A 72,089-nucleotide genomic window follows, 5' to 3' on the forward strand; every position below is an offset into this window, starting at 1 on the left:
GAGCAGTGATTTTTATTGTCATCGGATTCAAAAATTTCTACTATATGACAATTTTTTGGTTATAACGTTGTCGGAAAAATTGCAGATAATTAAGCAAAATCGTCGCTTCCCATTTAATTTCCCATACAAAGTGTTGTCAACATACGGAACGGAGATGTTGTAATTACAAGGTAGTAGTGATTAAGCCTGTTTACTGATTGCGTCTTTGCGCTTCGTATCGAATCTCTGGCAGTATAACTCTAGGTCTTCTTCCGGCCCATTGAATAAAGTAATGGTGGCGCAAGTTGACATCGTACTTTCCTGACGCTATGCTGCCAATAAGTAGAAGTGCTTTTAGGACTTTAACGTAGAAATAAAAGAGATTAAAAGCCAATTAATCTACTTCTAATTTTGAAAACAAACTGGCGTCGTCAGGTTATCAACTTTACTCTATTTATGTTTTTAACAGAACATTGGTTCCTGGAATTGGTCCACATGTTTAAGTCAAATTTTTGAACTTTGAAAAAATCTCTAATTTTTATCTTTCAAAACTTTTTTCTTAATTTTCTCCCTTTTTGAAATTTTGAGAGACTAACTTCCGGCAACAGTATGTTATTTCGCTTTTCCTCATAAATTGTTCTTAACAATTTCTCCCCCAAACATGCCATCTCACATGTCAGACTAATACTTGAGTGTCAGCTCCCGCCACTGGTATTGGTCGCGCGTGTTGAACTTCAAATTCTGTTGCTTTTTGGGCAATGCCTCCAAAGTAATCACTTTTTAAGTGTTGCTGCTCTGTTCAATGATTCGCCAATCAAAAATATTGACAAACGGCAGCAGTCGCTAACGTGCTGTCTGACCGGAAAATCAAATCTCTGTTGCTCTGTTGTTCTCGTGGTAATATGATGGCAAGTCTGGCCGATGTAAGTGGATTCAGATCCAATACAAAAATTCCATAAACCACATGGGATTTCAGATTTTTTTTTCGAAATTCGACTTGAGCGAAGGCAAGCAGGTTTTTATTCTCCAAGTCGTAGAAATAATATTTAATCAAAATTATTACTAAAGTTTTTCCTTTAGTTTCTTTCAATTGCACGCTTAAATTACCTGCATTAAAATGTTGGGCATTTCCTCTCGACTGTCTGTTGCCAATGATATAGCTTTTTACTTGGTATTTGAGGCTTTCTGTCTCCCTAACACAAATGTTTCGAGAGTTTCGTTTGCAAGTTTGCAGACCAATTTTCAAGGTACTTGTTTTTAAACCCTATATCCTGATTTGTTTTAAGTGGCTCATCAAAATTTTTGCAGTCACTCGTGCAACAGAAAAACCTATACACAGTGCCTTGCACTTTTTTTGTCTTCTGTTACATTGGGGAAAAATTACGAAAAATTTAATTTAAAGAAGTATCAGCAGGCTTACGGTATCAATTTGACGAAATCCTTTTTCCTTGCCTACACATATATTCATGTCAGGAAAGGCCAGTTTGTCATTTGCACATACTTTTTTAAAGTAAACTGAAGATTTTTGTGCAATGCTTTAAGTTTTTCGAGCAATTGTTTGCTTGTTCTTTTTTTGTAAACATATCGCGCAACAAACTTTCTCTCTAACCTGAGTTCTTTCTTAATTTGTTGCAGTGGCTAAAAATCAAACAATTTTTTTATATTCTTCATTGCTTATTTTCCCCTTATTGTCCCCAATTATTTTATATTCTTCATTGCCTATTTTCTGGCACCTCGCATGAAACCATTTTCTGCACAACTCACATTCAACTACTTTACTATTCCAAACTAATTTTCTTGATCAATCAGTGCATTTCTCACTGGCATCTTTCTTCGAACCTGGTTCAGGACTACAACCCTCTGCTTTTAGTGTTTCTTCGAACGATTTCATCTAAATGTTTGCCAATGTGAGCGCCAAAGATGCGCTCAATGCTAGGCCGTCAACTTGGTAGTACAATTTAACGTTGCATTTGAAAAGAACATGAGTGAAAGCCAATTTTAACAGAAGTTTTATTGTTGATCTTTCTAAATCTGGAGAGTGGTGAATTGAGAAATAGCGTCTTAAAGTTGCTTCTATCGCTTTTCGAACAAGGATTTTTCGTGTATAAACTTTTACGTCTAATGATGTTATCAGTTCGTCAAGCTATATGTGCATCAAATGGAGATGTTTCAGTGTTTGCTCAAGGTGGCGTTTAATAAGTGGCGTTTAAGCTTCTCAATAAGTGGTGTTTAAAAGTTGTTTCCTCATTTCTAGCAAGGTGCTGTTTTTTTCAAATCTCTAGCAGTCCTTAGTTCTTCCGTTAACAATCTTAAGTAGAACTTATGCACCGCTTGCTCATAAACAGATTTGTTTTCGGAACAAGAAACTTTGGAAAATCGGGAATCAAAAATTTATTCAAACTGCGTTCAAAAAAATTTTCTATAATTTGCATTCTCATTTTTTCCCAAAGATTTCACGTGTTCTAAGTACGCCTTCCATTTTTCTCGTTTTCAACGAGAAAGTCTCATCCAAATGACCGCCATTAATTGAGCAGACATCAGAATCTAGCACAGAAAGTGCACCAGAACTACGGACTATACCGTTTGTAAGTAAACGGTTGGCTTCCTTAGCTGAACGCTTTTTTTCTGGCTTTTCGCTGTTTATTACCTACTTTCCGTTTGCCTCTAGCTTTATTCAAGAAATGTGTAAAGTCTTCCGAGTGCTTCCACGCAAATTCCTGGTTGTGCAATTCTTGTGATAGTTCCTGATGCAGAGTTTTATACTCTCTTAGACACCAAGTGAATCACAGTTTCCTTCCTGAGATGATATGCTTTGTTACCTGAATGATCATGATTGATTACAGTTGTAAGCAAGTCCTTAAGAATATTTGGTGCCCCTTCTCGTTTGTAGTGGATAATAATAGCCTGGGATCGAAAGCTGTTACTCCTCAAGTAAATGCACAGCTTTTCAATTGAAAAGGGCTTTTCGTTTGATCGATGCTTAGTAGTCAGGGTACTATTTCTAGTGTTGTGTCAAATAACTAATTTTCTTGAACAATCAGTGCATTTCTCACTGGCATCTTTCTTCAAGCCTGTTTTAGGACTACAACCCACTGCTTTAATTTTTCTTCGAAAACTTCATCTAAATCATTGTGACCGCCAAAGATGCGCTCAATGCTAGGCCGTCAACTTGGTAGTACAATTTGATGTTGCATTTGAAAGGAATATTCGTCAAAGCCAATTTTAACAGAAGTTTTATTGTTGCTTTATTGATACTCGTCTTGCTTTAGCTCCCGGCATTCAGATGCAAACATTTGGGGGCTTTCTATTTGCGCTGGGTAACGATAACATACTAAAGTTACGAAAACGATACTTCTTCAGTTGCTCGTCTGCTATGAGTAGATTTTTTGTGGATGCTGATTTGAAGAGATAGAATATCATACTGCAACTCTCATTTCCAGGAAAGGGACGGAGTGGGCTTTATATATATAATTTGTCAAAAAGCTACCAGTAAAACCTATAACAAGCAACTTGTGTCTTTCGATATTAGCAGTCCTTGTTCAACGTCCCTAGCTACATAGATCTGAAAATACACAGTTTGACGAAAAGTCACTTCAATGAGTTCAGACAAAAATGTATTTATTAAATTTAGATTCCTTGGAAGAAGAGAGATCTTGATATTTCGTAGGCAGATAGCTCATATGTAATATAGTATTTGCGTCTAGACTCAAAAAATAGGTACTCTAAAACTGGTGCCGTCGGCATATAACATTGAAAAACTGTGTATAATTAACTCAATGCAGAAGAGCCTTTCTCAGATCGAATTATATTGATAATTCATTGTCATATAACTGGAACTCCAGACATCGCCTTTTTGAACTCGAACCTGCCTGTTGCCTGCGTTGCTAGGGATATCATCTCTAAACCGCCCGAAAGTAACTCCTTTTTGAGGAAAAAACTGAGAAAACTTCATCAAATGGAACAAGTTGAATTGAAGACTCTTTCTTTGTCTTGAAGCAGCGAGGAATTGCCAGAGACATTATACGAAGAAACGTCCCCTGAATTCTTCACAGCGTGAGAGAAAGAAGCAAAAACACCTCCAAAAAAAGACTGCTGGTACAATCTTGAGTGAAAATGATTCACGGCATTTCAATTGGCATCTGAAGCTAGATGCCTGACCTGTAACACCTGCAAACTTGACACTCCGGCTGTTCAGCCAATATTTTTTGTCTCTCATGCATCTAACTGAACAATGTACAAGACTTTCAAAAACTGCAATCGAAAGGCTCAAAGCGCTTGGACAAAATGTTTTGCTCCTCTGTAACTCTTGTGTTGTCCTGAATACACACGATAAACTAGTCGAAGCTGCTATTAAACTTCAGCAAGTAGCTTCTGTCGATGATAAACGTCTGAAAAACCTGCAAACGGAGGTAAACGAATTTCAAAAAAGCAATATTTAAAATGAAGGAAATGGTCATCGGAAACACTAGTGCCCAAGAAACTGCTGTACACCAACCAGCAGTTGAACCAGAGATCATTGAGGCACCTGCTTTAATAGGTATGTAAAAAGAGTGCCTGAAAGTTCTTCACGAAATGGTTTGTGAGAAACAGCGAGACGATATAAAAGAGATCAATGGTGGCCTTCATGAAAGTAGACTGTAAGATCACTAAACTGAGACGTCTCGGACCACAACAAGAAAACAGAATCAGGACAATTGTCTTCGAATTTCAAATGGCTGGCAACAGAGACTCATTCTGATTTCAGTGAAAAACTAAGAAAAATCATTCTACGTAAACAAGGAATTTAGCCCTGCGGAAGTGCAGCTTGAAACGCATTGTTTGAAAAAAGAAAAGATTCAATTGTCTCTGGTGTTGAGCGAAAGAATCTGAAAATCAACAACCAAAAGCTTCTACAATTCGTCGATGTCAACTGGGTTAAAATTGAATCTTCAAATGACTATATTCTGCCAAAGAGATGTTTGTACTTGTCTACAATGTGCGAATTCTGTTGGATATTAAAAGGAGAATGACATTTTCCAAATTTATCACTGCTTGTAATTTTTATAAGATCTTGTGCTCGACTGAAACCTAGCTGCAAGCCAAAATTCCTGACAATGCCCTGCTTTTGAATCAGTTTTTAATTCATTGATTCGATCGTGACTCCAACAGTGGTAAGTTGAAACAAAGAGGAGTTTTGGTTGGTGTTACATCCGCTATAAAACACAGACAAATCTCACTTCCAGCTCATTTTGTAGAAGTAATTGTTCTCCTTCTCGATCTGGCAGATTATAAAGCAATTCTTTGTTGATTGTATTGGGCACCAAAACCGGGACTTGGGGACTACTTGGATTCCTGAAATCTGAACCCATCAAAAAATACTGCGCCTCCAGTTTCATCATGGAAAATATCATTTCCTCGAATAATACCTGGACTCAAATGGTATCCAGTGATTGTGATAATGAAGCTGTATCAGTCGCACTTCTCTTTAAGCAAGACTATTACCAACTTATGACAGGCAATATGAAACTGCTCGATGTTATCCTAACCAATAACAGTGACTTGATATTAAACATTTCATTCGAAAACCGCTTGAAGCAGCTGCACCACTCTGACAATCCACCTTCTCTACTTAAACTTTCTGGACTCAAATGCGGTCCAGAGCAACTAAAACCTCGGTACCTTTAGAATTAAATGTCTCTGAGTACTCAAAGTCGACTTGATTGCTCTCTGTGGGCATATAGAGGAGAACTTTTTCTTCCATACTGCTTCAGCAATGTTGATGTATTTCTTTAACTCTGGTACGATTGGCTCCACAATTGTTTCAAATTTCACATTCTGGAGCGGACAAAGCAGCGAATGATACTTGCAACGTGGATTAAACCTCAGACTCAAATTTGCTCAGAAGGCGCGATACGCTTCTTCGGCTTATCTCAAGGAAGTCCTTCCTCACGATACAAGAAAAACTGAAAGCCGTTGAAGCGACAATTCAAGACAGCTCGGCAACTGATAAAATGAACTACGAGAGGGATGTGTTCTCCATGGCCGATTCTCCGGGATACAGAAATATCTGATGGGATTGAAAAATTCCTCTTATTTTCCGTTCGGGACAACTATAACAGTGATACTCTGACGGCAATCTATTTGGATTTTCAAAAGGCTTTGACAAAGTCTGTCACAATTGCTTAATAGACAAATTATATGTCAGTGGCATCCAAGGCGATGCGTTAAAGCCTCTCAAAATTCACTTGACAGATAGAAAAGAGAGAGCTTGAGTCAGAAATGCGGTCTCGTCTGATCTAGTTGTCTATACTGTAGTACCTCAAGGGTCTATGCTAAGACCACTGTTATTTAATGTCTGCATAAAAGGTCTTCCAACCTGCATCATTACAAAATGCTTCGGCTATGCTGACATTTACAAAATTGCGCAGTTACTTTGCAAATTGTTGCTACCAAAGAGTATCCTTCACTGTGAAACATTACAGCAGAGTTTTAAAATTTAATGCAAAAAGGCAATGCATTTAAAATTTTCATGGCTTGAAAAGTGTTTGAGCTATGTGAAATGTTCGATTCTGAAAAAAAAACTTTTGCCTGTGGTGCTTTATTTTTTTAGGCTGTGCTTTCAGCTTTGCTGATGAATGGACTTATATGAAGTCTGAAAATGAGTTGTCAATAATAAGACTGTCTAATGTTCCGAAAGCGCTATCGTCTGGTGCGATCAGTGGGTGTCTTAGCACACTGTTTCTGCAGCCTTTAGAGGTGGTGAAAACACAGCTGCAAGTGGATAGAAATCTAAAGTTGAATAATGTCAGTCAACATTTATACCGTCAGTAAGGACTGCCAGGTGAGCAGTGAATTTCTTTGTGTATCGGATTCAAATTTGTGTGCTATATGACGATATTATGGGTATAACGTTGTCGGATAAATTGGATTTTCAGGCATCGTCATAGCTTGCCATTTAATTTGTCATACAGAGTTTTGTCAACATACGGAACAGAGTTGTTGTAACTACAAGTTTGTAGTGATTAAGCCTGTTTAGGGATCAAACGACTATAAATGTAATGACTAATAAATTTCAAAATAACACAAAGTAAATAAAAAGAGCAAACTGAATGGCAATGAACGTGAGGCGGAGAGCGAAAGCAAATGGACAGAATTTAAATGTGCGCGCAGCAGCACCAGCTATGAAAAGAATAAGTTATCTATGATTTGGTTTGGGAACATGCATCTTGGCTTCAGTCTTTGGAGGTCAACATGAAGTCATTTGGAAGTCGTTTTGGCATTGAATGCGAAGACTGTGTCTGTCATTAGAGGTCATATGGTTGCGATTAATTGAAAATTGGAGATAATTAGGATCTGACTTCTGTGTGGAAAGTTTCTATGCTGATGTCATCTGGCGTTTTGGACTTATGCCTGTGGTGCTTTATTTTTTTAGGCTGTGTTTTCAGCTTTGCTGATGAATGGAGTTATATGAAGTCTGAAAATGAGTTGTAAACAATAAAACTGTCTAATGTTCCGAAAGCGCTATCGTTTGGTGCAATCAGTGGGTGTCTTAGCACAATGTTTCTGCAGCCTTTAGAGGTGGTGAAAACACAGCTGCAAGTGGATAGAAATCTAAAGTTGGATAATGTCAGTCAACATTTATACCGTCAGTACGGACTGCCAGGTGAGCAGTGAATTTCTTTGTGTATCGGATTCAAATATGTCTGCTATATGACGATATTATGGGTATAACGTTGTCGGATAAATTGGATATTTAGGCATCGTCGTCGCTTGCCATTTAATTTGTCATACAGAGTTTTGTCTACATACGGAACAGAGTTGTTGTAACTACAAGGTTGTAGTGATTAAGCCTGTTTAGGGATCAAACGACTATAAATGTAATGACTAATAAATTTCAAAATAACACAAAGGAAATAAAAAGAGCAAACTGAATGGCAATGAATGTGAGGCGGAGAGCGAAAGCAAATGGACAGAATTTAAATGTGCGCGCAGCAGCACCAGCTATGAAAAGAATAAGTTATCTATGATTTGGTTTTGGAACATGCATCTTGGCTTCAGTCTTTGGAGGTCAACATGAAGTCATTTGGAAGTCGTTTTGGCATTGAATGCGAAGACTGTGTCTGTCATTAAAGGTCATATGGTTGCGATTAATTGAAAATTGTAGATAATTAGGATCTGACTTCTGTGTTGAAAGTTTCTATGCTGATGTCATCTGGCGTTTTGGACTTATGCCTGTGGTGCTTTATTTTTTTAGGCTGTGTTTTCAGCTTTGCTGATGAATGGAGTTATATGAAGTCTGAAAATGAGTTGTAAACAATAAAACTGTCTAATGTTCCGAAAGCGCTATCGTTTGGTGCAATCAGTGGGTGTCTTAGCACAATGTTTCTGCAGAATTCAATTGGCATCTGATGCTAGATGCCTGACCTGTAACACCTGCAATCTTGACATTTCGGCGGTTCAGCCAAGGTTTTCTTGTCTCACGTACATTAAAACAAAGCATCTAACTGAACAATGTACGAAACCTTTGAAAACTGCAATTGAAGGGCTCAAAGCCCTTGGACAAAATGTTTTCCTCCTCTCTAACTCCTTTGCTGTCCTGAATATACGTGATAAACTAGTCAAATCTGCTACTAAACTTCAACAAGTAGCACCTGTCAAGGATAAACGTCTGAAAACTCTTGAAACGGAGGTAAACGAAATTAAAAAAGCAATATCTGAAATGAAGGAAACGGTCATAATAAACACTGTGCCCTAGAAACTGCTGTACAACAACCAGCTGTTGAACAAATGATCAATGAGGCGCCTGCTGTAGAGGGTATAAGAGTAAAAAGAGTGCCAAAAAGTTCCTCACGAAAAGCTTGGGAGTAACAGCAAGACGATTTGAAAGAGATCAAACAAATATTAGCATTCAAGAGAATATGGACTACAAAATCACTGAGCTGAGACGTCTCGGACCACAGCAAGAAAACAGATCCAGGACAATTTTTCTTCACAGTTTCAAATGGCTGGCAACGTAACCGCATTCTGAGTTCAATGAAAAAATTGAAACACTACGAAAATTCATTCCACGTAAGCAAACAACTTAGCCCTGCGGACGCCCAGCATGAAACGCAACTTTTGAGAAAAAGAAAGGAGTTAATTACCTCTGGTGTTGAGCAAAAGAACCAAAAATTCAATAACCAAAACGCTTCTCCAACTTGTCGATGGCAACTGGGTAGAAACTAAAATTGAATCTTCCCAATGACTAAATTCTGTCAAAGAAATGTTTGTACTTGTCAACAATGTGCAAATTTTGTTGGATATTAAAAGGAGAATGACATTTTCCAAAACTATCACTGCTTGTAGTTTTTAAAAGATCTTGTGCTCGACTGAAACCTGGCTGCAAGCCAAAATTCCTGACAATGCCCTGCTTTTGAATCAGTTTTTAATTCATTGATTCGGTCGTGACGCCAACAATGGCAAGTCAAAAAACGGCGGGGTGTTGGTTGCTGTTACACCCGCTATAAAACACAGACGAATCTCCCTTGCTGCTCATTTTGTAGATAAAGTTTTAATTCTTCTCGATCTGGCAGCACTTCTTAGTTGATTGTATTGTGCACCCAAACCGAGTCCTTATAGACAATCACTCGAAACTCATGAGGAAATACTTAGCTTATTGAAATCTGAACCCATCGAAAAATACTGCGCCTCCATGTTCATCATGGAAGTTATCAATTTCTCGAATACTTCCTGGACTCAAATGGTATTCAGTTATGATGATGATGATGAGGTTGTATAAGTCGAACGTTTTTTAGAGCAAGACTACCAACAACTTATCACAGGCAAAAGGAAACAGCTCGATGTTACCCTAACCAATAACAGTGACTTGATATAAAACATTTCAGCCAACAACCGCTTGAAACGGCTGCACAACTCTGACCATCCACCTTATCTACTTAAATTTTCTGGTCTCAACTGCGGTCCAGAGCCACTAAAACCTCGTCAGCTTTAGACTTTTATGTCTTTGCGTACTCAAAGGTCAAATGAACTTCTCTCTGTAAGCATATAGACGAGAATTTTTTCTTCCGTACTGCTTCAGCAATGTTGATGTATTTCTCCAACTCTGAAACGATTGGCTCTACGATTGCTTCAAAATTCACATTCTGAAGTGGACAAAAGACTGAATGTTACTTTCACCGTGGGTTAAACCTCAAACTTCAATTCCGTTCAAAAGGCGCGATACGTTGCTTTGGCTTATCTCTAGGAAGTCCTCTCTTTCGAGACTAGAGCAACTGAAAGCTATTGAGGCGACAATTCAAGAAAGCTTGGAAACTGATAAGATGGACTACGAGAGGGATGTGTTTTTCATTGGCCGTTTCTACGGGATACAGAAATATCAGATGGGGTAGAAAAACTCCTCTTATTTTCCGTCCGGGATGCATTTTGAAGCGAAAAAATGCACTACCAATAATGAAAAAGCTGAGAAATTCAGTTAGTATTTTGATTCAGTGTACAATAAGTGTAACCATAAACGAAGCTCTACAAATATCACTGACACTAATGAGTTCTCTATTCAATTTAATTGCGAGGAAATTATGTTAGCACTGGAAAATCTGCAGACACAAAAAGCCATTGGCCCCGATAACTTCGGTGACATGCCATTGAAGTTTCTCGCAAACGTGTTCCCGAAAGCTCTGTCATTTCTTTTAAAAATTCATAGCTAACAGAAAAATGTTCTCGAATCTATGGAGGACACGCGACGTTGTCCCGTTGTAAAAAGATGGCTATAAACAATCAGCGGCTAATAATAGACCGATCACTCTTCTGAAGTGTCTTTCTATTTGTTCGATTGTTCGAGTCGCTCTTGTTCTTTAAACTCATTGCAAAAATCGAGAGCACAATCGCTCCCCAGCAGTATGGACTCACAAAGAACAGTTACACAGTAGTTCAAATGATCATGTACCTTAGCGAAATATACGACAACTATAACAGTGAGACTCTGGCGGCAATCTATTCGGATTTTCAAAAGGCTGTGACAAAGTCTGTCGCGAACGCTTAATAGACAAATTATATGTCAGTGGCATCCGAGGCGATGCGCTAAAGTTTCTCAAAATTTACTTGACAGATAGAAACACAGCTTGACTCAGAAAGGCGGTCTCGTCTGAGCTATTTGTCTATAGTGGAGTACCTCAAGGGTCTATGCTAGGACCGCTGTTATTAAATGTCTACATAAACGGTCTTCCAACTTGCATCATTACAAAATGCTTCGGCTATGCTGGCGACTACAAAATTGTTGGCAAAAACGCTGTTACTTTGCAAATTGATGCTACCAAAGTGAGGAGGTGGTGCAACCATGAACATGTTGATGTTGAACACCGGTAAAAGCAAAGTTGTTTGTTTCAAGAACCAAATAAAGCTCAAAATGAACGACAGGTACATCGGCCGGTCTGATGTAGAGAAAGATCTTGGAGCCATGATTTCGAGGAATCTCACATGGTCCTGTCAGTCTGAGAGATGAGCCGGTAAAGCTACTCAAGCGTGTCAAAAGATCAAACGGAACATTTCAGCCAAAACGAGTTGGTTGCCGAAAAAGCAGTTGTATCGTAGTTACATTCTTACAATCTCATACGGGAGTGTTCTATGGAAACCATCTAAAGGTGACCTGGAGTTGATCGAGAAAGTTCAACACAGGGCGACAGCGTTGATTCTTGTAACTAGTCAATTGGATTACAAAGGACGACTCACTAGGCTACGACTTCTCCCTCTCTCCTTGTATCACGAGCTCCATTTTTTTTAGCGTTCTTGGATATTGTGAATGGAAACACAACATCGACTGGACTCATTACGTACAGGTAGGCAGAAATGGAAAGCAGTGTACCCGAAGAATCATCAGAACTTTCACAACGACAATTTTGTCAAAACGCAAACAAGAGAGTGACTTCTGGCTCCGGGTCGCAAATCTGGCCAATTTACTGGGTGCGCATCTTGGCACTTGCATCGATGAGTTAGAAATCAGCAGAGCCAAGGAGATGCTGCTGAACATCTCCAATTTTTTGTTAAAAATACGACTCCGAACTATCTTGCACCTGGAGAATTATCGGTGGCTGTTCTAGCTGCGGTAATACTAAAAGATTCGATTTTGACTGAAACTGCTTAGGGAGTTAAAACTCCCCTGGACTTGACCCTAAATACTGATATATTATTATTATTATCTCAAGCTGAAAGAAAATCAGCTTCGCATTTCTGAGGAGCTGTGTTCTCTGCTTGAGGGGATGCCACGCGCTCAGGCATCGTGTTCTCAGTGAGACTTCGATTAGCGCCGTCGTGGAGGAGTGAAGGCTGCACTGAATGTTTGGCTGCTTAACTTTATTCCTTTGCTGATTCCTTGATATTTCATTTTTATTTTAATCCTTCCATACCAGTTCCCTATGTGTGCTATATATATAGTTGCTTTCCTCTCCACTTGTTAGTTATTTTTGTGACTGGGCCGTCTTTACACTGTCTGGAGGGGAACAGCTTGGTGTGCAGCATCCGGCTACTCATCACCCCTTATTTTCCGACCTACATCCATCGTTGCCGGATGGTGTACACGGTCCTTTTTATAATTTTGTTTTATTATCTCAAGACACTCTTTTACAAGTTTTGTTGATTGAATTTGAAGTTATATTTGAACCATTATAAGTTTCCAGGGAGCAGTGAGAAACATTGTAAGTATCCTTCACTGCGAGACATTACAGCAGAGTTTTTAAATTTACTGCAAAAAGGCATTGCATTTAAAACTTTCATGGGTGGAAAAGTGTTTCAGCTGTATGAAATGTTCGATTTTGACAAAAAAACTTTTGCCTGTGGTGCTTTATTTTTGTAGGCTGTGCTTTCAGCTTTGCTGATGAATGGACTTATATGAAGTCTGAAAATGAGTTGTCAACAATAAGACTGTCTAATGTTCCGAAAGCGCTATCGTCTGGTGCGATCAGTGGGTGTCTTAGCACACTGTTTCTGCAGCCTTTAGAGGTGGTGAAAACACAGCTGCAAGTGGATAGAAATCTAAAGTTGGATAATGTCAGTCAACATTTATACCGTCAGTATGGACTGCCAGGTGAGCAGTGAATTTCTTTGTGTATCGGATTCAAATATGTCTGCTATATGACGATATTATGGGTATAACGTTGTCGGATAAATTGGATATTTAGGCATCGTCGTCGCTTGCCATTTAATTTGTCATACAGAGTTTTGTCTACATACGGAACAGAGTTGTTGTAACTACAAGGTTGTAGTGATTAAGCCTGTTTAGGGATCAAACGACTATAAATGTAATGACTAATAAATTTCAAAATAACACAAAGGAAATAAAAAGAGCAAACTGAATGGCAATGAATGTGAGGCGGAGAGCGAAAGCAAATGGACAGAATTTAAATGTGCGCGCAGCAGCACCAGCTATGAAAAGAATAAGTTATCTATGATTTGGTTTTGGAACATGCATCTTGGCTTCAGTCTTTGGAGGTCAACATGAAGTCATTTGGAAGTCGTTTTGGCATTGAATGCGAAGACTGTGTCTGTCATTAGAGGTCATATGGTTGCGATTAATTGAAAATTGGAGATAATTAGGATCTGACTTCTGTGTTGAAAGTTTCTATGCTGATGTCATCTGGCGTTTTGGACTTTTGACCTCTACCAGGGATTTGGAAAAATTAATTGCAATTAAATGGCTAGAGAAAAAGGGTAGCAATCAATTAATTTAATTGGCAAAACACTACAATCAATTACAGCAATAGTTGCAATTATTGATCAATTAAACTTTACTTTCTAGCAACAAATGTTTCCGTAGTTTTCAAAAAATTTTGTCTCAACTTTACCCAAAAATAAACACATAGGTTATAATCTCGCTAGCATTCAACTTCGTGATCAAAGGCGAAAATTATTTGAACCCAAAATCTGTCAAAATGCTTATCATTTGCATCAAAATTTGTAATCTGGGAACTTTTTCTCTAGTTTCAGGTATGCATCCTGGGAGAATGTTGTTTTAGTTTTCTTCAGTTATTGGGCGATTAATTGGGTCGTTCCAATCAATTATTGCTGTTAAATTAAGAGTCACCAATCAATTATTGCAATCAATTAATTGCTAATTATTGCAGTTCCAATTAATTTTTCCAAATCCCTGACCTCTACATCCACGAGTGCAGAAAATAGCGCTCTTTAAATGACTAAAGCTGACACCGGTACTAATGAGTTTGTGTGTGATGGGGCTGGCTCCACCTGTGGTGGCAAAAATCAACGTTGAAAAGGATCCATGTTCAATGTCCTCAATTGTCTTGATTTTTAAGGTGTTTTAAATTTTCATGTAAATCTGCATCTTTGGTGTCTTTAATTCTGCTTGTGGGAGCATAGGGGTTGGAAATCTTTACATCATAGAAGCGCTCAAAACGACTGCCCCAGATTCTTTTGGTGGAGATGTCGAGTCTTGCCTCATCTTCGGTGCAGGTAGAGTGTTTGAAAATCTCGAGAGACTGCAAATGTGGTTCAACTTCAACGTTGTGGCCAAATTTCATCAAATTAGCGATAAGATCACGTCTTTAAATGTGCCGGATAATTGGGTATCCTCCTTTGGGCAGTGTAGGGCGTAACACAGTAGGAAAGGTGATCCACAGGCACATGTTGATGGAACATTTTTGAAATCACATCCGTAGCGGATACAGAGGGCCTCGCGGAAATCCGATTTTGTGAGCCAGAGTCCGTGCTTTCCTATTGGCAAAGCGTTTAGCTAGGAGGAGGCTCGGTATGAGAGGTCGGGATTCGTCGCGTCAATAATTTGGTTTTGCTTCTGCATTACTGTCTTCAGCCGGTTTTTGTGGATCTTTTTCTTCATTCGGTCTTGTTCCAGAATTATGAGGTCGGACGATGGTTCTTCGAGTGGCGCTGAAAGATTCTGGGAGTCTGAATAGTTTCTGCTGTAGTCATCTGGTTGGTTGATTGCCAGCCCACCGTTTCTGACGGAGAGAGAGAGAGAGAGAGAGAGAGAGTACCCGTCTCGTTATCTCGTCTGGACCATCTGTGTTCGTCAAGGCTTGGATGAGCTTGTTGCTGATGATTTCTTCAGCATGGTGAGTTTACAAAAGAGTTTACACAAAATTTTTTTGTTTAAAAAGCCTGTCTTTAAAAAGCATAAATAGTATCTCAACAGTTCATGTTACGGTGAGCAAGGAAGCACGCAAAATGCAATTTGATAAGAAGCTCAGTATCATAGCTAAAAACGCGAATCAAAATAAAAGAGAAGTTTCAATAAAAATCTTTCAAATCAAATTAAGACTTCATCAATTCCATCACTATTGAGGATGAAAAGTATCAAATGCAGCTTTCAATTGAGAAAAGGTGCTTCAAAGTACTTTAAATGCCCTGCTGCTTCAAAAATACGGATGTGCTCAATCCAAATCAGAGTTCAGGGATGTTTTATGCATTCGTTTTGGGCGGAGGCCGAAGGATTTATCAGTGAAGTGTCCCCGTGGAGTTGAATATGCACTTTACTTCCGAAAACGTGGGTCTACTCACTACTGTCCAGCTGCAATAAGGGATATCTTTGCCCAACTCCTCGATGATGTGTATTATGATGCTTAAGTTGAGCCGCATCTTAGCCGCTCGAACTTGAAACCTTTGTGAATAACGCAACTTCAACTGTTGATGAGTTCAGGCAGGACATTTGAGCAAATGGATTCGAGATCAGAACTGGAAGGACACTCTTTGATGTCAAAGTTTTCAATCCCATACCAAAGTCATACCCAAGAGATGTTAATGAAGCATATAGATTACATTAAAAAATCAAGAGGCTTAAATATGAGCAGATAGAAGTTGACGTGGAACACGTTAGTTTTTCGTCTCGCGTGCACGGGAGGAGCCGCTCGGTCATCGCGTGTAATGAAACAAATCGCCTCGAATCTCAGCGAAAGTCGACAGGAGAACTACGTAAATGCCATTAATTGAATACGAGTCGCTGTCAGGTTTGAGCTCATAAGGAGTCGCAACCTTTATCTGCTGAGATGCAACTTCCTCAAAAACCGATTGCTAATTTAAAGCTCAATTGCGGTCATGCTATCAATGTTTCAATTCATTTTAAGTTCTTGATCTGACTGAAGAAGCATTCATAATCGGCGTGCTGAAATTTCATGAACAATTTGAACACCTTAGAACATCAGCAGTAGGCAATATGGCAGCATTACCATAAAATTTACATAATTGCAGATTATTTATTGCTCTCGAACAAAGTTTGAAGGAGATGTGAATTTTTTGTACACTGTTTGCTTGTTCTAGAATACTCTTCTGATCGCTTGAGCGATTTGATTTTTGATTTACCTTTTAGGCTGGTGTTATGGATTTTCAACTGATCTTAATTTCCGTCGGAATTTAATACTTTGCTGTCGACAGTTCACTACAAAAAGTGTAATCCAAAGTGCGCCGAATTTGGTTTCGTTTTTCCTTCTAATTTTTAGTACTGGTTTAGGGAAAGCTCTTAGGTACTCTATTTAGGTTACTCTTCCCCTGGTGAATCAAGCTAGAATTAGATCGAGTCCCTGTCTGTCGTTCGAGAACAATTCGACCAATTTAAATCGCCTGATTTTTATCGGGCTGAAAAGGTTGGATGTCAGCTCAGATAGCCATGATCTAATGTGATCAACATTTCTGAATAAAAGTGTCAATGTGATAGTTTCTTTAGAGAACTTGTTCATCAGCTTCAAGAGACGGGATGGAGAATTAAGAGTTTCACAGATATGAAATTATAACAATAAGAAATGAATCAGGACGATTCAAGACCTTCCTTGATAGTTTCAGTAGTTCAAAAATTCATATGTAGGGCTATTGCTCGAGAATTTATAAGGTTAATCACCATCGTCAGCTTAGCTTTCTGCCTCGAAGGTCTGTTTTAATTAATAGCTCTCAAACGAAGTTTGTAGCAATTAAATTAGTCTGTCGGTCTTTTTTATGCGATTTTTTGCTTGACTGATTCTTAATTGCTCTCAAACGAAGTTTGTAGCAATTATATTAGTCCTGTCGGTCTTTTTAATACGATTTCTTGTCTGACCCGTTTGACTTTTCGTCCTCAAAAATGAGATAAACAGGTAGCGCCCAGCGGGCATTAAGTGCTCTTAGAGCCTTTCAGCTCTGTTTCAGCTCAAACTGTTTTGGAGACTTATACTTATGGTGTGAAGGGCGGTTCTTAGAGGTTGAAGACACCCCCACTGTTGACGCCCCCTTTCCAACTATTGCCCCCACCCTCTGCGCGCAGTTACCCCTCCCCCAGACCCACTGTTGCCCACCCTTTCCCCCAATCAGCCCCCGGTGTAACCCCCCACCGGTGTCTAGCTACTGACGTACAACCGTTCGATAAAAACACGCAAATTTATAGTAATTTGCACAATTTTTTCAAGCTTTTTGAAAATTTTCGACATTTTTTTTGTTTTATCAGCCCTAGGTGTCAATGAAACTCCTCTATTGTTTAATAATGGGTTACTGCATAGTGCGTAGTTGTAATGGAATGGTTTCAACATTTTAACATCACGACTTTAAGCTTTTTTTGACAAAACGTGCAATTTTTTTTTCAAATTTTATGACATTTATTTTTCCTTAATCAGCTCTTCCCAGACACGGGCCAAAAAAACTTTCTTAGGGGTTCGATAATAAGTTACAGAGAAACTTTGATGGCTATGGAATAGTTCTCAACTTTTTATTATCACAAATTTCTGCAATTCCCAAGAGCCAAGAAAACTTCTAGGATTTGACAATAAATTACTGTATAATTTATAGATGTAATGGAATGTCTTTCAAGATTTTAACATCACGAATTTTAGCGTTTTTTTTTTTACAAAACTTGCAAATTTTTTTTGCGACATTTAGTCATTTTTTTTGTTTTGAGAGCCACGGAACCTCCTCTAGGCTTTGATGATGCGTTATTGCATAGTTTTTTGATGTAATGGAATGTTTTTTGAGATTTTAATATCACGATTTTATGCAACTTTTTAAAAAAATATGCAATTTTTGTATTTGCAAGTGTTTTTGAATCGTTTTGGTTTTTTCCGGCACCAGGGTCCTAGGGACTTCCTCCAAAGTTTGATAATAAGCTGTTGCAGAGTTCCTAGAGTTATTAGAATTGTTATCAATATTTTAAGGACTCCAGTTTTAGCAATTTTTGATAAAATTTATTTTTAATTTTCGGAAAATTATTATGTTCCAATTTTATTGATCTTTTTGAGCCAGTGAAACTATTTAAAGCTTGAAATAGATATACTAGACAGTTTCTTGAGACAATGAATTGGCTTTGAAGATTTTAATGTCTTGAATTTTAGCAAGATTTTGATAAGAGTTTGCGTTCGTTTTCAAAATTTTTGAATATTTTGGTCCTTTTCGATCGAGTTGAACGATCATTACTGGCCGACGAAACTTTTTAAGTCTTGCTGATGGGTTACTTGACAAAACTCCAAAGACAAAAAATGGATTTGAACATTTTTTGCTGCGAAATCGGGAAATTTTCGTTCTAAATTTTACAATATTTTGCAAATTTTTAAAATATCAGTTTTCTATTTGATTTGTTTACTAACAAGTCTAGAAAACTAAAAGTTGCATAGTTGAATGAAGCTAAAGCTAACCTCACTAAACTGTGGCTAGCTACTGACGAAGCCAACAGCTCGCCGGTTGTTTGAGAGCAATTCGCCCGACGTTACTTGGTTATGTTAGTGTTTTTAATTGCTCTCAAACGAAAATGGTAGCAATTATATTAGTCCTGTCGGTCTTTTTTATGCGATTTTTCGCTTGACCGATTTTTCGTCTGACGCTTTTGACTTTTCGTCCTCTAAAACGGGATAAACAGGTAGTGCCCAGCAGGCTTTAGTGCTCTTAGAGCCTCTCAGCTCTGTTTCAGCTCAAACTTTTGGAGACTTATACTTATGGTGTGAAGGGCGGTTCTTAGAGGTTGAAGACACCCCCAATGTTGACCCCCCCCCCTATTGCCCCATCCCCACACCGCGCTGTTGCTCCCCACCCAAGTTTTTCCCCCCCAATCAGCCCCAGGTGCACCTCACTCCCGTGGCTAGCTACTGACGAACAACCGCTTGCTAAAAACGCGAATTTATACTATTTTGCAATTTTTTTCAAGATTTTTGAAAATTTTTGACATTTGTTTTTTATCAGCCCTAGGTGTCAAGGAACCTCCTCTAGGGTTTGATAATGGGTTACCGCATTGTTTCTAGTGGTAATGGAATGGTTTCAACATTTTAACATAACGAATTTTGATTTTTTGACAAAACGTGCAGTTTTTTTCAAATTTTTTGACATTTTTTTTCCTTATTCAGGTCTTTCAAGACCCACGGGCTAGAAAACATCCTAAGAGGTTTGATAATAAGTTTCTGAAAATTTTTTAAAGGACCTGGAATAGTTTAAAATTTTTAATGGCACAATTTATAGCAATTTTTTGATAAAACTTGCTTTTTTTTCAAGTTTTTTTGAATTTTTTTTGTCGTTTTTTAGATTTTCTCTGCCTTAAGAGCCAAAGATTCTCCTCTAGGGTTGGAAAATAGGTTACTGAAAAATTTCTAGGTTAAATGGAATGTCTTGCAAAATTTTAACATCACGAAATTAAGCATATTTTTTGATATTTTTTGCCATTTTTTTTTCAATTTTTTTTTTACTTTTATAGTCATTATTCAGATTTTTTGAGCCTCAAGGGTCAAAAAGACTCCATTAGGGTTTGAAAATAAGTTACTGGAAAATTTTTTTTGTCATGGTTTAATTTTTAACTTTTTAATATCACAAGTTTTAGCAATTTTTTTTTATATAAAACTTGCAATTTTTTAAATTTTTTGGCAATTTTTAGATTTCTCTAGCCTAGAGGGCCACAGAACTTGCTTTAGGGTTTGATAATAGGTTACTGCATAGTTCATTGGTGTAAGTAATGGAATGTTCTTCAAGATTTTAATATTACGAATTCAAGCAATTTTTTAAAATATTTGCAGTTTTTCATGTTTTGAATTTTTCTCCGCAACAGATGCCGTGGGACCTCCTCCAAGGTTTGATAATGAGCTGCTGCATAGTTTCTACAGTTAATGGGATGGTGATCAACTTTTTTATTACTCCAGTTTCAGTAATATTTGGATAATATTTAATTTCAAATTTTTGGAAAATTTTTATGTTCCAAGTGTATGGATCTTTATGAGCCTGTGAAACTATTTCAGGCTTGAAAGAGGGATACCGGTTAGTCTCTTGAGACAATGAAATGACTCTTAGGATATTAATGTTTCGTATTCTAGCAAGATTTTGTTAAATGAAAATTTTTTCCATATTTTTTGTCCTTTTCTAAGTTTAACGACCATTACTGGCCAACGAAACTTTTCAAGTCTCAGAGATAGGTTACTTGACAGAACTTTCGAGATAGAAAATGGTTCGAACTTTTTTTATTGAGAACATGAAAACTCCTTTTGATTTTGCCTTTTTCAGTTTTTTATATGATCTGTTTATTAACAAGGTTAGAAAACTAGAAGTTGCATTGTCGAATCCAATTATGGAAGATATTCCTGTCTGTTTCTCTCTTTTGGTTAGGTTTCCCTTCCTTCTCTTTCTCGTTTTATCCCTCTCTCTCTCTCTTTGTTGATGCCGCACTTCAGCTGCTGCTATGTGGCGTAATGTCATCATCTCTGATCCTCATTATCAATGAGTTATAGTTGAAATGTTTTTCATCATAAATGATCTGACGGACACTTTTTAAGAAACTATTGTTAATTGCTCTCAAAAGCAATTTGTAGCAAATATATTAATCTTGTTTGTCTTATGCAATTTATCGCTTGGCCGATTTTTCATCTGACCCATTTGGCTTTCGTCTTCAGAAACGGGATAAAGAGGTAGCGCCCTGAGGTCACTAAACCGTGGCTAGCTGTTGACAAAGCCAACGGCTCGCCGGTCTTTTGAGAGCAATTCGCCCGACTTTAGTCGGTTATGTTTGATTTTTTCTAGTCCAAGACTAGTTTCTCAGAAGAGTTGAAGTTATTGAAAAATTAATTAATTGCCTCATCTGCCGTTTGGTCAATCTCGGAGTGGCGAAACTCCACGAAAGATGACAGAGTCGATAATTGTTTTTTTGCTGAAAAGGGAGCGCTGTGTCAGTGATAAAAATAGGCACAAGTTACAAAATCTGTCTAGATGACGTTAATATCTCCCATTCTTTTCTGCACATTAGTGCTGGGGACAACAACTGACTTAATCGCTTTTTCCTGAGGCATCTGCTGATGTCCAGCGGGCTCGTGGATGACAGATTTTCCATGGATTTATAAACGAACTAATGTTGAGCTATACAGATTCAACAAACCGATTAGTTCTAGGCATCATTTATGAATTTCAAAAATTGAATTTCTAGTTCTAATTTCTTATTGTAATTAAGAAGGGAATTTGAAAAAAGTTAACATACAAAAGAACTTTTGGATCTTTTCCGTTTCTGCCTCCCTCCCCCCAGATTTATGCGCCCCTAAGAAGCACGCGCCATATTGTTACATAAAGATTTACTGTGTAATATCATGTGCTCTGTATGAAGGGGGGTGGGCAGAAACGGAAAAGATCCAAATGTTCTTTTGTATGTGAACTTTTGTAAGTTCTTTGACATAACATACGGGATGGGGGGCACGAACGGAAAAGATTCGTTTTGTCAGGAACATTTTGATAATAGAAATCTGAAGAACTGATGGTTTTGATTAGTTATTTGGGAAGTTTACCTGAGCTAAAATTGTGTGGAAATACAAAATGTCAAAAATGGCAACCTATTTGAGCCAACCTTGAGAAGTAGGGGCAGCTAATTGTAATTTAATTTCCTCAATGCTATATAAATAAAAATTTTGTTTTAATAAATCAATGAAATAAAAAGCACCAAGGTGGACGGTAAATAAGCAAGTTTATGCTTTTTTGGTACCGCCCGAATAGAGAACAAAGAGATTTTTGACTCACCTAGGTATGAGAGAGACATAGGATGAAAGAAAGGCAAAATTGGGGAAAAAATCGGAACTTTTTGACCGTTAAACTTAACAAATCTTTTTCCTTGCATATTCCTGCACATTGTTAGAGAAGTATGGACTCGATTAGATCCAGGAATATACATGAAGGTAGACAGGGCTAAAACAGGCATTGACTGACCAACGCAGACGGTTTCCCTCTTGGCAGGATATGCAAGGATCTAATTATAAAAAACAAAACTATGCAACAACAATATCAATTATTTCATTGTCGTATAATAGGACATTGTCCCTGAAGTAATGAACAAAATGTTGTATTTGATTGTCACATGAAAAATTCAAATCATATAAGCCCAATTGGTGAATGGAGTTCAGAAGTTTTGCACGCATATAAGCAATAGATAGCTTGGATAACTGCCCTTTCCTTTTGGGAGTTGATGTTATGTGAACGCTTGACGAGCGTAAATTCCTGGAATATTGACGATGGCAAATGAGATTTAAATATTCATTGTCAACAAAATTATTATACGATCTTAGAGCAAACTCAAGCAAATCATATGTATACAGTTTATGAATAGGCACGATTCTATGCATTTCGAAAAGAATTTGCGCAGAAAACAAATACTTCGTATAAACTTATTTTGCAAACGCTTCAGCACATTCAATTTCGATTTTGAAGTGCAACCGTACACAAAAATTCCGTACTGCATTTTGGCTTGATGTATACATTGTAGCATTTCAAGTCTTTTTTATTTAGAAACTTACGCATCGAATAAGTCAAACCAACCAACCTGGATATAAAGCAGTGTAAACTGTTAATATGAGACTTATACTGCAGGTTTTTATCAACTATGAGTCCTAAATATTTTACACTCGATACTGAAAGCAGAGTTTCAGAGTTGAGGTAACAATCGAAATGGTTTTTAAATAACATGACTTCCGTCTTGTTCTGGTTTAAAGTAAGTTTATTCGACTTCATCCATTCATTGATAATGCAATTTACACTGTTGGCGTCCTTATTCCTCATGTCAAACAAGACGGAAGTACCATCAGCAAAATGAAATACTTTAGAATTTTGAGACGTGGTGCAAATCATTGATGTAGATGATAAAAAGAAGAGGTCCAAGAACAGACCCCTGAGGCACCCTGCAATTAAGTGGAAAAGCTGCAGAAATACTGGACCTCACCTTAACAATTTGCGTCCTCTTTAAATAACTCGACAGGCAGGATAGAAGATAACCGCGAATTTCATATGATTCTAATTTTTTAAATAGTATAGAGTGATCAATCGTGTCAAATGCTTTCTTTAAGTACAGAAAAATGGCAACTGGAAGCTTAAAAGAATGCGTCAAATCATGTCTAATAATTTCGGTAATATGAACTAACGCATCAACAGTCGACTTTTTAGGCTTAAACCCGAACTGATTACAAAAGAACAAAATAAAGTAAGTAAAGTAGACTAACAATCGATTGTATAAAAGGCGCTCAAAAATTTTGCTTATAGATGGAAGCAAAGAAATCGGCCGATAATTGTTAGGATTATCTTTGCCATCTTTTTGTGTAGCGGCACTAACTTTGCACATTTGAACTCTTCGGGAAAAGCTCCCGAGCGAATATGTTCATTTGTTGAATTCACCAGCGGACCACTGAGTACATTTCCTAATATTTTAATCACCACAGTGGGTATGTCATCGACACCAGAGGAGGTATTTGCTTGCAAAGAATATATTATTTCTTCCACTTCGCCAGAGGTTACAGGATTGAATGCCATTGAAAAGTCAACATCATCGAGAGCAACATGTTTGCGGTGATCAAAAGCATTCGAGAGCTGCGGAACAATGCCAGCGAAAAACTCTATGAATACTGAAGCAATATCAGCATCATTTTCGACAAAATTTCTATTGACGGAAATCTCATTTGGTATTGATGGTTTTATGTTTTTGCCAATAACCAAGTTAAGTGTATCGAAAAATGTTTTGGGGGTTTCCTTACTCTTTTCAATTTGCGTTGCATAATATTTTCTCTTTGCAGATCGAATGCATCTTATGACCAAGTTTTTAATAGACTTGTACTTTTCTGCTAGAATTCTTGAAGAGGGATAGTGAGCAACTTGCTTCCGAATACGGTTGCGCTTCGACATAAGGTTTTTAAGTGAATTAGTTATCCATGAACTCGATTGCTCAGATTTTCTCTTGAGAAGACGCCGGGGAGCGAAAATGTTTACCGCATTATGTATAGTGCACGTTATCGATTCGAAGTTTACCCTGTCTAGGTTATCAATATGCTCACAAACAAATTCTCGAAAACGGTTCCGATTTTTTTCAATATCCGATATTTTTCTATATGCGAAGGAGTTTGGATGCTTTTTACTATTGACAACAAGATCAACGAAGACAGGGAAATGATCTTTTATAGAGGACTCGATTTTTCCTGAATTTTTTATATTTGAAGATTGGATATTCGTTGATGTGATCGAGTAAGGAAGAAGAATTTTTTGTAACTCTAGTTGGATTTTGAATGACTTGCTGGAAGTTATGGCTGCTAATTACATCCAAATAACTTTTCGAAAGAGCGGACGATTGAATTATGTTAGCATCTCCAGTAGAGTCCTCTATAACAGTCGAAGTGCATTCGGAAACAAGTAGGCCTATACCTCCTCCTCTGGTTCTTCGATTTTTAGTTATTAATTTGCTGAAGCCTGGAAATGACAATGAGTCTATATGGTCCAGGTCATTCAGCCAAGTCTCAGTTAAAGCTATGACAGTCGGTTCGACTTTTAAAGAACTTAGAAACAGAAGCAACTCATCATAATGGCACTTTAGAGAGCGAATATTAAAGTGTAGCAACCGAAATAATTTATATTCAGGAATGAGCACCGAGTTGATTTTTATTTTAGGTTCCATTTGAGATATCACTGTTGGTAGAGAAATGCTGCTGAGAAAAACAACTCCAAACGTCGTTGAAGTAAAAGTTGAGAAGATGGCCACCACCGAAGAGATTGCTTATCTTCATCTTTCTGTTGTTCTTCCATGTAAAGAAGATGTTGCCTTCTTTGGTTCGCAGTGACTCAATCCTGTGATCAGCTTTCATCATGTTGAAGAACCGCAAACGTGGGGCCTTCTAGTCTTCGTAAATTTTTACGTCTTTCGTCTCTGCTGCTTTAGCTAGACTTTTCTTGTTTTGAAGGATATTGATTTTTGTAATACGCCTCGAGAATCGCACAATCAACTGTCTCTGGCCAGATTTCTTTGTCGGGAGTCTATGCGCAATTGAGATATCTTGCTCATTTATTTCATTTTCAAGAAATCTTCCAAGTTCGACGAATTTATGGACGCTAGCCTTAGATGTCTCAGGGCGAGTTGTTCCGTTCGGGTCAATGTATGTGGCTTCTGGGATACCACTGATGCGCAAATTTTCTCTTCTGTTGTATTGTTCCAACTCTTCAGAATGGGCCATAGCTTTTAGGTCAGTTTTGTTAACCGCGCTATTAGTTTTTTGCCCCAGCTCGTCCTGTAGCTCTATCTTCATTTTTGCAAGAGCGTTGTCGATTGCAGTCACCATGGTTTTTTTGGACTTCATCCTGAATTTTTGCAATAAAATTTGGCATTGAATTATCAAGAGACACCTTGATAGTAGATTCCACGGTCTTTTGCATCGTTGCTTTGATAACTTTAACCATTTCTTCGTTGTTTTCACAAGCATTAGTTAGGGGACTTAGCACAACTGCGGTTCTCTTCTCACCAGTTGCTGTTGGTCGTGGCGTTGGCATTTGCGCCGGGAAAGTTGGCTGTGGATCAATTGTTTCGTGCGTCTCAATTTCAGGGGTCTCAATTTCAATGGAAGAGGTCATTTCCAACATCTCAGTCTCTGAAGCTATTTAATAAGTTTATCGCAACAATTAGGCTAAATTGTATGCAAAAACCTTAAACAATGGTTACGTGACTCTGCTTGAAGTCACTGAGAACCTCTGGCGTTTATCGAGAACCGCCAAGCGGTTCAAGATATTATGTCAGCATTTCAAAGTGACTTCTGCAGAGTCACATAACCATGCTTAAAACACGAAACGCGCACGTTTTAAAATGACGAAAGTCAACTGAAGTCATCTTCTGGCATTTTAACTTCTGCCACTGCATACTTTTGGTGTTTTAATATGTGCACGTGAGTGTTTTAAGCCTCAAAAACTTCTCGAATCGGAGGAGGTCTGATTAATGTGCCTGGAAAGTAGGTGACCTGGAATTACATAAAATTATTAAAACCAGAAACTATAATGCGAAGAATATTTAAAGTAAGTAAACAGCCAATTTATGCTTGACAATGTTTGTTGAAATTGACAGGTTTCTGGCGGGGTACTGTAGTGTCGCTGTATCGTAATATGGGAGGAATGTCTGTATTCTACCCGTCTCTCTACCTGCTGCAGTCGTCCATTTATGGAAATGAAAAACCATCACCTTTGGGATCATTTACCCTCGGAGGTTTTGTACGCTCTGTAACCTGTGTTGTATTCTGTCCACTCAATGTCGTCAAAACCAGACTTGAAAGCGGAACTACAAATTTGGGGATCCTGCACGCGTTGGTTGTCATTTACCAGAAGGAGGGAGTTAGTAAATTATTCAGCGGTTTGATGCCGACTATTGCGAGGGATCTGCCTCACACTGGGCTAAATGTGATGTTTTATTGGGAATTCAAGTCGCGAATGAAAGGAGAGAACGTCTTGATAGATTCTTCAATATCAGCTTTCGGAGCTTCCTTTCTCTCGTGTATGGTAACGCATCCCTTCGATGTCGTCAAGACAAATATGCAGAATGATCCTAGGATGTACCCGAGTATTGGGGCTACAAGTGCTATTTTATGGTCAAAACGCAAGGTGCTAGCTTTCTATCTGGGTTTCATACCCAGAACGGGGCGCAAAGTGTTGCTCTCAGTGATAAATTGGGTTGTTTTGGAGTTCATTGTCACTGCTTTTTAAAATAAATTGGTGCCTTATTTTGTAAGAATTGATCGAATTAGATTGTGGAAATTGATGCGCTTCGTAGTTGATAATTGTACTGCCTTAGTTATATGGAAGTTTTTTGGTTTATTTTTACAACTAGAATGAGTTGAATTTATGTTTGGTCTAAATCGCATGATATTCATTACTGTTAATATACTATTGAGCGCAGAGTTTGTTAGAAGTCTTCTTAGGCAATTGAGATTTATGGTACGATTATCAGTTTAGATGGGGGGGGGGGACGTTGCATTCTTTGACACATGCGTTGCTCTTCAGTGAAATTATGTAATTCGTTATCGGGGTCATCTACCAAATGATTAGGTATTTATTGTCTGAAAACGTTTTGGAATTTCAACGGTTCAAAAGTTGAATTAAATGGATTGTGATAACCTAATCGGGTTAATTGTATTTGGTTCTTGGTGGCATTATGATCTTTGTTTCTTTTCAGGTTTATCTTGGGGGGCCGTACTCTTTACGCCTGCTGGTCAGGGTCACAAGTTCGGAATCTCACTGGTATTTATTTAGTGCTTGACATTGAAAACGAAGAAAAGATATTTACTCAAGTAGCTCTCTTGAAGCAATATACGTAGTCTTGTAGACTGCAGATTAACCTCTCGAAAGAACTACCTCGTATGATCTACTTATAACGCTCTGTGTATGTGTACTTTAGTGACTACTGTTCGAAACAAATTCAATTGAAGGCCATTGTTTGAGATACATCTCAGTTTTGAATACTCTCTTCTAAAGGCGGATAGAGTTGAACCTTACTGACATTCTGCTGTGCTTACGCGTGTTATTGTGTGTCCTGATCTTATCTTCACAGTTTGTCTGTGTTTGTCACAAGATAGCTTACACCGACCAAAGCTGTTCATTTTGAACTTTTGAGCAACAAAGTAATCGAATTACACCATGAACGAAATTAACGGAACAAATTCTGAGAAGGCATTTGGGTCTTTGTACGAATATTTGACTTGGGAAAAGACTAATTTCTACACGAATGTGTTCCCACTGAGTGAAAAGTACCCGATGGTGGGAATGGATTCAATCATAGCGGCGGAAGTCATCTATGCAATACTACTGTGGTGGGGGATGTCCCGGATGAAGGCGGATAAGAAGCCGCTGATCCAGGATGGTCGCTGGGCTCTTAGGGTTTACAATGCTTTCCAGGTGCTACTGTCTGGCTATATCTCGTACCTGGCTACCAGCACCTACTTCAAAAAACTTCTCAAGAGCGGTAAATTTAGTAAATAAGTATTTGAGAGTATTTAAGAAATAGATCGAACCTTTTGCTATTAATTTTGCCGAGAGGAGTGAAGTGCTCCGATAAAATTTAGAAAAATGTATCTAGGCTACAGCCCCTGAATTAAATTGCATCGCCTGTCGTTGGAGAGCATTTCTTCCGATATTATTCGGTTTCAATTAAGATAGGCTTCGCTCGTCTTTGATGATCACTGCAATCAGAATCTAGAAATTCGACGGGCTGCTTTTTGGCAAAGGTATCTTCGAGTCTTTTCCGGAATTCTTCCGGCTATGTTTTTTGATCGATAATTTTTTTGGAGTGTATTTAGAAAAGGATGTAAAAGTCAATGCCGCACGTTAAAATTGAGTGTTCAGGTCACACGGCTGGTAACACTTGAAGCCGTGTGAACTGAAGTCGTTCAGCCGTGTGACCCGAACACTCAGTTTCCACGTGCGGCATTGACTTTTACATCCTTTTCTATTTACACTCAAAAAAATATCGATCAAAAAACGTAGCCGATCAAAAAGCAGAGAGAAGACAAAGTGATTTTCAGTTCATGCTACGCTATTGAGAGAGAGAGCGAGAAAAGTAGGTGTGGAAAAATTTTTGCTGAGCCAGCGAAATATTTTGATCACGTGCGGCATTTTTGAAGTTTTTACTTCACTTTTTGGGTAAGGTGGTTGTTCTGAATCTTATTAACAAGTAATTGTTTGTTTGGGAGCATTTTTGACTACCTCAATGATACATTCAAGTTTTATCTGCAATCTGGAGCTATTTTGTGATTTTGCCTTTTTGAACGCTTTTTAGCGGTTTTGTACTTTTTGTCTTTTCTTATGTCCAGAATAAATGTTTTGGTTTAAGTTGGTATTCACATGGGTTTCACAGGCGTTTTTATTTTTTATTATTATAAATTTGTTTTAGTTGAAGAAAAAATTCTAAAATTTAGCATTTCTTTTGCTTAGTTTTTCCGTTTTTCAAGTTTTTAAGTGTTCAGGTCAAAGTGCAGGTTACACTTCACATCCTTTTCTAAATACACTCCAAAAAATTATCGATCAAAAAAATAGCCGATCAGAAAGCATAGCAGAGAGAGGAGAAAATAATTTTCATTTCATGCTACGCTTTTGAGAGAGATCGAGAAAAGTAGGTGTGGAAATTTTTGCTAAGCGAGCAAAATGTTTTGATCACGTGCGGCATTTTTGAAGCATTTTCTTCAAGTTTTCTTTTCCCTTTTTGGGTAAGGTGGTTTTTCTTAATCGTATTAACAAATAATTGTTTGTTTGGGAGCAGTTTTGACTACCTCAATAATACATTCAAGTTTTATGTGCAATCTGGAGCTATTTTGTGATTTTGCCTTTTTGAACGCTTTTTAGCGGTTTTGTACTTTTTGTCTTATGTCCAGGATAAATGTTTTGGTTTAAGTTGGTATTCACATGGGTTTCACATGCGTTTTTATTTTTTATTATTATAAATTTGTTTTAGTTGAAGAAAAAATTCTAAAATTTAGCATTTCTTTTGCTTAGTTTTTCCGTTTTTCAAGTTTTTAAGTGTTCAGGTCACACGGCTGGTAACACTTGAAGCCGTGTGAACTGAAGTCGTTCAGCCGTGTGACCCGAACACTCAGTTTCCACGTGCGGCATTGACTTTTACATCCTTTTCTATTTACACTCAAAAAATATCGATCAAAAAACGTAGCCGATCAAAAAGCAGAGAGAAGACAAAGTGATTTTCAGTTCATGCTACGCTATTGAGAGAGAGCGAGAAAAGTAGGTGTGGAAAAATTTTTGCTGAGCCAGCGAAATATTTTGATCACGTGCGGCTTTTTTGAAGTTTTTACTTCACTTTTTGGGTAAGGTGGTTGTTCTGAATCTTATTAACAAGTAATTGTTTGTTTGGGAGCATTTTTGACTACCTCAATGATACATTCAAGTTTTATCTGCAATCTGGAGCTATTTTGTGATTTTGCCTTTTTGAACGCTTTTTAGCGGTTTTGTACTTTTTGTCTTTTCTTATGTCCAGAATAAATGTTTTGGTTTAAGTTGGTATTCACATGGGTTTCACAGGCGTTTTTATTTTTTATTATTATAAATTTGTTTTAGTTGAAGAAAAAATTCTAAAATTTAGCATTTCTTTTGCTTAGTTTTTCCGTTTTTCAAGTTTTTAAGTGTTCAGGTCAAAGTGCAGGTTACACTTCACATCCTTTTCTAAATACACTCCAAAAAATTATCGATCAAAAAAATAGCCGATCAGAAAGCATAGCAGAGAGAGGAGAAAATAATTTTCATTTCATGCTACGCTTTTGAGAGAGATCGAGAAAAGTAGGTGTGGAAATTTTTGCTAAGCGAGCAAAATGTTTTGATCACGTGCGGCATTTTTGAAGCATTTTCTTCAAGTTTTCTTTTCCCTTTTTGGGTAAGGTGGTTTTTCTGAATCTTATTAACAAATAATTGTTTGTTTGGGAGCAGTTTTGACTACCTCAATGATACATTCAAGTTTTATGTGCAATCTGGAGCTATTTTTGTAATTTTGCCTTTTTGAACGCTTTTTAGCGGTTTTTTACTTTTTGTATTTTCTTATGTCCAGGATAAATGTTTTATTTTAAGTTGGTATTCACATGGGTTTCACAGGCGTTTTTAATTTTTTATTATAAATTTGTTTTAGTTGAAAAAATTCTAAATTTTAGCAATTTTTTGCTTAGTTTTTCCTTTTTTTTCTAGTTTTTAAGTGTTCAGGTCAAAGTGCAGGTTGCACTTCACATCCTCTTTTAAATACAGTCCAAAAAATTATCGATCAAAAAACATAGCCGATCAAAACCCAGAGAGGAGTGATTTTCAGTTCATGCTACGCTTTTTAGCGGTTTTGTACTCTTTGTCGTTTCTCAAGTCCAGGATAAAGGTTTTGGTTTAAATTGGTATTCACATGGGTTTCAGTGGCGTTTTTTATTACAAATTTGTTTCATTTGATGAAAAAATTCTAAATTTTAGCGTTTTTACTACTTAATTTTTCTGTTTTTCTAGTGTTCAGGTCAAAGTGCAGGTCACATCCTTTTCTAAACGCTCTTAGAAATTATTGATCAAAAAATATAGCCGATCAAAAAGCATAATGGAGAGAAGAGAAAATGATTTTCAGTTCATGCTACGCTTTTGAGAGAGAACGAGAAAAGTAGGTGTGGAAAAATTTTTGCTGAGCCAGCGAAATATTTTGATCACGTGCGGCGTTTTTGAAGTTTTTACTTCACTTTTTGGGTAAGGTGGTTGTTCTGAATCTTATTAACAAGTTATTGTTTGTTTGGGAGCATTTTTGACTACCTCAATGATACATTCAAGTTTTTTGTGCAATCTGGAGCTATTTTGTGATTTTGCCTTTTTGAACGCTTTTTTAGCGGTTTTGTACTTTTTGTCTTTTCTTATGTCCAGGATAAATGTTTTGGTTTAAGTTGGTATTCACATGGGTTTCACAGGCGTTTTTATTTTTTATTATTATAAATTTGTTTTAGTTGAAGAAAAAATTCTAAAATTTAGCATATTTTTTGCTTAGCTTTTCCGTTTTTCAAGTTTTTAAGTGTTCAGGTCAAAGTGCAGGTTACACTTCACATCCTTTTCTAAATACACTCCAAAAAATTATCGATCAAAAAAAATAGCCGATCAAAAAGCATAGCAGAGAGAGGAGAAAATAATTTTCATTTCATGCTACGCTTTTGAGAGAGATCGAGAAAAGTAGGTGTGGAAATTTTTGCTAAGCGAGCAAAATGTTTTGATCACGTGCGGCATTTTTGAAGCATTTTCTTCAAGTTTTCTTTTCCCTTTTTGGGTAAGGTGGTTTTTCTTAATCGTATTAACAAATAATTGTTTGTTTGGGAGCAGTTTTGACTACCTCAATAATACATTCAAGTTTTATGTGCAATCTGGAGCTATTTTGTGATTTTGCCTTTTTGAACGCTTTTTAGCGGTTTTGTACTTTTTGTCTTATGTCCAGGATAAATGTTTTGGTTTAAGTTGGTATTCACATGGGTTTCACATGCGTTTTTATTTTTTATTATTATAAATTTGTTTTAGTTGAAGAAAAAATTCTAAAATTTAGCATATTTTTTGCTTAGTTTTTCCGTTTTTCAAGTTTTTAAGTGTTCAGGTCAAAGTGCAGGTTACACTTCACATCCTTTTCTAAATACACTCCAAAAAATTATCGATCAAAAAATAGCCGATCAAAAAGCATAGCAGAGAGAGGAGAAAATAATTTTCATTTCATGCTACGCTTTTGAGAGAGATCGAGAAAAGTAGGTGTGGAAATTTTTGCTAAGCGAGCAAAATGTTTTGATCACGTGCGGCATTTTTGAAGCATTTTCTTCAAGTTTTCTTTTCCCTTTTTGGGTAAGGTGGTTTTTCTTAATCGTATTAACAAATAATTCTTTGTTTGGGAGCATTTTTGACTACCTCAATCATATATTCGAGTTTTATCTTCAATCTGGAGCCATTTTTGTGATTTTGCCGTTTTGGACGCTTTTTAGCAGTTTTGTTTTTTTCGGTTTTGTAGGCGGTTTTGCAAGCGTCATTTTCAGGTTTTTGTTTCGTTTTTTTAGGGTAAAGTGGTTGTTCTGTATCTTATTAACAAGTAATTGTTTGTTTGGAGCATTTTTGATTACCTCAATCATATATTCGAGTTTTATGTTCTATGTGGAGCTATTTTTGTGATTTCGCCGTTTTGGAGGCTCTTTAGTGGTTTTGTACCTTTTGCCGTTTCTTATGCCCACGATAAATGTTTTGGTTTAAGTTGGTATTCACATGGGTTTCAGTGTCGTTTTTATATTTATATAAAATTTGTTTTAGTTGAAGAAAAAGTTCTAAATTTTAGTAATTTTTCGCTGAAGTTTCCGTTTTTCAAGTTTTTTTGCGTAATTACACTTTTCTGCTTTTCAGAGTAATTTTTCGTATTCAATTGTTCAGTTACTTTTTTGGGGTTATTGTTTTTAGGTGAAAAAAGTTTTTGGTTTGATAGCATACATTTGAAAATAATATACCAATTCTGCAGTTTTTTTTTTACTTTTTTTCTCTTGTTGCGAATCTTTTCCAGTGCGTTTGGTTGTCAAGTAATTGCTCAACGACTAATCATGAACCGTTTTTAAAATGTGTTACAAACATCTGAGAATTCTCAACTCTAAGAGATTATTTTACAGTCTTCTCCGATATGTCCTAGTTTCTCTTTTGCTAGGTTTTTCTGCTTTTTTTCAAGTTTTATCGCTCATAATGTTTTTAATTGCCTCCATCATCTCAGCGGGCTATTTCGGCGGCCTTTTTTCTACGTCCTGGAATAGAACATTTCCTTTTTACCTTACTTCACAGCATGTGCAAAAATTAGCGTTAAATTTCTTTGACTTTTCTAGGCTAGTTTTGTTTTTCTAGTTTCGTGTTCAAAATGCCTTGTCGGCAGTAGTTGCTCAAAATACAATCTACAATCGATAGAGTTACTGGCAGAAAACTACATCAAAATGGAAACGGGATAAACCCTTAAAACCCAATTTAATATTCACGATACTTGAACTTTGTTCTTATAGGTCCTTATTGCCATCTAATGGTAATTGGTATTAATGCTAGCCTTTGTATCCCCGTCCTTTAAAATCAAGAATAAGTCTAAGTAACGAATGATATCAAAATAACTCACACTTTAAAGCAGTTTTGTACAATAATCAATTTCGTCATTTTTTGTACAACCCCATTCGCGTTTATGGAATTCAATGTCGGCAATTTTCCAGCAATCCGCTGGGTGTTTTTTCTAACATATTCAATTTCACTAAACAGAAGTTGAGTATACTAGGCAATCTCTTAGCAAAAAATTTGGAGTCTCAACTCGTGAAAAATTGCCAAGAGCATATTTTCACATTTTTCTTTTCCTGCCCAGTTTCGGTGCTTTTTTTATTTCTTCAATTTGATTGGTATACTGAAGTTAATGGTAGTGGATGGCTGGGCTTGGGAGTAAGTTAAGATATACTTCGAGTCGATTCCGGAGTCTTCTGGCTATGCTTTTATTTTTTGTAGGATGTTTTCACACCTTTTTTCATGACTTTCAGCTTTCAAAACGCAATAAACAGGTAAATCTCAGCGGGAAAGTTGTTTCATTAGAGGTCCTTGGCCGCGTTTAGTAGTCCCTCAAGTGCTTAGAGGAGTAAAACTACTGGGAAGGCCGTAAATCAAGGTTAACAGGGCTTTTTTAGGAGTTTTGATCCCAAAATGTTGCAATTCTGCGTTTTGCCTTTTTTCGATTTTTTTGTTGGGGCAGTCTCGAACTGATTTGTAAAATTTGATAAAGGTCTTTTACAAGACATAATTACTTCTTATGGACATTTTTGGAGCTATATGTTTTGGTACTCCAAACATAGCACGCAGATTTATACTAATTTTTACATTTTTTAAAATTTTTTATTTCAACTTTTTCCAGCCCTACGTGCCAAGTAACCTCCTCTAGAATTTGATTATAGTTTACTCCATATTTTCTGCTAGTAATGGAGTGGTTTTCAAGATTTCAACATAACGAATTTTTTAATCTTGCAATTGTAAACTTACATTTTTTTGACATTGCCATTTGATTTTTGCCAGCCCAAGGGGCCGAGGAACCTCCTCTTGTTTTTGATAATATGTTTCTGCAGAGTTTTTGCTAGTAATAGAATCGTTTTCATCATTTTAACGTCACGAGTTTTAGCAATTTTATAAAACTTGCGATTTCAATTTATTTGCCAGCCTCAGGGGCCAGAAAGCCTCATCTAGGGTCTGATTATAGGTTACTGAAAATTTTTGGCAATATAATGTTTTTTGACATTTTATTATCACAAATTTTAGCAATTTTTCCATAATACTATTTTTTAAATTTTTTCGATATTTGTTATTTTTGAGTTTATCTAGCCCCAGGGGACAGGGAACCTCCTTTAGGGTTTGATATTAAGCTAGTGCATAGTTTCTATTGGTAATGAAGTGGTTTTAACCATTTTATTGTCACGAATTTTAGCATTTTTTTGATTAAAGTTGCTATTTGAAACTTTGTTTGTGGTTTGTTATTTTATAGTTTATCTAGCGCCCGGGGATAGAGAACCTCCTCTAGGGTCTAGGGTTTGATAGTAGGTTACTGCTTGGTTGGTAGGATTAATGGTATCGCATTCAACATTTTATTACCACGCATTTTTTTGCAGTTTTTGTGACCAATTAAGTTTTTAAAAATTTTGCTGATGATTTACTAGACAGATTCGAGAGGGCGGCAGCAAAAATTGTTTTGATCATAATAATTTGGCAAAATTTATAAACTTTGAAAAAATTTGCAATTTTCATGTATGTTTTTTATCTTCAGTTTTTCATCTTTAGTGGCCAATTAACCCATTTTATAGCTTGTGCGTGTGTTAATGGTTATTTTTAAGTGGATGAATGTTGAGCTTTAAGCTAAAGGCTTCAAGAGTTTTTTTTGTTTTTGTTTAGTTTGTTTGATTTTGTTTGTTTTAGGTCCTCCATTTTTGGGACTGTTTGCCTTTTTAGCTGCCAATGCTAATTGATAAGCTGGTCAGATGCTGCAAATCTATTTTTCTCATTCAAATCTTTGGATTGTAATTTAGGTCTTGTACTGCTATGTTTTTTTATTTCCCTTTACCTTTTGATCACATTTTTGGTTTTACATAAGTCACGGGTTTCACGCTTAGCTCGTGACTTACCTCACTCACTGTTTTAACTGAATGGATTTTAAATTCTTTCACGCATTAAATCACTGTCGCTGAATACGGTCAATGTCAAAAGAATAAAATCAAAAGAAACGGGATAAACCGAAAAGGCCCGTTCATAAGTCATAGTGATTTAAGAGCTCTAAGTTAAGAACCTGAATTAAGTATACCTTAAGAGTAAGGTGCTGTACACCGAATTAGAACACTTTTTGAAACTTCTGGTAATTTCCATCTTTCTTTTTCTGTTTCAACCGTGTTTTACCAGTTATTAAAAGCCTTTTAGCAGTTAATAGCCCGCCCTCATCTCAGCCGGCAATTGTAGAGGTTCTAATTTTTTATTTAACTATTCAAAGAATTTGATCGTAATTGGAAGCTGTTTTTTAAGACTCGAAGAGGAGTGTTGGTGGACCGTCTTTTTAATTGTTCTCGAACGAAGTTTGAAGCACTAATTGTGAGCGCTTGTGTCTTTTTTATGCAAAATTTTCCCTTGGCTATTTTTGTGCTTTTGTTCTGGAATATTCTTCGACTTCTTGGGTGAATTTTTTACACTTTAGCTCTCCATTTTTGAGTAATTTGAGTTGCTCTCTTTCTGAAACAGAGTTCGTTGATAAAAGCGATTTTGAGATAAAGGAAATCCAAGGCCTTGTAGTTGAGTATTTAAGATGTCAGACTGCCATCCTGGTGTTCATTGGTTCGAAAACCTGTGGGTTTGTTTTTTTGCACCCGTAGAACTTTTCTAAGCTACACTTTTAAACTAAACTACCCCTGTCTGTCGTTCGAGAGCAGTTCATCTAACGTTAGTCGGTTTATTTGATCAACAATTTTTTGGAGTGTAGTTAAAACAGTATGTAAAAATCAATACAGAACGTAAAAACTAAGTGTTCAGGCCACACGCTGTAATTTTCTGTTCGTACCGTGTTTTTGAGAGATCAAGAAAAGTAGGCGTGAAAAGATTTTTGCTGAACGAGCGAAATATTCCATGCGCTTTTTTCGTTTTTTGGGTTTACTCTACTTTTACTCTACTTTTTTCAAGCCATATTAACAAGTGATTCTACCTTTGAGGTCATTTTTGACGATCTCGATCGCATATATGCAATCTTGAACTATTTTACCTTTCGTCGTTTTAGACGCTTTTTCAGCGGTTTTTGTACATTTTTTTATTTTAATTGTCTGGGAGTTTTCAGTTCAAACTGGTTTTTTGTTGGTTCTTTTCTTATTATCCTTACGAATTTGTTTTCGCGAAAGAAAACTGAATAAATTTGAACAATTTTTGCGTAGCAAGTTTTTTGCCTAATTCTCCTTTTTTTCTGCTTTTCAGAATTTTTTGTCACGTTCAATTAGGGTTGGTGGTAGGGTTATTGTTACTCATTGAAAACAATTAAAGGTTTTTGTTTACATTTTCATGAAATAATTTAATTGTGCAGTTTTTCAATTTATGCACAGGTTTTTGTGTATTCAAGTGCTTTTGGGTGTCATGTGCGGGCTCAATGAATGAGCGGGAATTTTTGCCTAATTGTGTGTAGACTGGTTGTTGAGACTTAAGGTTTTTTATATTAACGATTGGTTCTACTGAATGGTTTTTAACCAATTTTTTGATCATTTTTGGTCTCTTATTTTCTTTAGTCAATGGAAGTTCTTTGAATTTTAGATCAAGACTTGTGCCGCTTTGTTTTTAGTTCATTGAATAGAAATTTGCTTCGCTTTACCGTAATTCACAGATTATTTTAGCGTGCATCTTTGTGGCTTCTTTTTGCTAGATTTATTCTTCTTTCATTCTGCTCAAAGTGCTTTTAACCGACAGTTGACCGGCAAAGCATCCTAAAATGAATGAAGAATTAAATCAGAAATAAATTGGGATAAACTCATAAAGTCCAGTTTCAGATGTCCGCTACTTAAATTTGGTTATAATTCTTAGTTACATCTTTCAGACGCTGTTTTCGTGGTTTTTGCACTTTTTCATATTTTAGTGCCTGGAGTAATTTTACTATAATTCTCAGTTTCCGTCTCTAGTGCTTAGTATTAATACTTCACCCTGTATCCCCTCATTAAGAAGCAGGAGTGTCGAACTGCCGAATGACATTAAAATGGTTTGCGAAATTTTTTCTTACAAAAATCAATTTCCGTTTTTTGTTCTTGCAATGCCAATTGGGTAATGGGAACCAATGGCGGCTATTTTCTAGCAACCTGATGGGTATGCGAATGAAATTAGTTTTGAAATAAGGTTACAGATCTTAGGCGTTGAATTATTCAAAGGCCCCAGTTATTTTCCGGGAGATCGGGTAAAATAAATACAGTAAATTCAGGTTATGCGTTTCGTACCGGAAATCTCGTGGATGATCGTTAGCTTGAAAATGTTTTAGAGAGCAACTGTTCTCAAGTTTTGCTGTCTGTTTTCTGGTTTTTAAATCAATTGGCTCCTTGAGGTGCAAAGGGTTTTCTATTAAAAACTACTAAGTTAATGATATCGATATCCTATATGACGTTAAGGCTGTCGCAGACCATCATAATTGGATGTGGAGTACATTGAGAGTGGCAGTGTTTCAAGGGTTTGCTACATTTGTACTCTTTTTTGGCTCCTAGTGCTCATCAGGCTGCGCTGTTCAGTTACTGTTAAGTGACGTACCAGATCTGACATATACGCGATTATAGACACTATGTAACCAACATAAGCCTTATGCTTTGTTTTCGCTGATGTGTAAGTAAATATGTTCTCCGAGTAAATTCTGCTCTGATAATTGTCCCAAGGTCGTCTTGCTTCTTCAAACTTGAAGCCGCGGTTTTGCTCGATGTTACATTTGCTTCGTTTTTAAAGTATGTCACTTTGTATTTGCGTTGAAGTTTCAAGAAATTGTGCCAACACCATTCGTTTAGCCTATCAAGATCTGAATGCCGGTCTTCTAAACAGGTTAATTATACATGAAAGATAACTGGCAACTAGGAACCTAGTGCAACGCTGGTTGGAACGTTTTTGTTCATTGATTCGGAGTGTTGAATTGAAACGCATTGCAGCGAGTGTTCGCAGTAATCAACTATTGACATGAATGCATAACCCCCTTAGCAAATTTACCTGCCTCCTATTTTGCTAACTGCCCTCTCTTAGAGTACCTTGTTAAATTTTTTCGTTATTCCAGGGAAATTTTTATCTAAGAAGGCCAGAAGCCTAACTGTTCAATCTGCTGATCTGTTGTCTCAATCTAAACTGAATTTGTCAGTTGATTGCTGGAGAGACTTCATCAACTATTTTTTTGAAAATCTGTTGAGACAACTCAACGAAGTTTATGGGTCGATGATGTTGTTTTTCGTCATCCTTGTACATTGGTGTTATTGCACTCTTCTAACAATAGCTGGGGAACTGTGTCATTAACATCAAGATAAGGGTTCTGGGCAAACTTTTCCAGGAGCAAATTCCCCATACCGTTGTGGCCTTTTTCTTTGTTAACATCCAGAGATTCTAGAATTAGCTTGATTTTTTTTTTAATTAACCAATTGAACTTTTTCAATGTTTGCTGAATTGGGATTGAACAATGGCTTTGAAAATAATTGGAAAAAAGTCTGGCCTTCCGTGAATTGATGATGCCGTTTTGTCCTGATCTTGTTTTTCGGGACCTTGCTCTCCAATGTTTGCAAATTTAGTGCACTGTGGGGGTACCTCTCTGTTGGTTTAATAGCCACAAAGCGATAGCTGAGGCTATTATTGGCCTTCTCTTGGTTTTTTACGACTCGAAGAGGAGTACTGGTTTTCTACCCGTCTGTCCTTTTTTAAAGGAAATAGATTTGCTCATGCGGCATTATGACCTAAAAGTAACAGTGAGAAAGGCTGTCATGGTGTACAGATTTTAAGTGAACAAGAGAAGTTTTTTGATCATGCGCTGCATTCAGTGAATGACTTTTTGACTTTTGAAAAATGGTTTTGAGAGAATGGCGCGTATAGATAACCGTTGTTAGCCGTTTTTTCCGTCCATTTGGCTCATTTTTTATTAATAGCCGCGAAGCGTTAGCTGAGGCTATTATTGGCCTTCTCTTGGTTTTTTTTTATTTATTTCGTCGTCGAGATTTTTTTTACGACCATATGACGTCACAACCACTTCAAATCTGCTTTTTGTTCATTCGTTCATGCAATTTCAACTAAATTGCGTGTGTGACGTCATTTTTCACTCTTAGTGGAGTTGGTTTTTTGTTCATTTGCGTGATTAAATTTTTGGTCCCACGTGACTTACGTCACTCTTAAAAATGACTTCCTCACTCTGGAATTGAATTTTCTTTGCTTTAATTCAAAGAGATAAGGTCAAGTGAGTGCTTGCCACTCTTATTGAAGGTTATCTAAGAGCAGCTAATAGAAACAGCAGTAAGTTATACAGATTCTTAATCACCTTAATGAAAAAAAAAAGTTTCTTTTTGGTCTGTCTTTTTTTACCTTCTTTTTGAGACTGCAGATCTATGAAGCTATTGCGGCTACTTTCTGGCAATTTGCCAGCTATGTTTGTTTTTTGTAGAAATAATTTTTGATCGATGCTGCATTAATGAGTAACTTTCTGAAATTGCTACCACAAAGTTTTGCAGTGATGCGTTTCAAGTGTTAATTGGGCAAATATTTATATTTTTTAGTTAATTTTTGTCCTTCCATTTTTTCTGTTTTGCATCTTTGAGAGGTTTCTCTGAAACATCAGAGTATATGGAACTTAATTTTAACGATCCATTCATTGATCACCAGTTTTTAACGTGAGGTCTTTTTGTTTTATAAAATTGTAAACAAATTAATCCGATTTTTTTTTGGTTTTCGTCCAATTTTTTGTCATTTTTTGTTTGTTTTTGGTTTTAATTAAAGAATTTTTTTCTGTGAGCAGCCAGTGGTTTAATTTCGTGCTGTTGAAGATTGGTTTATTTCTACTATGTTTTTTCTGGCTATGTTTTTTAGCGGAAGTACTATTCGTTCAGACCGCGTTTTGACCTAAAACCGAAAGAGTAAATTTGCCGTGTGAACTAATTTTTTTTCCGAGCTAGAAGTTTTTTGACCATGCGCTTCGATCAGTGAATGACTAGTGTTTTCGGTTTTGAATAGTTTTTTTTACAGAATGCCGCAGATAGATAATCCTTTTTAGATGGTTTTTCGTCAAATTGGCCCAGTTTTTGCTTATTTTTTTGCGGAAGTAATTTTTAGTAGAAGCTGTGTCGAAATGTGATTCTCTGACACTGATTTCACAGTAATTTTAAGAGTCTCATAATGCGTTTTGAATTCTTAAATGACCATATATTTCTCAATTTTTAATTCATTTTTGGTTTTTATAAATTGATTTTTTTTATCTTAAAGCATTTTATTTAGAAATTAATGCTCATGGCACTTTATCTTTGATATTTCATGCATTGAATGCCCCTTTATAAAGTGAAGGATTTTTGTTTTACAGAGTTGTACACATGATTGACCAATTTTTGACAGTTTTTTTGTCCAATTTTTATCTTTTCTATTTGTTTTTTCGATGCAGCTACAATATAAAGTCTTCTGTGCTTTGTCAGGGATCCTACTTTTTTTTACTAATAATATAATTTTTTTTCAGTAATTAAAATTCTGCAAAAAATATTTTCATGAGTGCAATTTATTTTTTTGCAAAATATTTTATTGTTTTCATTCTCGGAACCCTGTTTGTACCTAATAATCCATTCCGGAGCTCAGTTATGTAGTTTTCTGCTAAATAAGGAATTGTAATAGTTTTTCTACTTCATTTTCTTTTCAATTAAATTCTTATTCGAAAATCAAGAAAGTCGTTTTGTTTTTTATGAGTTTTTAATTATGTCCTTATTCTCAGTATTCTGACATATATCTGTCTACCATTTTCCTGAGACCTGTAGTTCTAATCAGCTCTGCTTTTATCAGTTGTTAAAAAATGTTTTTAGTCTGTTTCAAATTGTTTTTTCATAGTGCGGCACTGAGGTTTTGCTTGAAATGCCGTTTGAACATTTTGACTGATAATTACTTTCTACGATTATTTGTGTACCCTAAGTTTTGATTTTAAACAATTTTTTTGCCTTCGAGTTGTATTGTTTTTTGTCCTTTTGTTTAATGTTTCTACTATTTTAGTGATTTTGTCTTAATGCAGTTTTGGCCTACTGTAGCGTTTATTGAGTATATTGATAGTTGAATTAACGTCTCATGGTTGTGTGCTCCTTTTTTTCTCTAAATAATCCAAGTGTCTTTTGCTACAAAAAGTCTGTCAATGCAATTTGATAATTTTGTATCACCATCACAATTTTACACAATTTTCATTTTTCTCCTTTTCAATCTTAGAGATGTTTGGGATCGCGTTAAGTTTTGACTGATTGTTTTGTTGAATATGAAACTGGTTTTCCTTAAGCGAAACAAAGGTTTTCGTTTGTATTCTACGTGTACATGAAAAATAAATTGTCCTCCTATTTTTTTTTGGCAATTTTTTTTTACTTAAGACGGTTGTTTTCTCTGCATTTATGCGGTCTGTCAAAGGATTTTAGCTATTTTTTTGTTCATGCGGCATATTGTTCTAAAAGCAAAAGTGAGCAGGGCAGTCATGTTGAACTGATATTTGCAAAGCTAAGATAATTTTTTTATCTTGCGCTGCGTTCAGTGAATGACTATCATTTTGTTAATTATTTTGAAAGAAAGGCGCATATAGATAGATAACCGTAAGACGTTTTTGCGTCCATTTGGCTCATTTTCTTAGTTGTAATTTGGTTTTTTGTAGAAAGTTTTGGATCGATGCTGCATTAATATGTAGCTTTCTTAATTTGAAACCAGAAATTTTTACAGATCCATCAATTCTTTTTCAATTCTTTTTTGTTTGGAAATGCGTGCTTTGAACAACTCTTTTGAATACGAGAATTTCCTTTGTTTTATAAAATTTTACACATACTAATCCGTTTTTTCTTTTAATTTTTGTCCATTTTCCTGTTTTTGTTTGTTTTTGGTTTCAATTTTTATGAAAAGTCTTCTGTGCACAGCAAGTGGTTTGGTTTAATATCGTGTTATTAAAAACGCATTTGCTTTTGACGTTTAATCTTTGAAACTCAATGACAATTTGCTCCTTAATAAATAATTTACGCTTTGACAATTTTTTTGCCGAGTATTTTAGTTTCCCCAGTTCTCAGTAATTTTTTTATTTATTAGTATTAGAAAATAGGATGACTTTTAAAAATTTTTGAGCCATGATTGCTAAATAATTTTATGCACTTATTTTCTGATCGATATTCTTTGGAGTAAGTTTTAAACAGGATGTAAAAGTCTGCGCCGAATGTGAAAATAAAGTGTTTAGGACGAACGGCTTAATGAATCGAAGAGCAGAGAGGAGAGGTTTTTTGTTTTTGTTCTTATGAGCAAAAAAATGGGTGTGAAAAATTACCTAAAATTAAAGTGTGTTTGCAAGCATTTTAGAACTTCTGAAGCAAATATTACACTTGGAATCAATTCTCGGCTGTTTTTTTTATCATTTTGCCTGGTTTTAAGCTTTTCAGGTACTTTTTATGTTCATTTTTATAGCATTTGCCGAATTGCGAAATTTTGTGGCTGATAAAAGTTTTTTTAGCAGTTTTTGGCAATTTTTTAATGATATCTTTTCGCTGATAATTTTTAAATGTTTTTGTTGAATGAAAATTGGCTAATCTCGAGCTACTTTTGCCGGTTTTAGTATGCTATTTATGGTTCTTGCCTATTTCTTCTGATCTGACAATTCTCATTGCCGTTTTTACCAATCAGTACTTAATTAGGAATTCTTTCATAGGTGTTGCTACTATGAGGTGACTCTTCAAGTTTAGACAAGGTACTTTTTACTAATAAAAATTACACAAATTTCTATTTATCAGTTTTTTTGTTCTTGACAGATTCCAATAGTCTTATGATCTTCTCTCCTGCGTTTTGGGATGAGCGACTGATCTAGCAAAAGAATTTAAAAACCGTTTGCGCCGATTAATTGGTGTGACGAAAACTAACATCTTGAGTCACAAATTAGAATTTTGTTCAATTAAGTTAAACAATTTTCTGTTTTCAGTTATATTGCGTTTTATTTGTTCTTTATTACTTCTCCGTCAAACAATTGGTGGCTGAATGATGTACAAGGGAATGCAATTAATATTTTCGTGGTTCAACGGTTCGGAAGTTGCATTTAACATTTATAGAGATTTTTTTAGAGCATATCACTTTGGTTATGTACGTCATCCTCAAATTTCAATTTAAACCGTTTTTATGATATTGTCTGTCAATTGTTAGTATTTGTTGCAAACTACCTCAATTACAGGGTTTTTATATCAATCGTTATTTGAACTCGCATTTAAAATTAAATTTTATCAGATGTATCAGTTTTTGTCAATCAGTTTTCTTGTTTTTTTTTCGGTTGTTTTTTTAAATGCTGATTATAATGATTAGAATTTTCTATAGATGAGTGAGGATTATCACTCCTCTACTTCGAGTCGTTTCTGGAATTGGAGTGATGATTTTGGTCACACCAAAACAGGAAGTGGAGCGAAACGGGGAGTGGTTTTGCGGCGTGAAATGATTGACTGTTTTTTTTTCGGATTTTTTTTTGGATCTGATTTAAATTGTTTTCCTAATCCAATCATTGTCCATTCTAGGTCGTTTTTTTTTTAAAAAAAAATGAGTCAATGAAAATTCTTAATTGTATTTCAGGGTTTGTCCTTCTTTGGTTTTTTATTTCAACAAGATTTTTGATACGACCATATGACCAAATAAATGGGGCACACGTGACTTACCTCACTCTCAAAAATGACTTCCTCACTCTCAAATTGACTTTTTTGCTTTCATTCAAAGAGATAAGGCCAAGTGAGTGTGTGTTATTCTAATTGAATTGTATTTTGGGGCAGCTAATAGAATCAGCGATAAGATAAACAGACTCTTAGTCAAAATATAACATTCAGCATTTAGTTTAAAAAATGTTTTTTGGTCTGTTTCTCTTACTATCTTTTTCAGACTGCAGATCTACGAAGCTATTACGGATATTTTATGGTAATCTGCCAGCTATGTTTTTTTTTGCGTTTTGCTCGAATATATCGTTGAATCATGAGTACCACTGACGACCGACCAGCTCAATATGGCTGAACAAAATGCAGGAAAGGCTTTGAGATAATTTTTTCCGGCGGACTTTGTTATTAGCACATTTTCCGAACAATTTCACTTTTTTCCTAGCACTGAGCAAACTTTATTATTGATCACATGATTGTTGCTTAATTTTGTTTCGTTTTGTGAGTTTGTTTATCTATTTCTTAGGTTCGGTTGTAAGGTGGAAATCTACTTTGGCCCTACTGTCACCTCAAACTCAAATAGTTATTTTTAATTTTCGTTTTTACTTGGCGTATATATCTCGGTTTTGGACAATTGACACCATTTTGATGTTTTTTCGATATCTGGAATTTTTTATCGGAGGTGCTTATGATTTCACGATTTCCCTGTTTTGGAGTCTGACTGGTTTAGAACGTCGAAATTCTTGTTTCGTGTTCGTTTGGTTTTTGGATCTTACTGAAAAGTGTAATCAAACCAAGTAGTAATAGACATGTAAGATGTTCGTGTATGTGTAGGAATTGTGTGTCAGCCGATGAAGGTGGAGATAGAAAGTGACAGAGATTCGTACGAGTGGGAGACGTACACGTGTTGGCTGTTCTACATGAGTAAGTGGCTGGACTACATGGACACCTTCTTCATCATCGCACGATCCAAGTGGAGACAGCTCTCATTCCTACACTGTTTCCACCACTCAAGCATGATTGTTCTTACATGGATCGCCACAAGGTTAATATTATCTCTGCCACCTCTTGCATGAACAAAGTACTACCTGTTTTTACTTGGACAATAGTTTGATCAGCTTAATAAGGCGGCAAAAGTGGCGAGTTCCTGAATAGAATTATTGCGGTAAAGTCTCAACTGTAAATTGTCAGTGTTACTATTCTGTTTGAAGCAATTTGTGACTTATTGTAATAAAAAACACGAACTGTTGCCGTAACGAATTCATAAATTTTATTAAACACTACTTTTGAATTGAAGGAACAAATGTAGAGCACGTAGTACTTCACTGACTATTTGAAATTTTCACCTGAGTACAAAACAAGCAACAATAAATGAGTACTGAGATAAATGGAGAACGTCCGAAAATATAGCATTAGATCAGTTGATATCGAACTATAGAAAATGGAAGGATGCAAAAATTGAAATTTGGAGTATAGGAAAATGTTTTTATTCGGATTTCTATAGCAAATAAAAAAAATTAAGTTTAATTAAGAGAAGTTTGTATGATTGCAGGTACCACCCTTGCGGCTACTTTCTGATCGCCGCCCAGTTGAATGCCCCAGTACACACAGTGATGTACTTTTACTATTTGTGCTCCTCGTTCCCATCCCTGGCTCCCTTTCTATGGTGGAAGAACTACATCACAACAATCCAGTTACTCCAGTTTGTAACTGGCGTCATCATTAGCATCTACTGCTTCTGCAGACAAGCCATGGGGGAATCTATGGGACTGAGTTTCTTCTTCGTCATGACTTTCATTCTCTACGGAATCACTTTATTTGCATTGTTCAAGGCCTTTTACGACCAGACGTACAAGGCAGCCAAAAAAGCGGCAGCCCAAAAAGCAGCAGCTCAAAATGCGGGGACAGGATCGAAGAAAGAAATGTGAGCGAAGTGTTGTGGAAATGCATGCGCGTAAAAGATTGAAACTACTACAGCGTCTTAGATGTGCAACTAAGCAAGTTTGCAATAGAACCAAGAAACTACACCTGCAGTATTTTATTAAAAACAATCGTTCAATTCCTAATCAGTTATAATGCTTTACCTACTACTTGAGACTTGTGAAGACACATCAATAATGTGAAATTTGTAATCCAAATGAATTTGCACTAAAGAAATTACGGACTTTTTGTTGAAGACTTTGTTGTGGGTACAGCCTAAAATATGCGGTTTCGGCCGCCTTTATGAAATAAACTATTATGCTTTTTGCAGAAACTTTTTTCCCAAACATTTAGGATACAACTAACTGGCTGTTGTTGATCTGAGGTAGCTGGCAGATTTTTCGACGCAGTGATTGCTGAGAGGAGCTAATCCGTGGGTCGTTAACAAAACGAGTGTTTATATACTTTTGTATTTTGTACGTCTGACCCATGGTACCAGTTCTGAAGACATTTTGCGAGCTTATATTGAATGTGATAGTAGCTGGGAACAATTTTGGCGTCCGCAATAATTTTTCTTCATGCTTTATCATGGGTTTCTAACGGGCCTCCTATTCAAAAAATTTTCGAAAGGTTTTCCGCAGCCTTCACTCTGCAAGAGTTACTAATTATTCTGTACGACAAAAGTACTTTCATTCTAAAATACTTTAGTACCCCGCTATTAATGGCTTTTATAAAAATTGAGCAATTGTTATTTGGGTATTTCATTGTTATGAAATTACCGTTCAGTTCTCATTAAATTAACTAATATCTAAGTGAGCACGAGGAGGCATTATTAATTGGTATTGTGACAGAATCTGTAAACTAATTGGGTTTGTTAAAAATATGCGCAAACTGAATTCGAATTGTGACTCTACAGATTGGTTTTTTGATTGCTCTTTGTGTAAGTATAAATTCCGTCTTGTTTCTTCATGGCAAAGGAGTCACATCGGTTTTTTTCATCATGTAAAAGCTGTATAGGTAGCAGGTATGATTGGTAATTTTGGTGGTCCATATTTATAACCTCATACTTGTTGAGTTTAGCCTCCCAACCGATTGCAGGACTGGAATTTGAAATCAACTTCAAAACATAATTTTTAACATGCTGAAATTATGTTCAAGTTGGACCTAGCGAGACAATGTCAAGGCAACTGATTCAAAGCAAAAATATTATTGAAATGAACCTAAGAAATTGTGCTGAGTGCCAATATTCGGGGAAATTCTCAAACCCTGATAATTATAAATAGAGTTAGATTGTCTGATGTGAAGTCTCATAGTATTTACTGAAAGTTGTTTATGGTCATTCAAACGCCAGAAGTGTAAACGATTTCTATTTAATTTGCAAATGCGAACTATTTTTGATCTCATTGCGATGCAACGATAAATCATGGTACTAATTTTTGTTTTACATCCGGATTTTCCTCCTTAGCAGTATCTATATGACTCTTTTTTGGCCAAGTTTTGGAACATTTTTCAGGGGACGATTTCCGAGAGATAATTGTCGAGTTAAATCATTTTTGTGTTGGTTGTGTTATTTACGAGTGAGTTAAAATCTTTGTTGTATCGTGTAGTTGTCGATCTGGATTCAAATTAAGTGTATTCAGGCAGCTTTGTCTTTGATAATCTGAGAATAAGAGTTCTTCTCTGGTTTTATTTGCCCACTTTTAATTTCAAAATCAATAGAACTAGGCCATTTATCTTTTCATTTCGTTGTACCAGAGCTTTTAGGTGTTTCGTCAACCTGGAAATGATAAATACTGGCAACTCAAATTAAAAATTTCTGGTATAATGTAAGACGAGAACGTAAAGGGACATTTAAAACTTCGCATGTAATCTTCGTAAATTTCTTTCTCATAAGAAGGGACCGAGTACTTCGTAGCAAAACTGGACTCCAATGAAGGTCTGTTCTGAACTCTAATCAACTTGAACCTCCAATCTAATTAGCAACTATTGCAGGAATAGTGTGGCTGAAATGTGAATGAGTTTGAGATGATTGCTTCGCTGTTTGAATGAAAGATTACGAGTAGTTGAAGAGAAAACTGTTCCCTGTGCACAATTAGTATTTAAAATGAAAATCTAGTAAGTCAAACTGTGTTTGGTACAACAAAATAGATCTAGTGATAATCAAAGAAATATGTCATCAGGTTCCACATAGATTGAGGTACTTAAAGATTTGGCTTGCTATACGCCTTCAGCTTTTAAAAGAGCTCTAGGTTTGTGAAGTCAATGCGCCTACAAGTCGGCAATATTTCTGTTAATTATATTTGTGAAGCTGTAAGCTGAGTGGAGCTATTTTGCGGTGCTCTTGGCTTTTTTTGCTCCGTGGTCTGACGCTCTTTTTCTTTTTACATTTGTTGACACAGCAAAGCTGAAAAGGTCAAATTTTCTGAATGACTTCTTCCTCTCACTAAAGGCGTTTGAGCGCGTGAAGTCATTTCTCATTTTTTTCCATCAATGGTTTTAAGATGATTTGTGTGATTAGATTTTGATCACACGTGACTTTCTTCACGCAATAAAATGACTTCTGCACTTTGAAACTTTATTTAATTTTAACTAGTTTAAGGTCAAAGAAATTTTTGGCACTGTTGGGTGATTATTAGGATATCCACAACTAAGTTAAGTTAAGTGGATCCACAAGACAGCAGTCATGATTATAGTGGGGAACGTCAGGGTGATTGACTCTCTAGAGAACACATGATGTCCCCCCCTTATAGTAATAATATTACAAGAGGCAGTGGGGGACATGGAAATGCTATACTGAGACGAACATCCTCAGTTATTAATCCAGTTCTTGGACGTGATCCGCAACCTTCGTAATGTGCTCAGATGTATCTATTAGCAGTGAATTTGGCGGTAGTTTGCAAAGCGGATACTCTGAGTAGTGTGCCCTGAACATGCCACTATGGACTCGAAACAAATTCTCTTGAATATCTTACTACTCATCAGTGCAAGCAAGAGACAGATGAATTTGAGGCAGAGCATCAAATAGCCTCCTTCAAAGTGATTAAAGTTGGCTGTTATTGGGCCCTGTTAAAAACTCCAATGATCAAACGACGGTTTTCGAATGCGAATGTCAAAGTAACGAAAGTGAAATTGACACAAGTAGATGAAGTTTGACTCTTTAGTATTGACTCGACTGGACTCCAATTAAAGTTTTTTTTTCTGAACTGTAATCAACTTGAACCTCCATTCTAATAGGAAACTATTGCAGGAATAGTGTGGTTGAAGTGTGGAAGAGTTTGAGATGATTGCTTCGCTGTTTGACTGAAAGTTGAGTAGTTGAGAAAACTTCCCTGCGCACGATTCGTATCTGGAATGAAAATCTAGTAAGACATAATTTGTGTGGTCCGACAAAACAGATGTAGTGATAGTCACAGAAACATTATGTCGTCAGGTTCCACATAGATTAAGGTACTTAATGCTTCGGCTTTCTATGCGCCTTTAGCTTTTAAAAGAGCTCTAGGTTTGTGAAGTCAGTGCGCCTCTCCGGACTATTTCTGTTTATTATATTTGCGACGCTGTAAGCTGAGTGGAGCTATATTGCGGTGCTCTTGGTTGTTTTGTTGCATCGTCTGACGCTCTTCTTCGTTTTACATTTCTTCACACAGCAAAGCTGAAGAAGTCAAATTTTCTTATTGACTTCTTCCTCTCACTGAAGGCGTTTGAGCGCGTGACGTTTATTCTCATTTTCTCTTTAGCAATTGCGTGTAATTAGATTTTGATCACACGTGGGTTACCTCAATCAATAAACTGACTTTTGCTTTTTAAAACTCAAGTTTAATTTGAATTAGTTTAAGGTCAAAGGAATTTTTGGCACTGTTGGGTGATTATTAGGATATCAACCACTAAGTTAAGTTAAAAGGAGCCACAGGATAGCAGTCTAGATTAGTGTGGGCAACGTCAGGATGATTGACTCTCTAGAGAACACTTGACGCGCCCCACCAGAGTGAAATAATATTCCAAGAGGCAGTGGGGGACATGGGAATGCTATACTGAGACGAACATCATCAGGAGAGAGTTATCAAACCAGTGGATAGACGTGATTCGCAACCTTTGTGTTGTGCTCCGGGGTAACTACTAGCAAATAAGTTGGCGGCAGCTAGCAAAGCGGGTGGTCTGAGTAGTGTGCCCTGGACAAGGCACTACGGACTCGAAACAATTTCTGTTCTGAATTTCTTGCCTGTCAGATAATTGTCATTCCAAGCAAAAGATCGAGATGAAGTTGAGGCAGAGCATCGAATAGCGCCCTTAAAAGGGGGCAAAAGTGGTTGTTATTGGGTCCTGTTAAAAACTCCAATGAGCGAACGACGGTTTTCGAATGCGAATGTCGAAGAAACGGAAGTGAAATTGAGACAAGTAGATGAAGTTTGACTCTTTTGTATTGGCTCGACTGGACTCCAATTAAAGTTTTTTTCTGAACTGTAATCAACTTGAACCTCCATGCTAATAGGAAACTATTGCAGGAATAGTGTGGTTAAAGTGTGGAAGATTTTGAGATGATTGCTTCACTCTTTGACTGAATGATGAGTAGTTGAGAAAACTGTTCCCTGTGCACGTTTCGTATCTAGAATGAAAATCTAGTAAGAAATAATGTGCGTGGTCCGACAAAACAGATCTATTGATAGTCACAGAAACATTATGTCGTCAGGTTCCACATAGATTTAGGTACTTAAAGATTCTGCTTGCTATGCGCCTTTAGCTTTTAAAAGAGCTCTAGGTTTGTGAAGTCAATGCGCCTCTCGGAAATATTTCTGTTAATTATATTTGCGAAGCTGTAAGGTGAGCTGAGCTATATGGCGGTGCTCTAGCTTTTTTGCTTCGTCGTCTGACGCTCTTCACACAGCAAAGCTGAAAAAGTAAATTTTTTTGAATGACTTCTTCCTCACGTGACGTCATTTCTCATTTTTTCTCTAGCAAAGGTTTTAAGATCATTTGCGTGATTAGATTTTGATCACACGTGACTTACTTTACGCAATTAAGTATTTTTTGCACTTTAAAACTTAATTTTAGTTTGAACTAGTTTAAGGTCAAAGGAATTTTTGGCACTGTTGGGTGATTATTAGGATATCAACCACTAAATTAAGTTAGGAGGATCCACAGGACAGCAGTCTAGATCAGTTTATTTTGAATTAGTTTAGGGTCAAAGGAGCTTATATGTGCAGTAAAGGTCCCTAATAAAATGCTTCTGCGGAATGAATGTTAACAAGCTTTATTAATTTATCGCTGATTTTTTTACCTAGCTTTTTGAGAGGCGTCGATTTTTTTTCAATTGAGATCTGTATCTGTACGCAAGTCTAATATTTGTAATACGGCACGCAAGTCTAATCTTTCGGAGCTATTCCGGCAATCTGCTGGCTATGTTCAGCTATTCGAAATGACTCGTGGAATTGTGATCAGAGTGTTCCTCCATCCCAAAGATTCAAATTCTATATTGGATCTCACTTCTTTATACCCGTCCAACTTTTAGCTTTGCTTCCACCCTTTTCTTACCTCGTTCCGGGTGAGCTTGGACTCCGTCCATCCCTACGCTAGCTTTTAGAGAGGTAAAGATAAGAGTTGCTTAGCAAATGCTTCTTGTACAGTTGCTGAACTCCCTCCAATAGTTGCTAGAAAAATGGTTTACATCTTTTTTCTTTTTACGTTTATATAAATTCAGCGGTTTTTGAAATAAGCGAAAGTTAATGAATTTTTTGCGAGCCACTTTCTATTGATTCTCAAAATTGTATGGATTTCCGCAACTTTGCAATAGAATAACTTGTGTATGTTACTTTATGACTGACTCCTCTCAAATTAAGGTGTCAGTAAGGCCATTAGCGTAAAGGATCAATGTTTTTTTTTCACAAAATAGGAACAAATTGGTGTAATTTTGCCCAAAGGATAATTTGTACTTCGGAAAATTATTGGGTTGTTAAGTTTTGTTTTTACAGTTTAGTGAAATTCGCTGCTTCGAACAGTTTTTTCCTCAAATCATTGGAAGGTATCTGTTTCAAAAATCTAAATTGATGCTCTTATCCATCTGAGGATTCTGTCATGCTATAGTCACTACTTTTAGCTAAGTGCGGATCCGAAAGCCCTCAAATTGCCGTGTCTCGAGGGGGCCAGTACTTTTACGAGGAGAGGTATATTTACAAACACCCAAAGCATGGCCAAAATTGCTAGCAGCTTTGGATTACCAGATATCGAACTATTTAGAGAGATAATTTAGAGAGACTATTTAGAGAGACTATATCGAGATAATTTTTCAAATTGAGCCCAGGAAAAATTAAGCGCTTACCTAATTTCCAATATTTTTGTTCACTTCTATTTTTTTTATAAATCCAATTTCTGTCAGTTATTTGAAGCTAAACCCACAAATTGGGCAGTAGATCGAAAAAGAGAATTTTTATCAACATCCTAAGCTCTCCTTCATAGCTCACCACTACATTTTCCAGCAAAATACTTTGATAGTTGATATCTTACTTATCTTTCCGATAAATAATCTTCATAATCTACTGGCATGTTTATATTCAGCGAAAAATATCATAGTGTTTAATAGCCGCCCTCATCTTCTCAGCCGGCTATTATAGCGCTCCTATTTTTTTACAATTCAAAGAATTTGAATTGTATTGGGTGGCTGTCTTTTTTACGGCTCGAAGAGGAGTATTGGAGAAGTCCTTTTTTTAAATCAATTTTATTGGAGTGATTTTTGAAGCGGGAAATGAAACGCGTGAAAAAATTTGGAGTGATTTTGGTAGTGAACCAAAGTGAAGAGCGGAGCGAAAAGAGAGTGGTTTTTGTTCATACCGCTGTTTTTGAGAGAGCGAGAAATTGATGTGTGAAAAAATTTTCTCCAAGGGAGCGAAATTTTTTTGTTCACGTGCGGCTTTTAAAAGCAGTTTTTTTTGCAACTTTTGATGGTTATGAGGTTTGATTTTGATAGTGTATTAATTTCAGGCTTGTTTTGATAGGATTGAAGGTTTCAAGTAGTTAATTTGATTTTTAATGCTAATTTGGAGGTTTTTGATCAGTTTTGCCCGATTTTTAGACGAAATTTAATGATTTTTTACCTGTTTTTTTGTTTTACTGCTTTAAGTGGGATTTGAATAGAAGCTTGTTCCTTAAGGAATCTTCAGATACCAATTAATTAAAGTTTTGTTGGTATAAATCATTTTTTTTCTTAGGAAAAATGACACAAAAATTGAGAAATTTTAAACCATTTTTCTTATTTTGAAGTTTTTCTTTTTTTAATCTTAGACAAGTTTCTTACGCACCCTATTATGACTCGCCCACTGTTGTGCGAGCTTTTCATTGCTCTAATTGCAAAGGAACCTTATTCGGCGTTATGTTTCTTGTACTATTAAAAAAACTCATTTAGTTTTTATAGTTTTTTGTCGAATTTGTTTTTGAATGCCGTTTCTATTTCTTTTTTATGGCATTTGTGGAGGTTTAGGGTTCATAATACTTGTTCTAGTTGTTTAGTAATAAGTATTGGCAATTTTCTGCTCCGAGTCGTTTCCGGAATTCTTCCGGCTATGTTTTTTTTTAAGATCTGTTCACACATTTTCATGATTTTTGAAGTCAAATTGGAGTAGTGATTTTGGTCACGCCGAAACAGGAAATGGAGCGAAAAAGCGAGGGGTTTTGCGGCGTGAATTTTTTTCGCTCTAATTTTAAAGTAGAATGAGAAAACGGTGTTTGAACAAAAATTCGGTTTATACGGTGTTTAATAGCCGCCCTCATCTTCTCAGCCGGCTATTATAGCGCTCCTATTTTTTTTTACAATTCAAAGAATTTGAATTGTATTGGGGCGCTGTCTTTTTTACGACTCGAAGAGGAGTATTGGAGAATTCCTTTTTTTAATCAATTTTATTGGAGTGATTTTTGAAGCGGGAAATGAAACGCGTGAAAAAATTTGGAGTGATTTTGGTAGTGAACAAAAGTGAAGAGCGGAGCGAAAAGAGAGTGGTTTTTGTTCATACCGCTGTTTTTGAGAGAGCGAGAAACCGATGTGTGAAAAAATTTTCTCCAAGGGAGCGAAATTTTTTGTTCATGTGCGGCTTTTAAAAGCAGTTTTTTGCAATTTTTGATGGTTATGAGGTTTGATTTTGATAGTGTATTAGTTTCAGGCTTGTTTTGATAGGATTGAGGTTTCGAGTAGTTAATTTGATTTTTAATACTAATTTGGAGGTTTTTGATCAGTTTTGCTGATTTTTAGACGAAATTTAATGATTTTTTACCTGTTTTTTTGTTTTACTGCTTTAAGTGGGATTTGAATAGAAGCTTGTTCCTTAAGGAATCTTCAGATACCAATTAATTAAAGTTTTGTTGGTATAAATCATTTTTTTCTTAGGAAAAATGACACAAAAATGGAGAAATTTTAAACCATTTTTCTTATTTTTTTGAAGTTTTTCTTTTTTTAATCTTAGACAAGTTTCTTACCCACCCTATTATGACTTGCCCACTGTTGTGCGAGCTTTTCATTGCTCTAATTGCAAAGGAACCTTATTCGGCGTTATGTTTCTTGTACTATTAAAAAAAACTCATTTGTTTTTTATAGTTTTTTTTGTCGAATTTGTTTTTGAATGCCGTTTCTATTCCTTATTTTTTTAGGGCATTTGTGGAGGTTTAGGGTTCATAATACTTGTTCTAGTTGTTTAGTAATAAGTATGGGCAATTTTCTGCTTCGAGTCGTTTCCGGAATTCTTTCGGCTATGTTTTTTTTTAAGATCTGTTCACACATTTTCATGATTTTTGAAGTCAAATTGGAGTAGTGATTTTGGTCACGCCGAAACAGGAAATGGAGCGAAAAAGCGAGTGGTTTTGCGGCGTCAATTTTCGCTCTAATTTTAAAGTAGAGTGAGAAAACGGTGTTTGAACAAAAATTCGGTTTCTACGGTGTTTAATAGCCGCCCTCATCTTCTCAGCCGGCTATTTTAGCGCTCCTATTTTTTTTACAATTCAAAGAATTTGAATTGTATTGGGGCGCTGTCTTTTTTACGACTCGAAGAGGAGTATTGGAGAAGTCCTTTAATCAATTTTATTGGAGTGATTTTTGAAGCGGGAAATGAAACGCGTGAAAAAATTTGGAGTGATTTTGGTAGTGAACAAAAGTGAAGAGCGAAGCGAAAAGAGAGTGGTTTTTGTTCATACCGCTGTTTTTGAGAGAGCGAGAAATTGATGTGTGAAAAAATTTTCTCCAAGGGAGCGAATTTTTTATTTTCACGTGCGGCTTTTAAAAGCAGTTTTTTGCAACTTTTGATGGTTATGAGGTTTGATTTTGATAGTGTATTAGTTCCAGGCTTGTTTTGATAGGATTGAGGTTTCGAGTAGTTAATTTGATTTTTAATACTAATTTGGAGGTTTTTGATCAGTTTTGCTGATTTTTAGACGAAATTTAATGATTTTTTACCTGTTTTTTTGTTTTACTGCTTTAAGTGGGATTTGAATAGAAGCTTGTTCCTTAAGGAATCTTCAGATACCAATTAATTAAAGTTTTGTTGGTATAAATTATTTTTTTCTTTGGAAAAATGACACAAAAATTGAGAAATTTTAAACCATTTTTCTTATTTTTAAGTTTTTCTTTTTTTAATCTTAGACAAGTTTCTTACCCACCCTATTATGACTTGCCCACTGTTGTGCGAGCTTTTCATTGCTCTAATTGCAAAGGAACCTTATTCGGCGTTATGTTTCTTGTACTATTAAAAAAAACTCATTTATTTTTTATAGTTTTTTTTGTCGAATTTGTTTTTGAATGCCGTTTCTATTCCTTATTTTTTTAGGGCATTTGTGGAGGTTTAGGGTTCATAATACTTGTTCTAGTTGTTTAGTAATAAGTATGGGCAATTTTCTGCTTCGAGTCGTTTCCGGAATTCTTTCGGCTATGTTTTTTTTAAGATCTGTTCACACATTTTCATGATTTTTGAAGTCAAATTGGAGTAGTGATTTTGGTCACGCCGAAACAGGAAATGGAGCGAAAAAGAGAGTATTTTTGCGGCGTGAATTTTTTCGCTCTAATTTTAAAGTAGATTGAGAAAACGGTGTTTGAACAAAAATTCGGTTACTGGGTAGTGGTTTTTTGTTCACATGCGGCAATTTCACTTTTGAGTTGTTTCTTCGGTTTTTTGGATCGGATTTCTAAATGGTTTTCCCAATCCATTCACAGCTTTTTCTAGGCCTAGTTTTTTGTTTGAATTAAATTTTCATTTCTCGCTATTGGTTTTGTTCACATGCGGCATTTTGACATTGATTTTCTGTTTATTTCTTAATTTTTGTTACGATTTTTTAAAAAATGGTTTTCTCAATTCACTCATAGTCCATTCTAGGTCTAGTTTTTCTGTTTAGTCAATGAAAATTCTTTGAATTGTACGTCAGGACTTGTCCTGCTATGTTTTCTACTTCGTCGAATAAAAAAATGTTTCGCTTTACCTCATTTTGCCGCTTTTTCAACATTTTGCGTGATATCTTTTTGACTTCTCTAGGCTAGTTTCTCTCTTCTCTCATTCTGCTAAAGGTGATTTTGAACATCAGTTCCTCAGCAAAGCAATTCAAAATGAACAAATTCAGTATAAAAAATTGAAGTCAGAGAAACGGGATAAACCCATAAAGCCCAATTTTAGATGCCCGATATTTGAACGTCGTTCCTATAAGTCTTAGTTACCATCTCTAATGCTTATTGATATTGATAGTAGCCCCTCTAGGCTCTCTCTAAGAAACAGAAGTACGTTATGTTCAACTACGAAATGCCATCAAAATAAATCGGACTTAAAAATGTTTTTGTACAAAAATCTTTTTTTTTTCAATATCTTCTATTCTTTCAATCCCAATCATGCTTATTGGAATCAACGGCGGCTATTTTCCGGCAATCTGCCGGGTATGTTTTGAGTTGGGGTCACAATTGAGTCGAGATTATCCATGATTTTTGGCGAAACAATTTTCGAGATCAGAAACTTGAATCCAGGATTAAGATAAAATCTTAATCCTAATCCAGAGATTTACAATTTCCTGAGCTATCTTTGCAACTTACACGCGTAATTTTTTCAGTTAAAAGATCTTGATAATAATTTGTTTCTAGAAAAAGAAATAAGAAGTGCATTGTTTTGGTAATAATGACAAAGTGAGCAAAATCTGTGAAAAAGTGAGCAAAATCGAAAAAAATTCGCTGGTGACAAAAACGTCATTATTCCACCAATATGGTTCCCGGCCCTTGAAATTGTGAAATGGGGGAATAAAACCAGTTCACTTGAACAAAATTTCTATTAATCAAAATGGAAGGCAGAGTTACTTAAATGAAATTTCAGTACCTTTATGTCCGATAAGAACTTGCAGCAAGCAAATTCTCAAAAGAAGGCCACCAAAGATCTGAAATCTACAAACATAGGAAAATCTGTACCTGAGACACCACAGGATAAAGATGCTATCAAGGATGCGGACATTCCTGAGAAAACTAACAAAGATGTTAATGGAGGTGAAACTAAACGATACAGCACAGTTAACAGCTTACCAAGAGACAGCCTCCTTAGTGTCGATGTGAACAAATCCAGTTTGGTAGATGCGCCGTCTAGTTCTGCGCAAAACCAGAATACTAGTGTTAGGAATACAGTGAGCTCAGAACCGACAAAATTAAGTTGTTCTGATTGTTCTAAATTGCTCTCGGAGAGCGGCTTTTGGGTTCGTGATCCTCGAAAATCAGGACCGGAGCAAGACTATTTTATCTGCAGTAATTGCGCGATTAAAGAGAAACATAAAGCCAAGTTACCAGGCTATGTTGACAGAAGTGAATGTAAACCACTCATCTGTTTGGCACATAAAAAATTGTGCGTCTCGTTGTATTGTGAAACGTGCCAGATACGGTTATGTCCGAGTTGCGTGGCTGATCATTCGGAGCATGCCTGTGTTGATATAGCACAAGTAGCTGACAGTTCTAAGCAGAAGGTTCAGAGTATAATGTTCCAGAATACTGAAGATCGCCGGAATCTTGAAGCAATTTCTCAAATGGCGCATGGAACCACGCAAATTTTAGACTGCCAGAATTTGCTGAGAACTAAAATGGAGATCAAAAACGTATTGCGGCATTGTTTTGAGAGTATTCTGAAAGACTTTGACAATGCTATCAACATTAGAGAATCGCTTGTAGCAGAATCTCATTTGAATATAAGGCGAAAAGTGCAAGTTATTGACGATGAAATTAGGAACCTCGATGCAAAACAAAGCGAGCTGAAAGTTCTTCTGGACCTGGCACCCGATGAGGTCGTTAAAACTGTTGAAGCTAAATCTAGAGACGGTTCTCTTTACAGACCGAGCATTGAAATTAACATGCCATATCTTAACAAAGAGTCGTCCAGAACGCAAGACATTATCAAAGATCGAGCTAAAGGATTCATGTCTCCCAAATTTAAAGAGGTCATTGACTTCTGGCTCAAACGTGAAATGCTGGCTCCAAAATTTGACATTATAAGCGTGAAAAATTCCAGGAACATAGGAATGAATGTGAGCGTGTTCAGAACCTTCCTGAGAGATGACAGACCAAGAATGAAGGCCTCTAAAACCGTGTTGTGTTTGGAAAACAATGACGGAGACTTCGACCGGGTAGAGTTGGAACTGGTACTGGCAGGTGATCATAGAAGCAAAATGGTTTCCGTCGATTGTCCGGATGGAGCAATTTACGGGTTGAGTAGTTTCACAGACGGGGTTGTGGTTGTTGTCGAACCCGATAGATGCTCGACGTTATCTGGGGTCTCGAACAACCTTTGGAGTGGAACTGCATATCTGTATGAGAACCTAGAAAAAGAGCCACAAGTTTTATCGGTTCAGAATTGTCACGGCTTTGTGAAGAAAGACAAACGTATCACTGCTTTGTGTGCTGGAAAGAAAAAGCTTAAATTCGCTCCCAAGTTGTTTCCACCGATTAAGTGCAATTACAATTTTGAGCTGCAAAATAGCACATGGGTCGCAATGCATGAAAAACCGTACGATTGCGTACAGCTTGTCGTGGCACTTTTTCAGGAAAACGTAAGGAGAAGGGAGGTTCAAAAATTGGAAATATTCCTACTCAAGTTTAACTCGGACAACTATATGCGAACAGAAATCCCCATGAGACATTGTCAAGATATAGACGATATGGCTTTTGTTGAACGTGAAGGAAAGTTGCATCTTATTTTTTGCAGATCGGTGGATCAATCGGTTTTGAAAATTGAGCTGAAGAAACCGAGTAATCCGTCTCAAATTTTAAGTTTTGGTGAACCCAAATTGTTGATCAATCCAAGGCTGAAGGTGTCAGAGCCAGTGATTAATATGGTGTTTTTCGATAATTGTTGTTTTTTCCTGACAGATGGTGGGACTTTGTTGAAAGTGAGAGGTTTCTTTGACAACCTGGTTGAGATTGGGCTCTGACTTATATCTATTTAATGCTTGATTATAATTAATTAATTAATTAATGCTACTTGATTTTTTGAATTTTGTCTTCAGTTTTGATAAAGGAATGAATTTGTACATAAGTATTGTAAATGTTGTCAATTAGCTAAATATTGATGTCAATAGTGTAGACTGTTGAACAAAGTTTAAACAAACAGAAGGTTTCACCGTTTGACTTTCTGAATTGTAGCGAGTATAGTGTTGTTCAACACGGAGGATCGGTAATGTGTGTTTGCACATATTCCAACTCCTCAAGCGAAAAAAGGAAAGATAAAAATTGAGTATCACAGATGCGTATCTTTATTTATGTCAGGAACATAGACCTGCTCCTACTTACAGAAAATGCTGACCATTAACGGTAAAAATTACAGTTCATTTAAGTTCTTTGACATTAAGTTTGCACGTTTGTTGTTTTCCCCCTCAAATTTAACCATTGATGCCTAATCAGAATAGCTGAGAAGTTGGGAGAGGGGCCAGGATTGCAAATCATTTTTTCTAAAGAGTGGAACCAAAAATTGTCTTCATAGACCGAAGGAGCAAAGAAGTCAACTTTTTTTTTAAAAAAAGCTGATAACTTTCCTTGAACATTATAAAATATGCGGCCATTTTCTCTTTAAAAAACCTTCAACGTGAATTGGAGTTCAATTTGGAACAAGTTGGTAAAAAATCTTCGTAAAAATTTAAATGCCCTTTTTCAATTCTTTATAAATTTCTTGTTTACATTTTGAATGTCGAAACAATAATTTGTGAGCGCTACTATGAAAGTGTAAATTTAATTGATAGTGACAAAATATTAGAAAAACTTCCTTTTGGGCCTAATTTGACAGTAATTTTTGATTGACTAGGTAAGAATCAGCTGTGCACCATTTTCAACCGGCATTTGGTAAATTAATTTGATACGGTTGCAAATTGTCATACCACTGGCAAAGACAACAAGTTAAAAAATACGGCTTACGCGAGACTGTCAGTAGTACATAATGTTCCAACATTCGTCTCCTGTCTCTCAAAAACTTCTCTGAGACGAAAAGCTCTTTTGTTTATCAATTTATCGAAGTCTAACTGAACGATTTTTTCCGGAGCAACCTTGAGTTTGAACCGCCATGTTATAATTTTAGCAGATGAAACCAATTGTGTTTTCACTTATTTGTTAACATAACACAGATTTTCACAGAAATTTCAAGGTTGAAAAGTGCACCAGTTGAAATTTTTTATTTAACTGATGAAATGTAATCGAAAATAAGAGTCAATTACTATATCATGTTTTTTCTTCCTGACAAGAAGCTAATTTCAAGTTGTTTTAATTGCAGGTGTCTTTATTGGCAATATATTAAATTTTGTAGAATTTAAAGGAAACAGACAAAGATTTTACTTCTTTTCAATGTTTACGTTACAAAACGAAGAACAGTTGAAATTTTTCTGACCGAAAAAGTGACCTTTTTGTACATTAATTAGCACACGCTGGTTGATTCTTGTTTATAGTTGCTTCTTTTTCCAATCAATTTGGATAAATGGGAGAAAGTATGTTTGAACCTAAAAACAAACGTCAGTTGAGAAGAAGGCAGCTGTGTTAGAAAACAAATTTTTCGTTTTTATCAATCGGTTTTTAATAGTGTTACAAATTTTCCCTATGTGATCGATTCAAATAGCAGTCAAGTGGAATCAATTTCAAACCAACTTGACAGCGCAAGCATCAAATTGAGTTGAAATGTCTAAAGTAAAAAAAAGACTCGGAGAAATGTGATTTTCTGCGTGCTTCCCTAAAGTGGTTTGTTATTTCTTCGTGTCCTATTTTCAATGACCCTTAAAGAACCGTTCCACACTTTGTATTATCAAAATAATTTTGTGCCTAGAATAGGAAGCAGGAGTACAAGGCGTGGTGTCGGTTTGCGCAGATATTTAGAAAGTTACGGTCTCTTAATTTTTTCTTAATGGAAGCAAAACAGTACTAAAGACTGCTTCGAATTTTCAGTTAACAAATTAAAAGTCAATTGTAACCAAGTTAGAGCTTAAATTGGAACTTTGGCTGAACCATCTGTAATAATCAACAGGAAAAGCATAATAAACAGCCTTCTCATTACAAAAATATTTGTCCTGTTCTCAAGTGTTCAATTCTTAACCAATTCTTTGAGTTTTCAGTTAACTCAATTCTCAATTGAACTATGGTATAAAGCGTCCTAGTCCGTCAGCAGCCTCTCAACGGCTATTATTTAGGCGTTCTCCTTTTTAATTCGCTTTTCCTTTTGAGCACGTTTTTCGTTTTACTTTAGTCACGAGTGTCACGTTTGACTTCGAACGTACTTCACTCACTGTTTCAACTGAAGGAATTTTAAATGTTTTGCGAATTCAATTATGCAATGTGTTGAACACTTTCAAAGTCAAAAGATCAAAATGAAAACAGACGGGGAAAACCGATAAATCCCGGTCATTAAATCATTGAAAATTAGGTTGTCAATGTGTTTCCCAGCTGTCATTTTTGTTTGCCAGCTGACATTGATATTAAGCTTATTAGCTTTGAATTTATAAGCTGAATTGTGTATATTTTTAGATTCCATATGAAACTGCACGCCAAATTATAGCTTTTTGACACTGAAAAAAATTAGTCAATTTATCTCTTCTTTTTTCTTCTGTTTTAATCCCGATGTGCATCAAGCTCATCAACGGCGGCTATTTTCCGGAAATCTGCCGCGTATGTTGAAAAATAATAAGTTTTCAAAAACGAACTGAGGGGAAGAGAAAAAACTGGTGGAAATAAAAGTGTTGTTTTTTTATCTTTTGAATATATTTTATGACATTATGATGAACTTTTCATTTTGTTTTTGACAAAACTTGTATAATTCAATTTATGTTTTGAACATCATTGATCGACAATTTTAATATCACAAATAAGTTAGCACTAAATTATTAAAATACGTAGTTATCCCCCTCCTGCGTACTTTTTCTTTTTTCCATTTCCTGTCTTCAAATTTTTCAAACTTCTTTTTCTTCGTGCGATAAGTTTTGCAGATTTCTTTTGAAAATTAAAAGTAAACTCTAAGGGCTGCAAATTGACGTACTGCTTTTTTCGATGCGGAAACAAAAAGTGAACATTTGGCTGAACAAAAAAAAGCCGGCCTCGCATATATATATATATATATATATATATATATATATATTTCCTCTTTTTGAAAAAATTATTGGAACAATAGTGACAGGAAGTTTGACGGAATGGAGTGAAAAATAAAAGGAGCACATCATAGAGAGATCAGTGTGGATTAAAGTCAGTCTGATTACTTAAGTCAACAAATTTTCTGAAACTAATGATTGATAATATTTGCAGCTAACCTTGAACTAAAAACTTCGAGGAAAGGCAAAAAGGGGAAATTCTTTATAGATAAAGAACTCTATCGGAAATCACCGATTGCTTATGATTTGAAGAAGAAATCCGAGGGAAATGAAGAAATTGCTAGTATTTTTAACAATTAGGAAATAATAGCTTTCTAAGCTAACGATGGTTGCTTTCTATTTTAGGTGTTTGAAATTTTCTCGTCTGCTTAAACAGTTGTATTTTAGATAGGTACGTTCAGATTTTCGAAATAGGCGCAAAATGATTTTAATAAGTTTGTTAATACAATTTTCATGTAGCTTATCCCCTGACAATCGGACTGCATGCAACATTAGATACATTTTCTTTTGAAAATGTTTTTTAGTACATTTTTCTAACGGCGAGTTGTAAATTATGTTTACATGCTGAAAATTTTGCTCAGGTGTTGATACTGCTTTACTCTGGCATGGACGTCCTAGTGAATCGGATTTTCAAAGAGAAATGTTTGACATTTCCTTAATATTGACTCAGTGACATTATTTAATAATAATAATAATAAATTGTTTCAAGAGTATTAATTAGAATAAAAGAAACTTGCTCTTTTACATTTAGAAGTTAATATCAAAATTCATTAATGCATTAAGTACTCCAGGAGAACACTTTTAGGCCAAGGTTGGCCTATTTTCAAGTGTCTCTAGCGAAGGAGATCGTAAACATTAAAGGTTATGTAAAGATTATGAAAGTTTACTAGCTAAATTAAAAAAAACTTGGAGGCTTCGAGTTTAGTACTCGGTTTGTTTTTACATTTTAATCCAAGATAGCAACTCATCGTTGTCACTAATATAAAGTCCAAAAACTTGTGACAAATGTCCTTTACTTGCCGCTTTGAGAGATGAAAAATAAATTTGTCAAAATTGGGGGAAAAAACCTTAGCAAGCAATTAACCATTTTACGAATTTTTGGTTGCAATGAGAATTTTTTGAACTTTTTTTAAATAAACACAATTTGCGAGAACTGTTTCGCGCATTTGCTATTTTGAGAAGCTCTTCCCTTGAGATACAGTTTTTTAAAACTGGGATTGGACATTCTTTTCGTGTTATTTTTATTGCCATTTTGAGTATTTCGTACAGGTGCAGCTCTGATACATTATAGAGTAGCAGTTCTTGCCGCTTAATTGTTACGGAGTCAAACTTTTTTTTGTAGGTTATGATTCTGGCTATTTTTTCACCATTTGATTCAGGGGTTAAAGTACCTGATTGCTGGTGTTAGCGTAAACTAGGACTCCTTATTGAATTACTGGTTGCACATATGTTCGAGAGACTTGAATTAACTGATTTGTTGTTAAGACCTTCCTAATTCGGTAGAGAAGTGAGCAGAAACCTACTATTTTTTTCGTTAAATTTTTAGCATGTTCTTCAAAACTTATTTTATGGTCTACTTGAATCCCTAGATACTTAAATGTTTCAACATTTTGGATTGTTTTACTGTTAATATACACCCTTTCAGACTTCTTTTGCACTCTTTTCGAAAAATCGACGCATTTTGTCTTAACGTTTAAAGTCAGTCGATTTTTATTCAACCAGGATGCGATTTTCTGAAGAATTATATTGATTTTAGTTTCTTTTGTTTTGGGTTCACTTTTTGTATAAACTACAGTGTCATCTGCATAGAGGATGGATTTTATGTCAGAGGTTTCTAGGGTCAGGTCATTTATGTTTATGGTCCCATTATTGAGCTTTCCGGGACACCAATTTGCTACTCATGGATGACTTCTTCGAGCCTATTTCAGTGTAATGAAGTCTTCTGCTCAAATAGGACCTCAAAACTTTCAAAACATGTCCTCTTAGACAATAACTGGAGCACTTTGCTAGTAAGATTTGGTGGCCCACGGTGTCAAAGGCTGTTTTGAGGTCCAAGAAAGTACTGATCGTATTCTGTTTACTGTTTAGCCAATTTAATAGAACATTTTCGCTGAGTTCCACCAGTGCATCAATTGTGCTGCAGTTTCGTTTAAAACCAAATTGATTTTCATTTAACACTTTTTCTTTATTAAGTAAAGCAATAATTCTGTTGTAGATAGTTTTTTCAAAAATTTTACTTACCAACGGTAGCAGTGATATCGGACCATAGTTTGATGAATCACTTTCGTCCCCTTTCTTGAATATAGGGATTACTTTTGCAATTTTCGGGCGATCAGGAAACAAACCAAAAGTTAGACAAAAATTGAAGACTTCGCAGAGAAAAGGTGAAATTGATGGCGCAAGCAACCGTATGCAATAGTTATTCAAATTGAAAGAATCTGCACTGCATTTGTTTTTCATACGACTGAAAGTTTTGCTTATCTCCGTTATTGCTGTTTTTTGGAGAAAAAGACTGTTGACAATTTTCTTTGTGTAGGTCTCATTGCGTTTAGCAATAAACTATTTTCCCTATGTCTGCAAAGAAATTGTTAAACGATTCCAGTTTTGACTCTACTTCCTTTTCCTCTAGGTCTCTGGATTCACCCATTATTTCTTTTACAGCATCAAAAAAGTTTCGAATGTTTTGACCTGCCTCTTTTACTTTTTTTGTTCGATAGTATTGTCTCATCTTTTTCCTGACAAGTTTCCTTACTACTTTGGATTGATTTTCATATTTCTCTTTGGCTGATGAAGATTTTTCTTTATAACACAATTGCCTTAAGTGATATTTTTTGTAGCAGCATTTTTTACTTCGTTGTCGACCCAGTTTCTCTTGTTTCTAACAGATGGGTTTTTTCCGGAATTATATTGTTCAGTTCAATGTTTAAAAAGTCGTGGAATTGAATCAATGACTCATTGCAATTGATGGAATTTATTTTTTTCTTGAGCAGAAAGTAGCTGTAACACACAATTTTTGCTCTTATTTGATTGAGAGTATCTGTGTTCTTTAATTTTGACCATACTCGTATCTTATTACATTTTTTGTTGGAAAATTTGGTATTTTCAGAAAATATTAATTTAATAGTATAGTGATCGCTTACAGCTATATTCAGCACCTTTTGAGATAATTTGAAATTCTTAAAAAACATCACGTAACGTTTTTGAGAAATTGGTTTCTCTTGTTGCATCTTGTGATGACACAGGAGAGAGAGCCCAATTGCGCTAAGTGTTGATATTAGCTTGTTATTTTTTTTGCCTTTGTAAAAAAAATTAATATTCAGGTCTCCGCAAAGAATATGTTTTGTATTTGGTTTTTGAAATATTTCATCTATACAACTTCCTAAAGTTGAAAACGTAGCTTCATTGGTGCAGTTTGGTGGTATATATACAAAGATTATAACTATTCCTGTCTTTCTATAATTTTCCAGAACTGATATATCCTGAATTGAGTCTTTTTTCAACTCTTTGACTCTTTTTTTGCAAGCAATTTTGCATTAGCGGCGTAATTTACAAATATTCCAACGCCACCACCCCTCTGTTTTCTTTCCGAACTAAATAAGCTACTGTAATTTGCTAGATTAAAAATTTTTTTGTTATCTGCTGGCTTTAGCCACGTTTCAGTTAATCAAATCGCAATTGCATGTTTCTCACTTTCTTGAAATATTTTGAATTCGTCAAAGTCTTTCGACTTTAACCTTATATTCTACAGAAGTATTGATTTTTTTCATTGTTTTTAGTGGAGATTTGAGAAGTCATTTTAAGAAATAAAGGAGCAGCGCGTTTTGGCAGCAAATTTAGGCCAATCAAAACCATCCCCCTCTTCATTGTTTTTTTTTCAGATCATCACATTTGTTATCAATTAAATTGTTTTAATTAGAAGCAGTTTAAAAAAGAGAGAAAGAAAGTATGAAATAAAAGTTACTTTTTTCTTTTCTTTTCTTTTTTTTGCTTCCTCTGCGGAAATCACAGAGTTTTTTATTATAGTGTAATCATCTATGCCATCAGCAAAACTGCGTACATCACAGTTTGCTAATGACAACTTGCGGAAATCACAAGCAAGAGAGTCACGCTTATAGAAGAGAAAACACACTAAATTAACCTTAGCCTATCCTAATTGATCTCTTGCGCTGTTAATAAGTTTAACCTCACGTTAAATTCTGTGTTAATAACAGTTCAGTTTTTTGTAATATGTTAACCAAAATGATTGAGTTTCACCAAGATTTCTGATAACATAAAGTTTCTGTCATTGTCAGTATTGTCTTGTGTTCTGCTTTTTGTGAGCCTGCGAATAATGATCTTCATGGTCATTGTTGTTTGACCCCTCGTTGTCCGTATTTTTCTCAGCCAAAACATTATCCAAGTCTTCAACATCATTGATCTTTTTGTAAGTTGGTTTTTGGCTTCCTCGAACAACCAAAACAGAGACAGTGCACTTATGTGTATTGACAATCATATTTCTTTTCACTGCTTAGGCTTTTATCTGTGCCTCGATTTCGGGTAGTGGCTCGTTCAGGTATATGTTCTTATTATTCATATGATTTTTGGCTTTCCTCAGCGCTCTTTTCTTCTTGAAAACTTCCAACTTATCATTGAAGTAAATAAACTTGCATATCACTGTTGACATTTGGTATTTTGTCTGTGTTGGATATTATATGACACGCTTTAATGCTATCAACCGTTAAATGCTTTTCACTCCGAGCAAATCGTCAAAAAGTTTGTATGTCACAAATTTACTAGTGTACGCGTTAAAAGGAGGATTCACAATGAGTGCATTATCTTTCCGAGAATACCTCTTCTGGGCCTGCAATCGTTCATTGATGTTTTTTTGATTTGCCCGAAGAATTTGTAGTTCCTGATCTTGCTGAATATTTTTTGTTTAAGATCGTTAACCTCCTTACAACGTGCTACAGTCTTTTTTTGTGCGTAATTGTTACTCACGACCTCAGATATCACTGGTACTAATGGATGTTCGTTGCTCTCCATGGTGATAAGACGATAAACAAAAGTAAAAAAAAAGTAATGAATAGTATAGAAAAAAAAGCGTTTAAATATGATATCAATAAAGATGTCAGTAGGAAACAATGCTTTAAGAGAGGTTTTTGAAAGGCTTTCGCTGCTTTAAACGCATAAGAATTTTTAGAGCATTATTTTTCTCAAGCACGTCACACGTTGCCTCCGTCACGCCTTCGTTGAGCGTTTTTTTTTCAAAATCATTTAATCATTTTAACTAAAGCGAAAAGTGTTAATGAACAGATTATATGTAGAAGTGTTTCATTGGTATCACTTGTGTATCTCTTAGCCAAATATTCATCGGGCAAAATGTCGGAACCTCCCAAAGAAATAGCTGTACTTGAACTTTGAAAGTAGCTTTGTTTCTACTTCAACCATGAGAAGTACAGATCTATAAAAAATAATGTTAGTAGACGCAAGCAATAATTTTGGATATGCGCAAATTTCTATCTCACATATGCGTAGTATTACGATTGTCTCGTATCTCTTAAACTACGTCCAATTTGTAGCCAATTTGTCTATGTAGTTTATTATTCTTTATTAACCAACATTTGTTAATATAAAATTATGGAAAATGACAAAGGGCAACTTGGAAGACAGGAAGTATTCTGCGAAAAAAGGAAATCGTACCCGTTGTCGTGATAATTGTTTCTAGCAGTAAAATAATTGAAATAATTGATGAAATAATCGATTCCAAAAAACAATGATACACTGTTTTTATATTCTGATCCTTTCAAGTATTCTGAAGGATATGATCGATGAAGCAAGAAACAGATTCGAACTCAAATTATACCCTGTGGATGATCGGAGTTTACAAGAAAAATAGGCTAATAATACGACCTGAATGGGACTTGTCCAGTTGGATGAAACCAAACATGGTTAAATTGAGTTCTATTATTGAAAAAGATGAAACGATGCGATCGCAAGTAATAGGCTGAGTCACATTAAAGATTAAGTAATCGAGGTGGATGAAGTAATCCGATTTCAGCGGACATACAAATTAGAAGAAACGCCAACTTCCTGCGTGTTGGCAGTTTTGATGAAACGTAAGATTTAGCTGTTCAGTTGTTAACTTTGTTCATTTTTGTCGACAGGGCAGGTTTTACGTCACGCAAGTGTAAATTTTTTTTAATCTGCAAACATGTAAATTAAACTAAATTTATTAATCAAACATTATTTTTTTCTAATTTATAACAAACTAAGGTTCGGTTTTCGTAAAAAAATTTAATAAAAAATATGTTTAAATCCTGCAACCGTTCTGTCTATTGGAACTCTTTCGTGTCGTTTAAGCATTTCCGCTGTAACTTTTTGTTTAAATTTGGTCTTCGACGTTTCTTTTCTAATTGTAATTGGAAGTGTGTTCCATTTTCGAATAAAGTTACGAACAATTGAACCATTACTCCATTTTGACTTACATTTTTGTTCTAAGAAAAGGTTATGGGTTCGTTTGTTTACAATAATAGGCACGTTTTCTAAAAATCTGAAATGTTTATTAGAGCGATTTCTTGTTTGTTGGAGAATATTGAAAAACCTATTTAAAGACACCCGTGTTATTTGGAGCTCTGCTGGAAGAATTTTAGTCTCCAGAAGTAGATCTCTGGCAGTATCGTATTTGGTTTTCATAAAGCAAACTTTTATTCCCCAGTTTATCTGTTTGTTAATTCTGTCAATAGAGTAAGATGGTAAATTTTGAAAAAAAAATTGCGCTAAAATCTAAATGAGACAAAACTAGTGATTTAAAAAGATTTATTCTTGTTTTTAGCAATGATTTAAGGGAGCAATGATTTTTTTCTGAAAACTTAAAATTTCCCACCATTGAAATGTCTCAAGAGTGGATGGACAAAATGCTATTGAAATATTTGACAAGACAGTTTGAAAATAAAATGGAAATTGTCAGCAAAATGACACAAAATGTACTTCGATAAATTTTGAATTGAGAACTGTAATCATCCGGGACGAGATTTCAGAGGCGCTATTGATTTTCGGGGAAAACTTGGTTGAAAGCCCATTTTATGCTGGTGGCTTTTCTAAGAAATGGTGGACGTTTCATTTTAAGACTTGATTGTGCATGCATGAAGTTTTGAAAGTGTGATGACAACTCAACATTTCAGATATTAGATTTTTTTCAATGAAACTTTAATTGACAATAACTTGGTTAACATAACGTTATCAATGTGGTTATCAATACAACAGATCAACAGTTTATGAATCTCATTTCATCAGCATTTTTCTCCACATGTAAAATGTTTGTTTTTATTCTCCCCACTTTGGTCAGTTAAGAATAAAAATAGTAGAACTGCACATTAATAAGGTTTCCTTTTGCTGCAATCGTTTTGGCGGCTCATCAAAAAAGGACCAATCTGGACTCTTCTTATTCTGAATTGGTTAATAAATCTGGCCAAAAAGAGCGAGTCAAAATCATTGATGCAGACCCCTTGATCATATCTGTCGACTATGATTGCAACAGTAACACTCAAAAACCAAAATGGTCAACGAGGGAGCCCGTGCCAACAATATTGCCGCTGATCCCCGAATAGCGGTGATTGACAACGATTGCATCAGTTTACAGAAAGCTACAGACAACCCCTGCGCTTGGAAAGAACGGTTGTCACTTAACACAGCCAACCGCTTGAGTATTTTCTTGAAGTTTGACGATATTCCGCCAAGGACTTCTACTGGAAGGGGAAGAAATGTGATTCCCATTTTTGCGCAGTTATCGTCGTGGAGGCAATATTTTCTTTCATCTGCCGCATCAAGCCCATATCCTGCCTTTGTTGCCGCATTAGTGAAAGAGTTGGATTGCAGCGATGAAGTAACAGTTACATCAAATGCAGCAGGTTTCCCCGCTTTCCAAGTTGGGACAAAGATTTCTTCGTGGCGTGATCGGGTTTCTGGAATGAGGTTCTTTTTTTCCACTACCGGTGAGAGGTTCGCAGGTGAGCAAGCAGACACTATTTTATCTCAAATCCGGTCTTGTCTTGCAATTGCGTCTCCTCGACCGTGACACGCAATGGCATGATCCCCTAGACAGGGACACCCAACTTGTACTTTGCACTAATTGTAAACTCATTTGGTGCCATATGAAGCCCAAGAGCTGGAATGGGGGGAGCAGACAACCAAGCTCCAGCATGTCGAACAGACAATGAGAGAAGTCGGGCAGATTCTCTCCCACTAGCTATATTCTCTATGAGAACTTGAAATTTTTCATTATCAAGAGCATGTTGGATCGTCTTTTGAGAAAAGTTTGAAATGTCTCCAGTTGTGCTATACCAGAAAAAAGATCTTGAAAAACTTGGCAGTTTTTTGGGCTTTCACAGGTTATTTTTGAAACAAGATCTTGAGATGAGAGCACAGAACTAACGTATAAGGCTTTTTACTGGTCTTGGCATTGGCGAACACCCAACCCTGAAAGGGTTATGGGCAGGGTTGCTTGAGTCCAGGATTCTTCTGGAAGAACATTTCCAAGGATACTCTCAAGTTTTTTGCGCTGTTGGGAATCAAATTCCTTTAGGGATTTAATAACTGGACTTGTGGGCGTTTGACAACGCAAAAAATACACCATTTTGGGGGCCCCAATGCAGTGGCGTAGGATACCTAGGGCGCACTGAGGGTCATCAACGTAGTCCAATTTTTCAAATAGTAGCCTTTTTTCCCTACCCTTTCGTTAAGTTTCATGCAGACAAACTCTGGGGATCTTAACGCTGCTCGGAGAACCTCAAGCCTCGAAACATCTTTTTGTTTTACTCTTATATCCAGTCTGTCTAAATCTACCGGGGGCCACAGTTCTCACTTATCGGCCCTGACGTGGAGGCCGCAATCAGGTCCGAGCTGGTATAGAAGATCCCAAGATCTAATGAGATCGTCCTCTGAGCCCACCAAGACATAATCATCTAGATACCAGGAATGTTTTTGAAGCTTTGGTGAATATTTCTGAATTTTTTCTATAATGGGCCAGAGCGTCAGAGAGAAAAGCAAAGGGTCCAACGGGTCGCCTTC

General features: G+C 36.0%; 3 protein-coding genes across 3 annotated transcripts; all 3 read left to right on the forward strand.

Annotated features, from left to right (window-relative positions):
* The first annotated feature begins 12,782 nt into the window (after positions 1–12,782).
* LOC142349852 (mitochondrial glycine transporter B-like) lies at positions 12,783–27,068 on the forward strand. The gene is made up of 2 exons (XM_075401664.1): positions 12,783–13,033; positions 26,243–27,068. Exons 1-2 carry the CDS (start codon positions 12,838–12,840, stop codon positions 26,872–26,874), a joined length of 828 nt encoding a protein of 275 aa, XP_075257779.1. The 5' UTR covers positions 12,783–12,837; the 3' UTR covers positions 26,875–27,068.
* A 255-nt stretch (positions 27,069–27,323) lies between these two features.
* On the forward strand, positions 27,324–46,791 carry LOC142349826 (very long chain fatty acid elongase 5-like). The gene is made up of 3 exons (XM_075401623.1): positions 27,324–28,129; positions 45,372–45,582; positions 46,090–46,791. The coding sequence occupies exons 1-3, from the start codon at positions 27,805–27,807 to the stop codon at positions 46,463–46,465; spliced, it is 912 nt and encodes a 303-aa protein (XP_075257738.1). The 5' UTR covers positions 27,324–27,804; the 3' UTR covers positions 46,466–46,791.
* Positions 46,792–57,711: 10,920 nt separating this feature from the next.
* LOC142349914 (uncharacterized) lies at positions 57,712–60,054 on the forward strand. Its single transcript, XM_075401760.1, has one exon. It carries the CDS (start codon positions 57,777–57,779, stop codon positions 59,859–59,861), a length of 2,085 nt encoding a protein of 694 aa, XP_075257875.1. The 5' UTR covers positions 57,712–57,776; the 3' UTR covers positions 59,862–60,054.
* The last annotated feature ends 12,035 nt before the right edge of the window (positions 60,055–72,089 follow it).

The sequence above is a fragment of the Convolutriloba macropyga genome, chromosome 11 (genome assembly GCF_964194025.1).
Source record: "Convolutriloba macropyga chromosome 11, txConMacr16.3, whole genome shotgun sequence".
Classification (NCBI taxonomy): domain Eukaryota; kingdom Metazoa; phylum Xenacoelomorpha; order Acoela; family Convolutidae; genus Convolutriloba; species Convolutriloba macropyga.

Bases quoted from the DNA above. Each gene is read 5' to 3' on its own strand.
- LOC142349914 (XM_075401760.1), top strand. From the start codon at position 57,777: ATGTCCGATAAGAACTTGCAGCAAGCAAATTCTCAAAAGAAGGCCACC.
- LOC142349826 (XM_075401623.1), top strand. From the start codon at position 27,805: ATGAACGAAATTAACGGAACAAATTCTGAGAAGGCATTTGGGTCTTTG. The intron at 28,130-45,371 runs GTAAATTTAGTA...GTGTATGTGTAG, and splicing joins CAAAAAACTTCTCAAGAGCG to GAATTGTGTGTCAGCCGATG. The intron at 45,583-46,089 runs GTTAATATTATC...GTATGATTGCAG, and splicing joins CTTACATGGATCGCCACAAG to GTACCACCCTTGCGGCTACT.
- LOC142349852 (XM_075401664.1), top strand. From the start codon at position 12,838: ATGAAGTCTGAAAATGAGTTGTCAACAATAAGACTGTCTAATGTTCCG. The intron at 13,034-26,242 runs GTGAGCAGTGAA...TGAAATTGACAG, and splicing joins CCGTCAGTATGGACTGCCAG to GTTTCTGGCGGGGTACTGTA.